The sequence below is a fragment of the Humulus lupulus genome, chromosome 4 (assembly GCF_963169125.1).
Source record: "Humulus lupulus chromosome 4, drHumLupu1.1, whole genome shotgun sequence".
Classification (NCBI taxonomy): domain Eukaryota; kingdom Viridiplantae; phylum Streptophyta; class Magnoliopsida; order Rosales; family Cannabaceae; genus Humulus; species Humulus lupulus.
The window spans coordinates 184,881,523-184,953,611 of NC_084796.1; the positions used below are offsets into that span (position 1 = coordinate 184,881,523).

The following is a 72,089-nucleotide window of genomic DNA, read 5'->3' on the forward strand; positions in this document are numbered from 1 at the left end:
AGCCTCCAAAGAGAAGATATCCACTTGTTTAGAGAGAAAGAATGAGTCAGTTACTTAAGTGTTCTGTATAGTTCTAAGGTTTGTCTTATTCAACTTATGTCTATGTGGTTACCTCAAGGCTCGGGGTACCAAAATGTCCCCGAGGGCAAAATTGTAAATTTCCCCAGTATTCCCTCCTAGACATTCTATCCTCAAATATATCTCCAAATATTTATTTTCATAACCCGATAATCCCATAACACCTAGTACCCAAATTACCCCTCGACTCGCCCCGAGTCCGAATCTCAACCCCGTTGTGACTTTCCGACTAACCGCTCCCCAAGACTGTCTCGGATCGTGCTGCACAGACATATCACATATATATCACATTTATCACATTTATGCCCCTAATATCCAGACGAGGCCCACATGCACATTTAACTCAACTAAACATGCATCATTATCATATATTCACATAAATCCACATATAAGCATATTAAATCATTTATTGCCCTCCAGGCACACTAATCAAGGCCCTAAGCCCAATTAGCAAATTCAGGTCGTTACAAATGTAATGTTAATTTGTGAAAACTATAAATTTGTCCTAACTGAGGAATGTCTTGAAGAGCCCGCTACTAAAGCCTCGAAGAATATTCGAGACAAATACGATGCTTGGATTCAAGCCAACAATAAGGCTAAGTGTTACATGTTTGTGAGCATGAATGATGTTTTGAGAACAAAGCTTGAAAGCATGGAAATTGCTTTTGAGATAATGGAATCTCCCAAGCCATGTTTGGGTAGCAATCTAATCAAAGTAGACATGAGGCTACTAGAACCTACAAGACTGCTAAGATGAAGAAAGGTATTTTTGTGCGTGAACATGTTTGAGCATGATCAACGTGATGCATGAAGCAGAAATACATGGGGTCGTCATTGATGAGCGTACACAAGAAAGCATCATACTTGAATCGCTCACTCCTGCTTTTATTGCGTTCACAACAAACTATATTACGAATAAATTGGAGTTCAACATGACGTAACTGTTGAATGAACTGCAAACATATGATTCAATTAACAAAACCATAACCAAAGAGACTGAGGTGAGGTAAATGTGTCAAGGGAGAAACCTTCAACCTATGAGGATAAAATAAAGAAGAATAATGAAAAGGACAAAGGTAATGGAAAGAAGGCACCAAAGGCCAAGTAGAACAAGAATAACAATAACTCCAAAAGGAAAGAATGAAAGGGAAAGTGTTTCCACTATGTTGTTGAAGGTCACTAGAAGAGAAACTGTAAAAAGTAACATGTTGAGCTGAAAAAGAAAAGTAAATTTGATTTTCTTGTACTTGAAGCTTGTATAGTGGAAGACAATATTTCATCCTGGGTTTTAGATTCAGGAGCCACTAACCATGTTTGTTCTTCTATGCAGATACTTGAGTCATCAAGGGAACTTGCTGATGGCGAGGTGACTATGGGAGTTCGAAGTGGTGCGCATGTTTTGGCAAGAGCAAAGTGAAAAGTCCATTTATATTTTGGGAACAATTATCTTATTTTGAATAATGTTTATTTTCTTCATGGATTTTCTAGAAAATTAGTTTCTTTTTCTATGTTACTTGAACAATATTTTGATATTTCTTTTAATAATAATTCAATTGTTATTTAGAAAAATGGTTTCAAAATTTGTCAAGCAGAACATACAAAAGGATGTGTATGCTTAAACCTAATGAACGAATGCTAAATAACTCGGGATTATTTAATGTAGCAAAACCACAAGGAAACAGAAGAAAAATGGTTTCAAATGAGGATGACACATATCTTTCTCATCGTAGACTTGGTCATATAGGACTAGACAGAATAAAATTGTTAACAAAAGATGCATTTTTGAGAGAACTAAGAGTTGGAACTCTTCTAGTGTGTGAATCTTGTCTAGAAGGAAAAATTACCAAACATCCTTTCTCAGTGAAAGGAAATAGAGCTAAAGAACCTTTGGAGCTTCTGCACAGCAATGTCTGTGGTCCAATCAATGTATAAGCAAGAGGTGGGTATGAGTACTTCGTCACTTTTATTGATGATTACTCAAGATATTGTCATACTTATCTAATGCTTAGGAAAGCTGAAACCTTTGGTAAATTTCAGAATTCAAAGCTGAGGCTGAGAAGTAATTAGATAAGACTCTTAAAACACTTTGATCATATCGAGGTGGTGAATATTTGGATTTAGAATTCAAAGATTTCATGCTAGATATGCACTTCAAGCGACATCTTACATATTTAATGTGGTCCCATCTAAGACCATAAGCAACACACCATTGAAATTGTGGATTGGAAACTACAACAACCTAGTAACATACAAGAACAAAAAATCATGCGAAAATTTAAACTTTTTACTCTTAGCTCATTGTACCGAAAATCCATATAAAAAAAACTTAAAAAAAAGGATCGTTTGTGCACACTTTTAGTTTAGCAAATGGAAATACAACTACTCTTCCATAGAGTTATAACAGAACAATTATCCCAAAAGAAATAACAAACTTCCAGCTATTTCTTTTCAAAATGGTGATCCATCAAAAACCTACCCAGATCAGGCCACACATAGAAAGACTAGGCTTACACACAAGTATACTAAAACCCAGTAACGAGTCGACCTAAGGTAGATATCGCTATCGGTCAATAGGGTATTGGATAAGTTCCAACCCTATCATACAATTATCAAATAATTGCCATGTGAGAATAAAATACTTTGATTGTATCTTAATAACCAATGTCACACATATCATAATAACCTGCACGCAGAAAATCCCAGAACATTCGAGATATATATAATTCATATTTTAATCAATTTTAACAAACACAAAGGATCCTGGCTCCATTCCGGAATCAATCTTAACAACCTGGCTCCAACCTGGACTATCTTACCATATCTTGGTTCCAACCTGGACTTTATCTTACCATGTCCTGGCTCCAACCTAGACTACATTTTACCATTTTCTGGCTCCAACTCGGACTATAATTTTACCATGTCCTGGCTCCAATCCAGACTATAATTTTACCATGTCCAGGCTTCGACCCGAACTTTAGCTTACCATGTCCTGGCTCCAACTCGGACTATAGTACGCTAAGGTTCTGGCGCCAACCCGAACTTACTTACCATTTAGCAGCAGAATGCAAAAGCATTGCAATAGTGGGTATTAAGCATACCTTAGTCCTAATGAACCAAACAAAACTAGTGTAATCTACTACTACAAGCAGACACTAGTATATTCATGTTATAGCCAAGAAAGGGAAAGGCTAACTTACTTGGAGTCCTTATGTAACTTACTTGATTAGCGTGCCAGAAGGGCATAATTGGATATGTGTGTGATTAATTGATTAAATGGATGATTATTTCACATGCATGATATGTATGATGATATGAATATATTTATATGCATGTGGGCCCGTTATTGTTTAAAAGGGCATATCTGTAATTTTGGCCCGTTCAGAGCATAAATTTATTATATATGTTAAATGATTGAGACCACATTATTATGTGGATACATTAGTAGTATACGGCTCGAGGCAATCCTAGTTAGCAGATTAGCGGAATAGTCACAACATGGCTTAATATCCGGCTCGGGGTGAGCATAGGGGTATTTTGAGAACTTAGAGAATATTTTGGGATTTATTGAGTAACGAGTAAGTATTTGGTAATTAGTTTGACATGACGGGATTAATTGGGAACATGTAGGATGACTCGAGTAATTAGCAAGAATCGAGATTAATGACTGTTTTGCCCTTAAGGGCAATGAGAAGGCTAAGTTGGTTTTAGAGGGCATTTTTCATCTTTTCTTAGTTAAGGGAAATACACCTAGCTAGTTCTAGGAAGGGACAGAGCTCACCAGATTTTTCTCAAACTCATAGAACACTCTCTCGCCCTCTCACTCACGCTCACGCTCTCACTTTCCCCTCAAGAATCCAAGGGGAACTTTGAAGCTTTGAAGGAAAAACTCAAGGAATTAATGGGAGTTGAGCTAGTTGAGCCTGGGGAATAAAAGCTAGGGTTAGTCAAGAATTTTTGAAGAGATTAGTCTATTAACTGAGGTAAGATTCTATGTTTTCATTGCTAAATTCTGTTGGGTTTGGTTTTGTGTAAGGGTACTTGGGTGGTTTCTGAAGTTGTTATTTTAGGGAAGATTGAACTAGAATTTTAGGTTATATCTGTTGTTCTTGAAATGATATTAAGAATTCTGGACTTGGTATGGGTTTGGGTATATTCTAAACCAGTTCATGGGCGCCCTGGCCTGCCTGCCTAGAATGCCTTTGGAGGGCTTGTTGACTTAAGGGTGTGGTGCGATCCTAGGGGGCAAGTCGCGGCCCACCTCCCCTCAGCAGCAAGAGGTTGTGCCTCTGACTTGAGGCACACTGCGACCCTCCTAAATAGTTATGGCCTAGATTTTTTTTTAGGCTTGGGAAGGGTCGGGATTTAAACCTAAGCGCTCGGAATGAATTCTACTACTCGGTTAAGTAGAATTCGTGGTCCCGGAGACTAGTATTTGTTTCCAAAATTTTGAATTGGATTAGAATTTAATATTTATCAATTATTGCTTGTGACTAGGTTTACAGTTAAGGCTCATGACTGAGGGTCATGCTTGAAACCATTCTTGATCCATTGCTCGAGACTCGAGGTAAGAAAACTGCACCCAAGTTGTTGTGTATGGGACTGAAATTCCCTGTAATTGAACGTATGTGTTCTGTGATTTACATATTTGTTGTGTGTGATTTATGACTTATCCTATTTGTCACAAGCATATGTCTTTTAAAAATTATCACAACCCCCCTTTTTCACTGTCTTGTGAAATTACAACCTAAAGGTGTCGGGGCTAATGATGAGTGTACTGAATGTAGCTCGGCCTAATCAAGTCGGGATCATCTAAAATAACCACAGGGCTCGGCCTAAGTGCGCCAACACCTAAATAAAATTTGTATTATAGATTGGGTTTTATGCTTGAAAGTATATGTTTATCATCGTCTAATTTGATACTTATATTATGTTGCTATTGAATGATTGATCTGAGGTTTGCATGTATGCTCTGTTATTACCTATGTTTGTTGAATTTGTTTTCTTGATGGGCCTTGGCTCAAGGGTGCTACGTGGTGCATGTAAAGGTAAAGGAATGCTAGATCAACCATGAGTTGGTGAGCTCTGGGGTGGAGTGTACATCGACAGCTGCTCGACCGCCACGGCTGAGGGAATTACTTGAACTAAATCTCTAAACTGTATTTTTCCATTTAGACTGGTTATTGTTGTATTAAATTTTGGGAGTCGTTTCTGCCTTGTAGATCTTATTTTTTGTATCCCATGTATTAAACTCTTATTTTAATGAAAATCAATCATTTTATAATCAAAATATTTTAACCCTAACCTGTCAGATGACTTTAGAAACACATTTAGTTCAAATGATCTGATTAGTAGGTCTTGCACTATTTTAAACACATAGTGTAACAGTGTTGGTTACCCAGGCCGTTACAACTTGGTAGCCATATAGGTTTTACGATTTTTAAAGACTGGATGCACATGTACACTCGCTACTAAAGACAAGCTCGACTCAGGGTTTGGTAACCATATATGTTATTATATGTTTAAATGTTTAAATGGAATATAAATATTTTATCTACACGATTAATAGGGAGCATGAGATATACTGATAGGGCTTGGCCCTTGACTGCTACATGAATATGTTAAGGCGTGCTTTTTAGCATTGCTATTGTATGTGAATAATTTCTTAAATGGTTGTTTGCATCATGATTGTGTATTGTGGCCTGGATATTGGCGTTGGTCCAAGGAATGAATATAAACTTGTCACCATTGTTTGAATAGTCGAGTCGTTGATTGTAGATAAACATGGATAATTATGTGTCCTAGATGATCAATACAAGTAATTGGCACTGGGGTCGAGGCTAGAGATGATGAGCAGGGCCAGAACCCTGCGCCAGGCCTTGAGAATTGGCAGCAGTTTCTTGCTGATATGCAAGTCAGACTTCAGAGTTAGGAAGAGCAGATTGACCTTCTGAGGCAATAGGCTCCGTCAGGGACTGTCGCACCTAATTCGCCACATGTTGTGGCACTAGCTGTACAACCACCTAAGATTGGAAACAGGTGGGAGCCCCTTTATGAAAGATTCAGGAGACAACATCCACCAATCTTTAAGGGATGACCAGATCCACTAAAAGTTGAACAGTGGATGAGTACGATCACCTCCAACATGGATTTTATGAGTGTGGAAGGTAATGATAGGGTAGCCTGTGCCACCAATATGCTTAGAGAGGATGCCCGTATTTGGTGGGAGGTGGCATCACAGACTCGGGATGTTTCTGCTATGAGTTGGGATGGGTTCAGAGATTTGTTCAACCAGAAATACTATAACGTTTCCGTCAGGGTGGTGAAGGTGAATGAGTTCGTTGGGTTGGTACAGGGAAGGATGAAAGTTACTGAGTATGCCCTGAAGTTTGACAGGCTAGCAAAGTTTGCACCAAATTTGGTGCCTCCAGATGCAGCTAGGCATGATAGGTTTGTTCGAGGGCTTAATGCTATGATAGCCCGAGATGTGAGGATCGCATTAGTGCCTGGGGAGATGACTTATGCTTATGTGGTTGAGAAGACCCTCATTGCTAAGGAGGCAGAGAATAAAATCTGGAGGGAGAACGCTGTGAGACAGGATGTTCGCAGGGCAGTGCCTCCATGTACAGGGTCTGGTAGGGACAGAGGCCTCAGTGATTAGAAGAGGAAGACCCCTGACACCTCGACAACTGCTAGTCCTGATAGGATGGGCCAGGGTGCCCAAGGTGGGCACCAGAGAGGTAGTGAGTCATGGAGGAGCTATCTAGAGTGAACTAGATGCAGGAATTTCCATTTGGGCGAATGTCGAGCAAAGGCCTGTTACTTGTGGGGGGTGGTAGGACACCTCAAGAAGGATTGCCCGACATTGAAGAAAAATTAACCAGGGAAGGTGGACAGCTTGACTCCAGCTCGAGTGTTAACCTTGACACATGCAGAGGTTGAGGCTAGTTCCTCGGTAGTGACATGTCAGCTTTATACCATCTATGACATCATACACATATAGGGAGCTCTTAGTCCTATCACAAACACATAACTGGGTGCAGTTTTCTTACCTTTAGATTCGCTAGCTTTGTTCAATTTGATCCTCTAGCACGATCCCGTCTGAGCCCTATCGTACACCTAGTCACAGCCATAGATCAGAATCATCACCAAACCTCAAATCCAAAACCTAGCCTAAGGACCAATCCCGAGCCCTCGGGAAGCCCTAATTCCACCAAACAGGGTGGTGGAATCAAACCCCGAACCCTCGGGCAAAAACCCTTAGAAATAACCCAAAAACCCCTTTTTGGAAACAGGGTAGCGCTACAGTGCCCTAAGGAAAGCGCTATAGCGCTACAAACAAAGCCAAAAGGCTCTGGAACTTTGGGACCCAGCGCTGTAGCACCCAGTGACTAGCGCTGTAGCGCTACTCACAGCACAACCCAGCACAACTTTTTCTCCTTCAAATTTTCCCTAGCCAAACCTACTCGAAACTCAACCAAACGTCATCCAAACATCAAAGAAAGCCTCCCATAATTCCCAACCATACAAAACTCAATCACATGCACCCCAAATCACAAAATTCACCATGGCTGACCCTAGAGCTCAAAACTCAATTGAAATCAATTAAAATCACAGAACTTGAACTAGAGTTTCTTACATTTGATGGATGAGCTCAACCTAAGCTATCTTCCACACTTGCTTAGCCTTCACCTTCTCAAATCTTCAGCCACAATTTCCCTAGAATTCCCACCAAAGCTTACCTCAAAATCCATGTTTACATAAAACCAGAAATTGAAGAAACCAACCTTAGAACTTACCTCAAGTGGATGGATTACTCTTGCTAACTCCTCAAGCCAGACCAAGGACCCTAGCCTCAAGCTCTTGCCTAGACTCTCCCTGAGTTTCAGCTCCAAATTCCTTCAGAAATGAGGAAGAAACCTCCAACCGAGAGAGTTAAAGATAGACTCCTAATTCCCCTTCTTTTCTTCCTTTTCTTTTATTTCTTTCCTTCAGACTTCTAAAACCTTCTACATATTCCACTAAGGTATAAAGCCTAATAATACTTATCCCTTATAAGCCAAATGACCAATTTTTCCTCCCTTTATTCCTAAGCCTTTAATCAACCTAGGGACATTTTGGTTATTACACCCAATTCCCGCTAATTCCTCGAGTGTCTCTAATATTTACCGCTTACTTCCCGACACAAAACTAATCACCAATTATATTCCTCAACATCAAAATAGACTCCAATATATTCTCTAAATTCCCAGAAATATCTCTAGGCTCGCCCCGAGCTGGGTATAAATCCCCGCTGTGACTTTTTCGCTAAACAGCTCACTAGGATCGTCTCGAGTCACATATTACAAATATATCCACATAATAATGTGGTCTCAATAATTTATCACAAATATATACAGTTATGCCCTCAACGGGCCAAAATTACGATTATGCCCTTCTAAGTTAATCAGGGCCTACATGCATACTAATACACATAGTTATGAATCACAGATATTCAAATAATCATATAACATGCATTTAATCATTAAATCACATAAAATCCAATTATTCCCTCCCGGCGCACTAATCAAGGCCCTTTAGCTTTATTAGCAAATTTGGGTCGTTACAACTATCCCCTCCTAATGAGAATTTCGTCCTCGAAATTTACGTGAATAATTCGGGATACTAATCCCGCATCGCTGTCTCAAGTTTCCAGGTCGCCTCTTCGACCCTACTATTCCTCCATAACACTTTAACAAGAGGAATCATCTTATTCCGTAGTACCTTGTCCTTCTGATCCAAGATCTGAACCGGTTGCTCTTCAAAGGCTAGATATGTCTGCAACTCTAAATCTTCATACCTCAATAAATGAGTCGCATCTGAGACATACTTCCGGAGCATAGAAATATGGAACACGTCATGAACTCCCAACAATGATGGTGGCAAGGCTAACCTGTAAGCCACCTGACCAATCCTTTCCAGGATTTCAAAAGGTCCGATGAACCTAGGGCTTAGCTTGCCCTTCTTTCCAAATCCTCTCACCCCTCGCAATGGTGAAACTTGAAGAAACACATGGTCCCCAACCTGGAACTCCGCGTCCCTACGCTTGGGATCAGCGTAGCTTTTCTGTCTGCTCTGTGAGGCGAGCATCCTAGCTCGGATCTTCTCTATAGCTTTACTTGTCCTCTGAACTATATCTGGCCCCAAATACTTTCTCTCACCCATCTCCTCCCAATGAATGGGTGATCTACACTTCCTCCCATAAAGCATCTCGTAGGGAGCCACTCCAATCGTTGATTGGTAACTATTGTTATATGAAAATTAAATCAATGGGAGATACTTACTCCATGATCCTTCAAAGTCGATCACACACGCTCTGAGCATATCCTCCAACACCTGAATCATCCTCTCAGACTGTCCATCACTCTGACGATGAAAGGCTATATTGAACTTTAGCTTAGTTTCCATAGCCTTCTGCAAACCACCCCAAAACTTAGAGGTAAAGTCAGCTCACTTTCTGCTAGTGAGGACGACCTATAGTATAGAACAGTACGCAGAGTTGTATGTGAGGGAGATTTTACGTCTCCATGGGGTTCCTAAATCTATAGTATTGGACCGGGACCCCATATTTACCTCCAAGATTTGGGGTGCTTTGCAGAAGGCTATGGGAACTCAGCTGAAGTTTACCACATCCTTTGATCCTCAGACAGACGGACAGTCTGAGAGGACAATTCAGATACTAGAGGACATGCTTAGTGCATGTGTGTTAGACTTTGAGGGGTCATTGAGTAAGTACCTCCCGTTGATTGAGTTTTTGTACAACAACAGTTATCAATCAACGATTGGAGTAGCTCCATACGAGATGTTTTATGGAAGGAGATGTAGATCGCCCATTCATTGGGAGGAGATGGGTGAGAGGAGGTACTTGGTACTGAAGATGGTTCAGAAGACTAATGAAGCTATTGAGACATTCTGAGCTTGAATGCTCACTTCGCAGAGCTGACAGAAAAGCTACGCTGATCCTAAGCGTAGGGATGTGGAGTTCCAGGTAGGGGACCACATGTTTCTATGAGTTTCACCATTACAAGGGGTGAGGAGGTTTGGGTAAAAAGGCAAGTTAAGCCCTAGATTCATAGGACCTTTTGAGATCTTAGAGAGGATCTGGCAGGTAACCTATAGATTGGCTCTAGCACCATCGTTATCAGGGGTTCACGATGTATTCTACAGCTCTATGCTTCGAAAATATGTCTCAGATACGACCCACGTATTAGGGTATGAAGATCTAGATTTACAGATAGATATATCGTATGAGGAGCGACCAGTGCAGATCCTAGATAGGAAGGATAAAATTTTGAGGAACAAGAAGATTCCTCTAGTCAATGTCTTATGGAGAAATAGCAGGGTCGAGGAAGCGACCTGGGAGCTTGAGTCAGCTATGTGGGATTAGTATCCTGAGTTATTCAGGTAAATTTTGAGGATGAAATTCTTAGTAGGAGGGGAATGTTGTAACGTCCCAAAAATGCTAATAGGGTTTAGTGCCTTGATTAGCGTGCCAAAAGGGCATAATTGGATATATGTGTGATTAATTGATTAAATGCGTGATTATGTGGCATGAATGATATATATGATGCTAAGCATGTTTATAAGTATTAGATATGCATGCAGGCCCATTATTTTTTATATGGGCATATCTGTAATTTTGGCCCGTTAAAGGCATAAATGTGATTATATGTGTTAAATTATTGAGGCCACATTATTATGTGGATACATTTGCTATATACAGCTCGCAGAGATCCTAGTAAGAGGATTAGCGAAATAGTCACACCAGGACTTAATACCTGGCTCGGGGTGAGCATAGGGGCATTTTGGGAACATAGCGAATATTTTGTGGTTTATTGAGTGACGAGTAAGTATTTGGTAATTAGTTGTACATGACGGGATTAATTGGGAATAAGTAGGATGACTCGAGGAATTAGCGGGAATCAGGATTACTGACCGTTTTACCCTTAAGGGCAATGAGAAGGCTAAGTTGCTTTTAGAGGGCATTTTGGTCTTTTCTTGGTTAAGGGAAATACACCTAGCTGGTTCTAGGAATGGACTGAACTCACCAGAATTTTCTCAAACTCACAGGGCACTCTCTCTCCCTCTCACTCACACTCTCACTTTCCCTCTCTAGAACCCAAGGGGAACTTTGAAGCTTTGAAGGAAAACCTCAATGAATTAAGCTGGGAATTGAGCTGGGAGAGCCTGGGGAAGAGATTAGTCTATTAATTGAGGTAATATTCTATTAACTAAGGTAAGATTCTAAGTTTTAATTTTTGAATTCTAATGGGTTTTGTTTTGTGTAAGGGTACTTGGGTGGTTTCTGAATTTGTTATTTTAGTGAAGATTTAACTAGAATTTTAGGTTATATGTGTTATTCTTGAAGTGATATTAAGAATTCTGGACCTGGTATGGATTTGGGGGTATAATTAGGTTGGATCTAGGCATTTTAGTTGGGAAAAAATGTTGGAAACCCTGGGATTTCTGGGTTCCCGGGGGCGTGCTGCGACCCAGTTCATGGGTGCCACGGCCTTGGTGCCTACAATGCCTTAGGAGGGCTTGCTGACTTAAGGGCGCTCTGCGACCCTAGGGTGCAAGTTGTGGCCAGCCTCCCCTCAGAAGCAAGAGGCTATGCCTCTGACTTAAAGTGCACCGCGACCTTTAGGGCTAGGTCGCAGCCCCCCTAGACAGCTATGGCCTAGGTTTGTGTTTAGGCTTATGAAGGCTCGAGGATTTAAACCTAAACGCTCAGGACGAATTCTACTATCTGGTTAAGTAGAAGTCGAGGTCTTGGAGACTAGTATTTGTTTCCAAAAGTTTTAATTGGATTAGAGTTATATAGTTATCCATTATTGCTTGTGACTAGGTTTACCGTTAAAGCTCAGGATTGAGGATCGTGATTGGAACCGTTCTTTATCCATCGCTCTGGACTCGAGGTAAGGAAACTACACCCAAGTGGTTGTGTATGGGACTGAGATTCCATGTAATTGAATGTATGTGTTCTGTGAATTATATATATGTTGTGTGTGATGTGAAAGTACGATCTAAGGGTGTCGGGGCTGATGACAAGCATACTGAACACAGCTCGGCCTAAGGGCACTGACACCTAAATTATTGTATTACAGATTGGGTTATATTCTTGAAAGTATATGTTTATATCAACTAGTTTAATACTTGTATTATGTTGCTATTGAACTGATTGATCTGAGGTTTTCCATGTATGCTCTGTTATTACCTATGTTTGTTGAATTTGTTTTTCTTGCTGGGCCTTGGCACACGGGTGCTATGTGGTGCAGGTAAAGGTAAAGGAAAGCTAGACTAACGATGAGTTGGAGAGCTCTGGGGGCAGAGTGTACATCGACAACTGCTCGACCACCATGGCCGAGGGAATTACAAGAACTAGAGCTGATTAGTGCTCAAAAATATCATTTTATTAGTCTTAAAAGTGTAAAATTAATTAAGTTTTAATTAATATTTTCATGGATTTATTGTCATATATTTTATATTTGAAAATATTAATTTTAATTTAATTTGTGTTTAATTTTTAGGAAATAAAATATATTTTTGACACAAAGAAAAAGAAATGAGAATGAAAGAATTAAAATTGAAGAAATCACGAAGAAAATGACATTTTTGAAGATGAAATGGCCCAAAATGGAACCCAAACCCAAGCAAGGGCTGCTCCTAACGCTGCCACATGGCAGCCTACCATTCGTGCACGCCAGCCGAGCCGAGCCGAGCTGTTCCACCAGCTTGTGACACGTGTCCCACCAGCAGCCTGACGAAGCCGCCGAGCCGAGCTGCCGCCAGCCGCCAAGCTGCCTCTGCCACGTTCTGACGCCGTCTGACACACGAGCTGCCACCTGACGCCTCCGGCCGCCCAGCCAACCCGAGCATGACACCTGTTCCGTGCGTCAGCCCCTGTCCCCCACGCTGCAACACGCCAGTCTGGCGCAGCCAATCTGCTGCTGCCACGTCGCCTCATGTTCCCACGCGATCAACCTTTGTCTCCCCACGGTTCAGCAACATTTTCACCACTTTACACCTATTTTTCAGCCATTTCCCCACTATTTTATACACGATTTTGAGTCCTATTTACACTATAAATAGAGTACCAAATAGTGTAAAATCATATCAGATTGTGTAAGAAGAGTGTAGAGAGTATTGGAGAGAAAAACACTTACTTTTCCTATTTTTCTTTTACATTTTCTTAAGTGAAAACAATGCCTATTTTAGGCTAAATTTTCTTGTGGAAAGGCTAGAGTGGAGTTCATGTGTTACATTATATTTTTAATATATTGATTCTTTATTTTGTTCTTCATTTCTATATATTTGTTACAATTAAATTTCTTTTCTTCTAATTTTTGTTCTAAATTTATTATTATCTTTTACATAAGTCTAGTCATTCTCTTCTTATGTAATTTAGGTTTTTAATTTAATTTAGAATATTTCTTATATTATATGCTTTTTACTGCATTCTGCCATTGGTATTTTGTCGCTCTAAAGTATATAATATGATAGGTTTTAAAATTAGATGTTAGTATAATTTAATTAAAGAACATATTTTAAGGTGAGCTTTAATATATATATTTTCCAACTATAATTAATGGTGTAGAATTATAGTTAAGTATTATGAATCAATTTTTAAAATATATATATGTTTGCATGAATGAAACTTATGCCTTCCATATTTTCTTTCTGATTCTAATTTCTCAATTTTATTCATTTAATGTTTATATTCTTTTTCAAATCCACATTTTTCCAAAGTTTATGATTTTTAATTTACTAATCTTTCTTTTAATTTTGTATTTTACCTCTCTGTGGATACGACATAGCCCGATTACTACTGCGACCGCTTAGGAGTTTATTGGGCGATATCAATTTTTGGCGCCGTTGCCGGGGAGGTAATTCTACAATTAAAGGTTTGCCTAGTAAATTAATTTTTTTTCTTTCAATATATAAAAAAAAAAAAAGTAGTGTAATTTTTAATTTCTCTTTTATTTTATTTTTCCTTAGTAGTTTTATTTATTTATTTATTTTATTTATTCTTTTTTTTAATTTTAAGTTTAGAATTTTTATTTTAGATTTAGGTTTTTTCCGAAAAAAAAAGAGCATAAAATTTTAAATCATAAAATTTAAAAAGAAAAATAAAAAAAAAATCAAAAATAAAAAAATCAAACAAAGTATTGAGAACATTTGTGTAATTTTGGAAATTAGTAAAAACCAAACTTGTTCTGTCTTAGAAAAATTGGTTCTTAAATAAGGTCTGTGTTAGCGTTACCCTCCAATCTTTTCTAAGAACCTCGGGGAGTTATAGAAAAGCTCTTGGGCCTAAAGTGGTACCTTGGCAGCCTTTCCAATTGGCCTGGGAACATTTTGGTGTATACTTATTACATTATTACACATTTGCGCTTATAATACTTACAAAATAAAAAAAAATAAAAAAATATTTATGCCACGAAACAGAGACGCACTAGGGAGATTTGTGAGACAACAAGTAGAAACTTTAGAAAACTCTCCTAGTTCATCGTTTTCTTCTATTCGTTCAAACATTCCTGATTCACCGAGACTTCCTGAACCACCCACGATGGCTCATCAAGATGAAGTCCAACCAAGAACGCTACAGGAATATTTACATCCTACGCGTACAGCCACACCTTCGTGCATAATGTATCCCAACAATATGCCAAATTTTGATTTCAAACCCGGCATGATTAACCTCTTACCAACCTTCCATGGGTTGGAAAATGAGAGTCCGTACGTGCATATTCGGGAATTCGAAGAGGTGGTGGCTACATTCAACAATCGTGCTGATGTCACCAACATTGTGAGATTGAAATTCTTTCCTTTCTCACTCAAAGACAAAGCAAAAAGCTGGTTGTATTCCTTAAGGCCTAGATCTATCGGAACATGGGACGAAATGACAAAAGCATTCTTTGCCAAATATTTCCCGCCCCATAAGACTAGTAGCCTTAAGAGACAAATCTCTACCTTCATCCAGAAAGACCATGAAACTTTCCATCAGGTCTGGCAAAGGTTTAGAGATTTGATAAATCAATGCCCACATCATGGATACGAAAGCTGGCGTCTGATCAGCTATTTCTATGATGGTCTCACAACCGGACAAAGACAATTCGTACAAATGATGTGCAATGGCGAATTCCTTCAAAAATATCCCGATGAAGCTTTCGAGTACCTCGACGATCTTGCTGAAAAGTCCTACACATGGAATGGACCGAGTCCTATGGACAAGCCACGATCAACTGGAATCTACCAATTGAAGGAAGAGGATAACGTCAAAAGCCAAATTGAATCATTGAGACAACAATTCGAGGCTTTCAAATCTCAAGAAGGTAGAGGAATCCACATGGCTGCAAAGGTAGAGACACGAGATCCATGCTTCATCTGTGGAGGAACGGAACATCAACCGCAAGAGTGCCCAACTCTTAGTGAGTTAAGAGGAGGAAAAGAGGAACAATGTAATGCTTTAGGGAATTACAAGAAACCTTATAACCCTTTCTCAAACACTTACAATCCTGGTTGGCGCAACCATCCAAATTTCAGCTGGAAGGATTCGAACCAAGCATCTGGGAGCCAATGGAGGCCTGAGCAGCAACAACCACCAAAATCATACAACGCTCCTCAAAATATCATGCAGTCAAGTAATTCTCTTGAGAGTACTTTGCAAATGCTTGCACAAACTCAAATAGCCTCAACTCAAGAGCTCAAAGCTTGTTTCACACAAATGGTAGAGGAAATGAAAGACATGAAAGTCCAAATGACAAAGCTAAACACTACTTTGGCGATTCAAGAGCATCGGAAACTTCCCGCTCAACCTCTAATCCATCAAAAAGGGCAACACATGGCACAAACCTCCTCCTCTACAGATACAAATTTCAAAGAGGTTAATGCCATCACTACTCGAAGTGGTCAAAGTACGGTTTCACCGTTAACTAAGACAACGAGTACGTCAATGCCCGCTCCAGATGATGATGTGCCAATAAGCATTCCAGTAAAGGAACCCTTTCCTCAAGCTTTGAAATCCTCTGGAAAGGTACTGGAAAATCATGGTGAAATCCTAGACCTTTTAACACAAGTGAAGATCAACTTGCCATTGTTGCATGTGATCAAACAAGTGCCGGCTTATGCCAAGGTTATCAAGGATTTATGCACCTTTAAAAGAAAGCACCATGTCAAGAAAACTGCATTCTTGGCAGAACAAGCTAGCGCGGTAATTGACTGCAAAACACCGCCGAAGTACAAAGATCCTGGTTGTCCCACCATCTCATGCCAAATAGGGGAACAGGAATTTGGTCAAGCCCTTCTAGACTTAGGAGCAAGTGTAAATCTTATGCCATATTCAATATACTTGCAATTAGGTCTAGGAGAACTCAAGCCCACATCTGTGGTGCTACAACTGGCTGATCGATCAGTTAAGAAACCTCGGGGAATAGTAGAAGACGTTTTGATTCAAATTGAAAAATTTTATTACCCTGTTGATTTTCTCATCTTGGACACTCAACCTGAAGTAAGTATAGAGTCCAAAATTCCCATCATTCTCGGTAGACCTTTCCTCGCAACAGCTAATGCACTCATTAACTGTAGGAATGGTCTCATGAAAATCTCTTTCGGGAACATGACTCTAGTAGTGAATGTTTTCCACATCGGCAAACAACCACCTGACAACGATGAGTGTTTCCAATCCTATCTGATCGATACACTTATTTCAGAAGAGGTCGAATCGAAATACACGTCTAATCATTTTAATCACCTCTTCCAAATTTCAGAAAGTTCTGAGCCCGATGAGTCTGCAATCAACCCTGAAATTGTCAAACACTCACAGGCTAAAAGAACCATGTTTTGGAATCCAATCTTTGAGGAACTCCCTCAAGATCGAGAAACACCAAAACCATCTATTGAACAAGCTCCTCAACCAAAGTTGGCCCAACTTCCTGACGGTCTTAAGCATGTTTTCCTGGGAGCTGACAACACTTTTCCTGTCATAATATCCTCCAAGATCACTGCCACACAAGAGCGCCAACTCATCAATGTGTTGCAAGAACAAAGAGATGCATTAGGATGGACGATAGCTGACATCAAAGGTATTAGTCCATTAATTTGCTCCCATCACATTCAATTGGAAGACGGGGCTATACCACGTCGTGACCCTCAAAGAAGATTGAACCCAACGATGAAGGAAGTAGTAAAGACTGAAGTCTTGAAACTTCTGGATTCTGGCATAATCTATCCTGTTGCCGATAGTAAATGGGTCAGCCCAACTCAGGTTGTTCCCAAGAAATCTGGGGTAACAGTGGTACCAAATGAAAAAGGGGAACTTGTTCCAACCAAGGTCACAACTGGGTGGCGCATGTGCATTGATTATAGAAAATTAAATGCAGCCACCTGCAAAGACCATTTTCCACTTCCATTCATCGATCAAATATTGGAACGTGTGGCAGGTCATCCTTTCTATAGCTTTCTCGATGGTTATTCAGGGTATTACCAAATCAAGATTGCCTTAGAAGATCAGGATAAGACCACATTCACTTGTCCTTTTGGTACTTTTGCCTTCCGGCGTATGCCATTTGGCCTTTGCAATGCTCCAGCCACTTTCCAGCGATGCATGATGAGCATATTTAGTGATATGATCAAGAAATGTATGGAAGTATTCATGGATGATTTGACAGTATTTGGAGATTCCTTTGAATCAAGCCTTCTCAATTTGGAGTCTGTGCTTAAACGTTGCAAAGAGAAAGGCTTAGTACTCAACTGGGAAAAGTGTCATTTCATGGTGCCATCAGGCATAGTCTTGGGGCATGTCGTGTCGGAACGAGGAATTGAGGTTGATCAATCAAAGATTGAACTCATATCAAAGTTGCCCACCCCCAAGACTGTTAAAGACATTCGGTCTTTTCTTGGGCATGCAGGATTCTATAGGAGGTTCATACAAAAATTTTCGACAATTGCTCGCCCTTTGTCAAACCTCCTAGCAAAAGATGTTGTGTTCAGTTGGACACCTGAGTGTGAGGAATATTTCCGAACGCTCGTTGCAAAACTCACTTCCGCCCCTATCATTCAGCCACCAGATTGGAACTTACCGTTCGAAATCATGTGTGATGCTAGCAATTATGCTATAGGGGCTGTCTTAGGTCAAAGAAGGGAAGGGAAGCCCTTCGTTGTCTATTACGCAAGTAGAACTCTTAACAGTGCTCAAATGAACTATTCTACCACTGAAAAAGAGTTACTTGCTGTAGTATTCGCACTTGACAAGTTTCGCTCCTACCTGATTGGTTCACCTATCACAGTCTTCACGGACCATTCCCCCTTAAAATACCTCCTTTCCAAAAAGGATGCTAAGGCGCGTTTAATTAGGTGGATCCTTCTGTTACAGGAATTTGATCTGACCATAAAAGACAAGAAAGGAGTTGAAAACGTGGTAGCAGACCACTTATCTCGTCTTGAATTTTCTGATTCTGCTGATGGCCCAGCCATTCGAGATGAATTCCCTGATGAACATCTCTTCGCAGTCACTAAGTTTCCATGGTACGCTCATATCGTCAATTACTTAGTGACTGGCGAACTTCCAATTGCATGGAGTGCACAAGATAAACGTAAATTTTTGGTCGAGGTTCGTAACTTCTATTGGGATGACCCATATCTTTTCAAGTATTGCCCCGACCAAATTATGAGACGTTGCATTCCAGATGATGAAATTTTTAGTGTTTTGAACTTTTGTCATAATGAAGCTTGTGGTGGTCATTTTTCTATGAAAAAGACTGCTGCAAAAATCTTACAGTGTGGTCTTTATTGGCCCACTTTGTTCAAAGACACTAACAATTTCTGTCGATCATGTGAAAGGTGTCAAAAATTAGGTGCCCTGTCCCGACGACATATGATGCCATTGAACCCAATTCTTGTAATAGAAATATTCGATTGTTGGGGAATAGACTTTATGGGACCATTTCCACCTTCTTCTGGCTACCTTTACATTCTCCTCGCCATAGACTATGTCTCAAAATGGGTGGAAGCTGTGCCTTGTCGAAATAATGATAACACAACTGTTGTGAAATTCTTAAAAGAAAATGTGTTATCTAGGTTTGGCACACCTCGCGCTATCATAAGTGATCAAGGCACCCATTTTTGCAACTATTCTTTCGAGACCTTAATGCAAAAATATGGTGTAATTCATAAGGTTGCATTGCCTTATCACCCACAGACAAATGGCCAAGCTGAGTTAGCCAATCGAGAAATTAAGCAAATTTTAGAAAAGACGGTTAATCCTGACCGCAAAGATTGGTCCTCACGACTTCTCGATGCTCTCTGGGCATACCGCACTGCTTACAAAACTCAACTTGGTATGTCTCCTTATAGGCTAGTCTATGGTAAAGCCTGCCACCTTCCTGTTGAGCTGGAACACAAAGCTTATTGGGCAGTTAAAAGCCTAAATTTTGATCTCAAGGCGGCACGACTCAATCGTAAGCTTCAGTTGTCAGAAATTGAAGAATTAAGAAATGATGCTTACGACAACTCTAGGATCTACAAGGCTAAAATGAAAGCAATTCATGACAAGCAGATCCTAAGAAAAGAATTTGAGCCAAACCAACGAGTGCATCTTTATGACTCTCGTCTGCATATCCACCCTGGCAAGCTGAGATCAAGGTGGACTGGCCCATATGTTGTGAAATCTGTCTTTCCCAACGGTGCTGTTGAGGTCATAGACCCAACTGATGGGAGAGAATTCAAAGTAAATGGCCAGCGACTGAAACACTACATAGAGAGGGTGACCCAGCCTGAAGAAGTCACTCTCGTGGAACCGGTTTACCAAGTCTGAGTAGTGTTCCAAATTGTTTGTACATAGGTTTGTTTTCTGTTTATTTCCCTTTTGTCATTTTATTTTATTTGTTATCATTTTATTTTTTCAGTTTTTCATATTTTAGAAAATCAATATTCGCTCTACCACTCGACGCTCGCTATCCAGGTGTTCTCTTTCCCTGCTCTTTTACATTTATTATCTTTTGAGACATTGAGGACACTGTCATATTTTGGTTGGGGGTGGTGAGCATATTCATGCACGTTCATGTTGATTTTTGTCATATTAATATTTTCACGGTCAAATTTTTAAAAATTACTTATTTATTTTTGCAAAATGTTACTTTTGAGTCAATTTTTGTTATCTATATTATTAAGAGTTTCTCTAGAGTTACCTAATGCACATGCCAATTGTTGTGGTAAGATGGTTGTTAGCACATATTTGCTTAGAAATTTTCCATGTTTAAGTAATTCATTCTTTTGTGTGAGAAGTGAGACTTGAGAAAACAACTTTTAAATTTTTATTGATTCTTAGAAATGGTTATAATTATTTGGACAAGGTATTGTGGTATGAATGGATGATGTTTTAGGGATAATATTTTCTATAGACAAATCTTATTAGAGAGCCTTTTATTATGTTGTTCATGAAAAAAAAAAATAGAAAAAAAAGGAGAAAGACACAAGAGCAATATTTCTATCATTTTCAATTATGTTGTCTCTTGTGTCCAAAAAAAAAAAATGTGTTTATTAATTTCATGTTTTATTTTATGGCTCTTAGAATAAATGTAGAGATTGTCTATTTAACTTAAAATCCCGAAAAATTGGTTTTGTGGTACTCTTTATGGTGGTTGTCGAAATAGTTTATATCCTATCTTCGTTTCAATAATTATTTAAGAGTTTGTCCTAAATATATACCCATTTGATGAGTGCTTACTTCTTTTCCAACTCCATGAGTGAAACCCTTAAACTTTAAATATTTTCAATTACATGAGAGGTTAATGGAGTTGAGACTTTTACTTGGCATAATTTCGAAGGCTCTTATGTGCTATGGTTTGCGGTAAGAAGGTTTAAGTTTGGTGCACACACTCACAACTCTAGATTTATTCAAAGTAATCTTGATAACTCTTGTTGGCTTATTACTAACATTTTGTGTTAATACTTAAGTTCTTTTATCATTTTTGACCGGAAATATATCATGTTGACATTTATCATTTCGCTTAAATTGCTAGAGACTAGCAATAAGCTGGTTGGGGGTTGTGATTAGTGCTCAAAAATATCATTTTATTAGTCTTAAAAGTGTAAAATTAATTAAGTTTTAATTAATATTTTCATGGATTTATTGTCATATATTTTATATTTGAAAATATTAATTTTAATTTAATTTATGTTTAATTTTTAGGAAATAAAATATATTTTTGACACAAAGAAAAAGAAATGAGAAAGAAAGAATTAAAATTGAAGAAATCACGAAGAAAATGACATTTTTGAAGATGAAATGGCCCAAAACTAGGCCCAAAATGGAACCCAAACCCAAGCAAGGGCTGCTCCTAACGCTGCCACATGGCAGCCTGCCATTCTTGCACGCCAGCCGAGCCGAGCCGAGCTGTTCCACCAGCTTGCGACACGTGTCCCACCAGCAGCCTGACGAAGCCGCCGAGCCGAGCCGCCGCCAGCCGCCAAGCTGCCTCTGCCACGTTCTGACGCCGTCTGACACACGCGCTGCTACCTGACGCCTCCAGCCGCCCAGCCAACCCGAGCATGACACCTGTCCCGTGCGTCAGCCCCTGTCCCCCACGCTGCAACACGCCAGTCTGGCGCAGCCAATCTGCTGCTGCCACGTCGCCTTATGTTCCCACGCGATCAACCTTTGTCTCCCCACGGTTCAGCAGCATTTTCACCACTTTACACCTATTTTTCAGCCATTTCCCCACTATTTTATACACGATTTTGAGTCCTATTTACACTATAAATAGAGTACCAAATAGTGTAACATCATATCAGATTGTGTAAGGAGAGTGTAGAGAGTATTGGAGAGAAAAACACTTAATTTTCCTATTTTTCTTTTACATTTTCTTAAGTGAAAACAATGCCTATTTTAGGCTAAATTTTCTTGTGGAAAGGCTAGAGTGGAGTTCATGTGTTACATTATATTTTTAATATATTGATTCTTTATTTTGTTCTTCATTTCTATATATTTGTTACAATTAAATTTATTTTCTTCTAATTTTTGTTCTAAATTTATTATTATCTTTTACATAAGTCTAGTCATTCTCTTCTTATGTAATTTAGGTTTTTAATTTAATTTAGAATATTTCTTATATTATATGCTTTTTACTGCATTCTGCCATTGGTATTTTGTCGCTCTAAAGTATATAATATGATAGGTTTTAAAATAAGAAGTTAGTATAATTTAATTAAAGAACATATTTTAAGGTGAGCTTTAATATATATATTTTCCAACTATAATTAATGGTGTAGAATTATAGTTAAGTATTATGAATCAATTTTTAAAATATATATATGTTTGCATGAATGAAACTTATGCCTTCCATATTTTCTTTCTGATTCTAATTTCTCGATTTTATTCATTTAATGTTTATATTCTTTTTCAAATTCACATTTTTCCAAAGTTTATGATTTTTAATTTACTAATCTTTCTTTTAATTTTGTATTTTACCTCTCTGTGGATACGACATAGCCCGATTACTACTGCGACCGCTTAAGAGTTTATTGGGCGATATCAAGAGCTCTAAACTATATTATGCCATTTAGACTAGCTATTGCTGTATTAACTTTTGAGAGTCATTTTCTCCTTGTAAATCCTATTCTTTGGATCCCATGTATTAAACACTTATTTTAATGAAAAGAAATCATTTTATAATCAGAATCTTTTAACCCTAACCTATTAGATGACTTTAGAAACACATTTTAGTTCAAATGACCCGATAATAGGTCTTGCACTATTTTAAACACATAGTGTAACAATCTTGGTTACCCAGGGCGTTACACCTTAGTTCCCAAATGGATCCTTAATACCACTATTCATTTTTCCCTTTTGTGGTTACTGTAATTAGTACAGTGTACTCAGATTAAACTATGACATATACTTATAGCTAATATTTTACAATAGTTGCATGCAATAAACTATTAGAGACTCTATAATGTAGCCTCTTATACACTTTATAGTGTATAAGGTCGGGTTTTCTTTTTAGTCTTTAAGTTATCTTAGGAAAATCGGTCTCATAGTAACATTCTCTTCATACAGTGTGTTTCAATATTTCTTCAAGAAGGAATCATCTTATTTTATTATTTGGTACTCTGGTTTAGAAAAAGGAGTTAACAAAATCGCATCTTTAGAAAAATACTATAATTTTTGTCCCTTTTATGAAGTTCACCATTTCCTTTCATAATACCAAAATACTCCTTTTAGAATCTTTATTTATTATTATTTTTGAAAAGTAACCATTTGTTTATAAAGATCCTTTTTAACCTATACTTCTCTTTTTACCAAGTTTAATGATAATCTAAAACCTTTTGTGTGGTATTTTTTAAAAGAAGGGCAATTGGACCCTTAATTTATTAAAATGGTAAAAATCATATTTAATTTATCTCAAACTGATTTTAGATTGTTTTAACATCTTAAACTTTAGTTACTTTTATAAAAAGAACCATTTTCCAATTTCCACAATTTTACTTTTACTTCTTTAGTTAAAGTGATAAAAGTCCATTTTTAAACCTTTTCCATATGTTGAGTTTTTTGGCCAAAGCCCTTAAAATTTTGTCCCTTATTCATTGTCATAAGGACGGAACTAGGTGAAAACCTCGTGTCAAAGCGCATTTTAGGTTAGGAGAACCAACCTCCCAAAAATCAATTTTCGTTATGGTCCGAAATTACTACTTTTCAGGTTTTAGGAAAAACTTAGAAAATTTGTTTCTCTTAAACCTTGACACATTTTTCACTTAAATTTTACAGGGTTCCTGATACATATCCTAAGTAACTTTTTGCAAAATTTCATAATTTTTGGTATAGTAATACTCATTAAAATAATTAATGCAATCTGGGAAATGCTTATTGCCCAGAAGTTTTTTTTTTCTAGATTTTAGGGCAACTTTGAAATTTTTTATTTCTTAAAAAATAACTTATTTTCCTAAAAAATTTTACATGGACCCTTATACTTGTATCAACTAACATCCTACCAAATTTTATAGCTTTTGGATTAGTAAAACCCATTCAAAAGATAAAGAATTCTGGGCAGTCCACGCTGCCCTGAAAATTTTCAGATTTTCATCACATGCCAAAAAGTGCATAACTTGGGCATAAATATATTTTTTTGTGATTTTACAAAGCCTAAGATCAAGTACTCTCAAAAAACTACACAAATACACAAAATATTTTCACAAACAGAGGTAGTAGGGTGCAATCTGACCCATTGGAAGCCAAACCACGAATTTTAGCAGCATGTATTTTTACTTACACTTAACCACAACAAGCATTTCTAGCATAAACCCTAGCCACATGCATGCATACAATTCATCATATCACAAAACCTCAATCTTAAGCATAAAAATAAGCTAAAAAACCATTGAAATACCTTATGCAACCAGATCTACAACAATCACCACAAAACTTAAGGAAAACAACCATAGATTCTACCTTTTGAAGCCCTAGCTTGGAGATGTATTCCTTAGTTCTTCAAAACCTTTCCTTGGTGCTCTAAACGTTTAAACCCGAGTCCCAAGCCCCACATGCACATTTTTAAGAAGAGATTAGGGTAGGAAGAAAACTAGATGACGGACAAGAACATGCAAACTTACAAGAACCTTTGACCTTGCTTTATTTGATCACAAAGGTGCTCAATCTTTGAGATCCAACTATTAAAAGCTCTCTTGAACCCTAGAACACAATATCAATGCCCTGTATGACTATTATATTACATGAATGCACAAGGAAAACCCTAGGGTTTCAGGTTTGAAGGGAGGAGAAGGAAAATGCACAAAAGATTTGATACTTACACTGGACAAGGGTTTCTCCTTGAACCTCTTCCTTCTCCAATGGAAAAGTTGAGTGTAGCTTGCTAAGAAGAGAGTTTGTTGCAGCAATGGAGATTAGGGACAGAGAGGGTTTCGGGTTTAGGAGAGGGAAAGAGAAATTGTTTTGAGAAAAAAACAATGATTAAACTCTTAACTTGTGAATGGGGTAAGAGTCTTCCCATTCATGGCACTTTGGGGTATGTGTCATAGCTCATGAGAGCCCTAGGGTCCACCCCTAGCATTTCCGCCCACCTCTCTCTCTCTCTCTCTTCCTTTGGAAATTACACTGATACCCTTACTTAATTTACCTCACATATGTAACGCCCCACGTCACTTTAATTGCTTCCTGGAATGACGACTGGCCCTGCAAACCAACAAGAGTCTTTCCAGCGTGCTTTGTCCTCACTTGCATGCTTCCTGGGAAAACTTCCCAGGAGATCACCCATCATGAGACTACTCCAGGTCAAGCACGCTAAACTTTGAAGTTCTCAAGTGATGGGCTACCAAAAAGAAGATGCATCTTGTTGGCATAGGTAGTACCCATCAATCCATTTAAGCCATTTTTAACTGTGTAGTCCCATACCTACACAGTCTTAGAATAATCACACTTGACCTTCCCCAAGCGATGTGGGATTTCACAGCTTTTACCCGGTCTTTCCCCCTGTAGATCATGGGATTCTGACTGTCACAATCACCCTCCCTTAGGGGTGCAACATCCCCTTTGGCCACACTTCCGGCTGGGTCAAGGCTCTATTACCATTTTTAATGCCCCACATCACTATGGTTGCTTCTTGGAATGACGACTGGCCTTACAAACAAACACAAGTCTTTCCAACGTGCTTTGTCCTCACTCGCACGCTTCCTGGGAAAACTTCCCAGCAAGTCACCCATCATGGGACTACTCTAGGTTAAGCACGCTTAACTTTGTAGTTGTCAAGTGATGGGCTACCCAAAAGAAGATACATCTTGTTGGCATAGGTATTACCCATCAATCCATTTAATCCCTCCTCAACGGTGTAGTCCCATACCTACACAGTCTTAGAATCCTAATAATTGACCTTCCCCAGGTGATGTGGGATTACACAACTTTCACCCGATCTTTCCCTAGGTGATACCATTTTTAACGCCCCATGTCACTATGGTTGAGATAGCAATGGACTTCGTGAAAGGATTACAAAGGACCACCAAGTAGCATGACTTTGTTTGGGTGATAGTGGATAGACTCGCAAATTCTACTTACTTCTTACCCGTAAGAACAATTTACAACACTGAACAATAGGCAGAGCTTTATGTGGCGAAGATAGTGAGACTACATGGAGTTCCAAAGATGATAGTCTCTGATAGAGGATCGATTTCACATCAAAGTTCTGGGAAGGTCTACAGCGTGCAATGGGCGCTATTTTCAAGCTAAGTATGACATTTTACCCTTAAACCGATGGTCAGTCAGAATGCACCATTCAAATATTAGAAGATATGCTGAGGGTGTGTGCTTTAGAGTTCTCAGGTTCATGGAGCAAGTATCTTCCATTAATACAATTCTCTTACTACAACAGTTATTAGGCAACGATAGGCATGGAAACTTATGAGATGCTATGTGGACGGAAATGTCGACCACCATTTCATTGGGATGAGGTTGGTGAAAGACGATACTTAGGACATAAGGTCGTAAGAAAAGCAACAGAGGCAGTAGAAAAGATATGACAACGAATGATTGCCACTCAAAGTCGTCAGAAGAGCTATGCCGACGTTATAAGGCGAAATGTTGAATTTTCAGTAGGCGGCCAAGTCTTTCTCAAAGTTTCTCCGATGAAGGGAATTATGCATTTCAGATAGAAAGGAAAGTTAAGCCTGAGGTTTATAGGTCCTTTTGAGGTATTGGAAAAAGTAGGGCATGTAGCATATCGGTTGGCTTTACCGCCATCATTAGGTGAAACGCATAACGTTTTTCATGTATCGATGTTGAGAAAATACATATCAGATCCATCACATGTGCTTGATTACAAGTCTCTGGAGTTAAAACAAGATTTCAGTTACGAAGAATGACCAGTACGCGTTCTAGAATGGGGAACTAAAAAGTTAACGTCCAGAAGTGTCCCTATGGTTGAAATCTTGTTGAGCAATAGTACTAAAAGAGAGGCAACATGGGAATTGGAGAAATATATGAGGGAGCATTATCTTGAGGTATTTGGTAAGTAAATTTTGAGGACGAAATTCTTTTTAAGTAGGAGAGAATTGTAGCGCGTCACAATTTTACTTAGTTAGATAGTATTATCTTACGCTGTAATATTTTTTTGTTTTCGTGGATATTGGTTCAAAGCCGAGAATTAGCTAAAAACTCATAGAGCCAGTTTTGGATTTTATAAAGTTTAGCCTATATTTTAGAAATATTAATTTTATCATAAGGCTTGATTAATGTAGATGCTCCTAGAAATATTAGTTATTATAACCTAAGGTTTAGATAAAATAATTAAGAATGTGACTGTAATGCCTTGGGTAACCAAGACCGTTACACTGTGTGTTTAAAATGGTGCTAGAATTTCTAATCAAGTCATTTAAACATAAATGTGTTTCTAAGATCAACTGATAGGTTAGGGTTAAAAGATTTTTATCGTAAAATGATTGACTTTTATTAAAATAAGAGTTTGATACATGGGATCCCAAAAATAGTCTTTACATGGCAGATACAACCCTCAAAAGTTAATACAACAATAGCCAATCTAAATAGCAAAATACAAGTTTGAGTTCTAGTCCTTGTAATCTCCTTGGTCGTGGCGGTCGAGCAGCTATCGATGTACACTCCACCCCCAAAGCTCTCCAACTCATCGCTGGTCCAGTTTTCCCTTGCCTTTACCTGCACCACGTATCCCATGAGCCAAGGCTCCAAAAGAAAACCCAATTTAATAAGTATAGATAACAACAGAATGTACATAGTAGACTTTAGATCATTCAATTCAATTAACAGGAAAATGAAAATGCTAAACTAGGCAACGATAATAGCTTAATCCAAACATATAAATAAACATTAATATAGTGAAATAGTGGTCGGCGCCCTTAGGCTGAGCTCTCTGGCTATTTATCTGATCCCAGCTCGCTTAGTTTGTGTTGTGTTCAGTACGCTCAACATCAGCCCCGACTCCCTTAGGTCATACTTTCACATTACACATAACAAATATATAGGTTACAGAACACATATTTTCATTTATAGGGAATCTCAGTAACATTCACAACTCAGGTGCAGTTTTCTTACCTCGAATCCTGAGCGAAGGATGTAGAGCAGTCCCGATCATGATTGTAATGCCCTAGTTCCTTAGATCCGTTACTAGGTGAGTTTAAAATGTGCTAATTAGTCACTAATCGAGGTTTTAGGTCAAAAGTGTAGCTAAGTTGAGATAAAACCCGTTTTCAGTCATTAAATACAAAATATTTGGATATTCATTGAAAATGTCAGAAAGTCTTACAGTTGGGATCCCAAAATACTTCTTAGGAAATATTTACAACTCAAAATACATTTAAGGTCGACTAAACGACAAAATTCAGGTTGATACATATCATTTTCCAAAAATACCCTTGGTCGTGGCAGCCAGGCAGACCAAACATGTACACGTCGCTTCACGCTTTCCGTACTCATGGTTGGTCGACCTTTCCCTTGCCCTTACCTACACCATAGAGCACCCATGAGCTGAAGCCCAGCAAGAAAACTCAACACAAACAATTAACGTATGCATATCTATCAATCAACATATATCAAAGCAGCCAATAGGCTAAACATATAGTGGCCAGGCCGTCCCAGGCGCTTTACCAGGCCTTGGGTTCGCGGTATACACCGTGAGGATGACTCATGCATCCGAGAAAGGTCTCACCCTAACGGCTTGCACTCCGCATGCTCAACGCTGCTCCCGGCCCTTTTCCGTACTAGGCTTTGCACTCCACATGCTTAACGCCGTTCCCAGACCCTTTCCGTATTTGGCTTCCTGCCGTTCTCGGCCTTCGCCGTTCCCGACCTTCACCTTTCATTCACAAATATGCAATACATAGCATATAATCAACAAATACTTAAACAAATACATAATATAAACAATAGGGCTACACCCTGCAATTCAATCACATAGGGTCATACCCTGTAATACAAACTATAGGGCCACGCCCTGCTCTACGTGCACAACAGTTTTCTTACCTATGTCCCAAGCTTCCTAAGCACCAAAATCCCGAGAACAGTCCTCTAGTCCAAGCCTCGCTGAAAACCTAGTCACAATGAATTGACCAAAAGTTATCCATCAAGCTCTAATCCATTAAATTACTTTGGAATGTAATTTTAGTCTCTGAGACCTTGAATTCTATCAATCCGAGTGATAAATCCATCTCGAGCCTTAAATTTTGGGTTTCCCAGCCCAAAACCAACAGGAGGCCCAAACATTGAACTAGGGCTGCGACCCTGCAAGGAGACACGGGCCGCGGCATGCCCTTCCTAGGGTCACAGCGCTCCTCAAGAACAAAGGCTTCCCTAGGCCTCCATGCACACACGGGCCGCAGCATGCCCAGCCTTGGGCTACGGCTCGCACCCCCAAACCCAGAAAACCTCCATTTTTCTTAAGTTTCCTTCGAGCCTAAACCCCAGTTTTCATAATTCAAGCATCATTTAAACCCATAACAACGTCTAGAATTCATATTCCCACAGTCTAATCATCACAGCTAAACCTCTGAACAATTCACACTCTCATATAACAGCCAAATTCAGTTCAAATATAGCTAACAAGATCAAACTCCATGAAAGGTTAAGTTCTTAGTAAAACCAGCAGAATTTAAGCTTAATAACCCAGTTAAAATCTTACCTCTGCAATATCTACACTCTTGAGCTACCTTCCCAAGTTCCAAGCCTTAGATTTATGAATTCCTAGCTTAAATCCCTTAGAATTTTCTTCAGCCTTCAAGCATCCAAAGAGAGAGAAAGAAACCGATAGATTGAGAAGGAGTCTTCTATTTTATTCCAGTGATTTCCCAAGGGTTCTCTAAGCTAAGTATTACCCTTGCCAAATGACCAAACTGCCCCTTAAACCTATCCTCAACCCTTAAGTGACCCAAGGGCAATTTTGTCAATTGTCGTGTCTTGCTAATCCCCCGAGTGTTCCTATAAATCCACGTTTAACCCCGACAAGTCCAAATGATTACTAAATTCCTACCTGTTACTCAATAAATTCCAAACACATATTATATTCCCAAAATACCCCAGGCTCCTCCCGAACCGGGCATTTGACCACGTTATGACTTTCTAGCTAAACCCCTCCTTAGGATTGTCTCGGATCGTGCATCACAAATATATCACCACTAACACATGGTAAAGATCACAATATACACAAATATTGCATTTATGGCCCTCAGCAGGCTAAAATTACAAACATGCCCCTAACAACCAAATGGGCCCCACATGCATATTTAATTCACCTAAACATGCATTTCTAATCACATACTCATAAAATTGACAAATTAATACAATAAATCAATTATTTCCCTCCAAGCACGCTAATCAAGGCCCTAAGCCTTATTAGCAAATTTGGGACGCTACAACAATCCTCAATCTCGAGCCTTAATGGTTACCCTAGTCACAAGCGACAATGGATAACTATAAAATATACTTCAATTAAATGCTTTGGAAAAAAATACTAGTCTCCGAGTCCTCGAATTCTACTAAACTGAGTATAAGAATTCATCTCAAGCACTTAGGTTTAAATCCCCGAGCCTAAAAAACCAACATTGGCTATGGTTGCCTAGGCGAGCTGTGACCTTGCCCTAAGGGTCGCAATGTGCCTCAAGTCAGAGGTGTCATCCTCTTGCTTCAGGGGGGCGTGGGCTGTGATGCCCATGGACAAGGTCATGGCGCGCCCCGTGAACCAAGATATTCTTGGATTTTTTCCATATTTCCCAAACTCACAGCCCTAGAATTCAACCCCAAATATGTAGTCAAGCCAAACTAGGTCCAGAACTCCCAATATTACCTCATAATCAATACACAAACAGCCTATAACACTAGTTCATTCTCCCTTAAATCCCAATTCAGAAACCAACCCAAGCACCCCTAAACGAATCCAAACCCAACCATAATTCAACAATTATAATCTAAAGTCTTACCTTACTTGATAGCTTAATTCCTCGGCAATTCCTTGGCAGTTCCTAGCTTAGTTTCCCCCAGATTTCTAGCTCAATTCCCATTTTTTCTTCAAAAACTTCCTTCAACCTCAAAGAACTCCAAAGGGAGAGAGAGAGAATGTGAAAGCAAGAGAGAGGGAGGGTTTGAGGAGTTTCTAATGATTCTGGATACCTTCTAGTGTCTCAACTAAGTATATCCCCTAACTAAAAAAGGACGAAAATGCCCCTAAAACCAACTCAACCCTCTAATTGTTCTTTGAGGGTAAAATGGTCTTTTGCCCCGTTTCCCGCTAATTCCCCAAGTCGTCCTACCAATTCCCAACCAATCTCGACATACCCAACTAATTACCTAATACTTACCTGTTATTAGTTAAATTCCCAAAATGCCCCTAGGCTCACTCCGAGCTGGGTATCAAACCCCCCTATGGCTATTCTTCTAATCCACTCACTAGCATTGTCTCAAGCCAAATACTGCAAATATATTCCACATAATAATGTGGTCTCAATCATTTACCATGTATAATCACATTTATGCCCTTAACGGACCAAAATTACAAGTATGCCCTTACAAACAAGAACGGGCCCACATGCATATTTAATACTCATAAACATGCATATAAATGTGATCATATTATCATATTAATCATGCATCCCACATAGTCACCCATTTAATCAATAAATCACACATTTAACCAATTATGCCCTCCCAGCACGCTAATCAAGGCACTAAACCCTATTAGCATTTTTGGGACGTTACAGTGACATTTGTCACATGTATGTTTATTAAAGATCTAAGGTTTTAGATGAATAAAAATAATCATGGATAAGTCTAGGACGTCTAGAACTTTCCCTCAGATGTTAGGATCTTGTACTTCTCAGTCAATATGGTTTAAACAAACTTTAAGTGTGCTTAAAATGTGCAAAAATGTGATTTAGTATATCAGCGTAAGTCAATATATCGCAGCTATAGGGATTGATATATCGCCTATGCTTTTACAGAAAAACATGTTGACCTCGCATGAACAAAACCATGGACTCTCGGGAATATGGTGCAGGTGATATATCGCCTATAGGGGATGATATATCGGCTCCAGTGGCCTAGTTTAAAAATCCTTAGAATCTGAAGCTAGAAACAGCCCTCAACATCTTGGACTTGTTCCTGAACGTTTTTGACCGAGTTTTGGGCATCTGTTGAATGGAAAATATTATTTTTAATCATTTATTTATTTATTTTAATGGGAGTTAGTTTCACTCCTTTAACTCTATAAATAGGACCCTTCACTCAGCCTTTTTCATCATCTTTCAAACACTTTTCAGAGCCTTCAAGATGTTATTTTTGTTCTAGAGAGAAACACTAGGTTTTTGGGGATAAAGCTTTCAAATCTAAGCTTTTCTAAACACTTGGGAAGTAAGCTATTGTGTGATTTCGGTGTTTGAGGTATAGATCAAAGCTCTAAGCTGTCTAAGGTACTCTTAATCTTCAAGTTTAGTTCATTTCCATTCTCCTTATTCTTTTCTTTTAATTCAATCCTAACTCGTTATAATGACTTTGGGTTAGGTGCTCAATTTCTTTGAAACTTAAGGTTTTTGGTAAGTTTTACTCTAATGGTTTAGATCTTCCCTTCATCTTCTTTTCCCTAGAGAACTTATGGCTTCTTTATTTTTGGTTTTAGGAGTTTCCGATCCCACACTTGTCTCCAATATCCAAGATTTTGTAAGGAAAATTAGGTGGTTTAGTTTATGACCTAGTTTATGTTTTGTATGACCTTACATTTTAGGTACAATAAAGGGGTAAGTGTGTCTGGACCTAAAGTGTCAAATGTTGTATGACAGACTTATGTCTGGTAGGCTCGGATTCCAAAATTTTATGAGAGACCTAAGTTGATGTCTATTGTATGACAAACTTATGTCTGGGGCTTAATTGCCACCCCTATATAAGCACTTATCTTTTTATTATATCTAACTTGTTATTATGACTTGTGACCTATGATTATGGCCTATGACCTATAGTTATGATTATGACTTAGGACTATGAACTATGATTTATGATTATGACTTAGGCTATGATATGACTTAGTGTTTTATGATGTTGTATGATTAGTACAAATAATTTTTTTTATGACTCTTGTGAAATTTATGATATGTTTAATTATATGATTATATGGCTAACTCTTGTGTGTATTTTCCTTACTGGGCTTAGAAGATCACCCCTTATGTTGTTGTTTCAAGCAATTAAAGATAGAAAGGCCGGTGGTGAGTGGTACCTAGGAACTTCATCATGTACTCGTGGGGACCATATAGTCGAGGAAGATCAAGCAGGCCTATTTTTATTAGAGCATGTTTCTTGTAAAGTTTTATTTAATGTTGCTCATTTTAGTATGTTAAAGAAAATTATTTTATTTTTGTAAAACCATGGATCCATTTACTTATTCTAAATTTTCATTCAATAAAATAGCAATGTTTATGTTTATGATCCAACACTCTATTCTCAATAATTTATGAGAAATTAGGGTGTTACAACATATAAGGAACACAAGGGCCCTTTGGATATTTTGTGCTCTAAATTTCCCTAAATTTTTAACCTATATTTTTTAAATCTCCAAGCTTAATTATATAAATTAATTTGTGACCGAAAATAAAATTTGTCACAATATCCAATAATTTTGTCAATTTATCACATATTAACCAAAATGCACTTAAGGGTCCGAGCAAGAAATTTTCATTCTTATGCCCGATTAATTGGAATTCAAACCTCAATCAATTCTCTTAAAATTTATTGGCTCAACTATAAATTTCCTAGTTTCTAAAAAGATAATATTTGTATGCCATAGTATTTCCTATTTTATTTAATTCGAGATTTTTCTCCCATTAGGGTTTACCCCTTGGTCCGAGACTAGTCGTTCTTTGCATAAAATTCGATCATTTACCAAATCACCACGACAGCTATAAAAATTCACGAATTATCACAAATTCATATAATATCATTTATCAAAATAATATTCCACATAATTATTCAGCAGCTCGAACCAACTACTAACGTGTGTTCAATACACGGAACGTCACAAAATCAAGCTTGATTGATTTCTTATTCCCCAAATTATTGTCATTAAGATCCTTGACCTATCAAGAAAATGAAGAAAAGGAAACTAAGTCCCTTCCCTTGGCTGGCTGTGACACACACACCCTCACTTGCCCATTTAATTGTCCAATTCCCACTTGCTCACAACTAAAAACTACTAATAGAATTCCAATTCAATTTATCACTTACCCATTATCCTATTTCTCTAATTTCCAATCAATAAAAGATGACAAAAGATTATTAAGGAAAGATCATCCCTTCCTTGTTCACATTCATGCCACCCTCTTTCCCTATTCTTACCATTTGTATTCTAATTTTCTCTTTTCTTAATTAAATAAATAAAGAAACTAAACCATAAATGAATAATAGTCTAGAATAATGCATGGGAACTAACTATTGCATGCTCACCATGCAACCATGCACAAGCACACACACAAGTGCTAGGGTGCATTTCTACTAACCATGCACAGTGGTGCACACAACCAAAACTCAAGAACTCACAAGATAAAACAATTAAATAAAAAAATTAAGAATTTTAATTCACATAATTTCTACCAAAAAATTCAAACAATAAAAGTAAATCCCTAACACTTAACAATTAATAATAAAATATTGCACACAAATTAATAAAATAAAATAAAAAGATCCAAAGCACTATATGTATATAATTTGAAACAGATTATTTCTGGTCCAAAGCCATACTTAGACCCAAAAAGATCATTTCAGACATATCTGCCTATTTCCTACTTATATTGGTGCATATGGGTTGAGTTGGCTGGGTTAACGGTGTTAGGAATATATTTTACGGGATCATAAATATTTTCATGTATGTTTCATATGTTAAACAAATTAACATATAAAATAACCTAGAAACATGTTTCTAATGAGTTTCATAAAGTAAATCAAATAACAGAGTTTAATAATCTTACTTTTACGCAGCGGATATTAAGGCTTCTTCCTTCGCTCTTTCTAATCATTGTTCCTTTCTGTCGTAGAGTAATAACAAGAGAGTGAACTGGATCTTCAAACTACACAGTCTTCCTCAATTTCCTTTGATCACCTAGACTGGGGTGGGCGATTTTCAAGACATGAGATGGGAAAATTATGGAGAAGAAGAGAGTAGTGATGGGTGGCCACAATAGGTCTCTTTTGAGTCTAGGTTTTTGCTTTTTCACACTTACTTGACAACCTTAGACTTAAGTCCCTATTTATAGCAACATTTTAGGGTTAATTTAATTTAATTAAATAATTAAAATAATAGTATAAAAATCCCTATTGGTTGAATATTAGATATTTTGCCAAGCCTTGGGATTTTTTTCATTTTTAAATTCAAAGTATAAAAGCCTTTTAAATTCAAATACTATTATTTTTTATAATTATATAATAAAACAAAACACTTATTAATTAAATATATATAATATATTATATATTATAAACAGATTTCGTTATATACTAAATGTGTTTTATCAAAACCTTACATATATAATTATAATTATATTTAAATAATAATTAATCAATTAATTAATCAAATTAAATAATTATAATTTGAACCTTGATTTAATACCATTTATCAATTTGATACCAATTTGTCATAATTAATAAATTTGCCTAAAATTCTCTTTTCTTCTCTAAATTCCACATCTTAGTAAAATTGTCAAAAATTGACACAAAACAATTTTGGCAATCTTAGTTGATAATTAAATCAACTAATCGAGACTATCTAGATGATTTAATCAAATGCATTGTGGGGACCATGAACCCATGAATTCTAGCTCCAACAAGTTATCGTAAAATTATTATCGAATAATTTCACTACCTTATTAATTCCTCGTGTCTCCACTAAAGACTCAGAATTGCACTCGTGAACTCATAGAACGTGTTATCCCCAAAAATTGGAGATCGATGACGTAGCAATAGAGGTGACAAGTGGCAGTACATGGTCTGTAAAAGACACATTAAATAGTCAATAAATACATTTACTCCTCAGAGTTGTGATAAAGAAACCCGGTAGACTGATGAAGAGTTTTGACTGCTTGAGAGGTGTCATGACCAAGCCAAGTGCATCCAAAGAGAGGGCCAAGGTGTGGTCGGACCTTGGTCCGAGGAGAGGGCCAAGGTGTGGTTGGACTTTGGTCTGAGGAGAGGGCCAAGGTGTGGTCGGAGCTTGGTCCGAGGAGAGCCCAAGGGTGGTGGTCAGATCTTGGTCCGAGGAGAGCCCAATGGTGTGGTCGGATCTTGGTCCGAGGAAAGCCTAAGGTGGAGTGGTCAGATCTTGGTCCGAAGAGAGGAGAGTGCCATGTTAGAGGAGAGATATGGCATGCTAGAGGAGAGTGCCATGTTAGACGAGAAACATGGCATGCTAGAGGAGAGTGCCATGTTAGAGGAGAGATATGGCATGCTAGAGGAGAGGAGTGCATGTCCTACCAGCAAATGCATGTCCTACCAGCAAGTGCATGTCCTACCAGCACTTGCATATGTCAAGCATGCATGTATCTGACCAGCTCTTGCATGAATGGTTAGTAGGAGATATGGGTTGACCACATAGAGAGGACTAAGTCAAAATTCCCAGAAACGGCTTCAACAAGAATCTGTCTTAGCAAGCGTGGGAATCTCTCATTCTTCCCACAAATTGGGGGTTTTGTTACATTTTGAATGTTTTTTGTAATTTAAATGTAATAAATATAATAAAATATCCCGATTCTAGGGGATATCAGATGTATGATCCTAAGCCTATAAATATATGGCTTATGGGATCAGAAAGGGGCTTCTTCTTCCTTTTTTGGAGTCTTTTGGGGAAATTTTGGGTCTGAGTTTTCTAGAGAGAGAAAGTGCTGGTATCATAAAGAATTCTTGTATTTTTGCAATCTGTACTGAAGAAACTCAGTTGGCTCAGTTCATCTGATATTGAGTACAGATCTATAAATCACAACTCTAAGTGGATTAGTCTATTACCAACATATTGGGGCTGAACCACTATAAAAATTGTGTGTGTTATTTACTTTATGTTAAAAACTGTCTATGTCGTTTTATTTCTCTTGAAGGTTTATCGTTTTTGACATTCTCACGTCGTTGGCCAAAAACGCGGCCAACAGAACGCTTTACACTTAAAGTAAATACGTTATCCATTCTTACAATCATAATGTGTCATTCAATCCTCTATAGATGATCTACAAATGAGTTGGGTACAAATTGTCGTTTTACCCCTTATTGTATTTTATCCTTAAATACCACTAAGTTCCTTGTAAATGATATTTCTGTGAACTTTAATCACAAAAATGAGCACTCAATCATTTAACTCGTTGAACCAAGCTATAAGGTGATCATCATTTCACTTCTTGCTAGAAGCTATAGATGTTCATATTTATGATTAACATTCCCACTCAATTATACTACCAAGTCCCCAAGATGTAAGTATGGGCTAGTCCGTAGGGTAAGCTGGTAACGAACAAATCAAAGGACTTGAATGATACAATTAGTTAGAATACTAACCACTCAGAATTGAGATTGAATTGACCTATGGTCAACTTTATGATATGATTATATTAGATAATAATGGTACATTTACTTATCTGTCTAAATTCAATATCGGTCTAGTCCGATGTAACAAATACATCTGATCTTATCTAATTTGCTAATGTTATGGAAAGAACATAACACTACAATGTGTAAGTAGATCATATCGTAGATTGGCAAGTCAGTATAAATCTTGTGCACTGACTATTCTTAGGACTGACTTATTTTGAACATATAATCATATTTATATTCCAATATGATTACATCACTACAAATATGATTAGGAATTTGGCTCGGGAACTAATAGAAGTTTATATTAAACAAATAATCATGAAAATAAAACATGTAAGCAAAGTGATTGACTAAGTCAAATATGATTTCTATTCTTTTATTTATAATATAATGAGATTACAAAGAAATTGAGTTTTAATTAGGGCATAAAACCCCAGCAGAAGTTATTTTAATGAGCTAACCCAACTTTATCGGCCTAGAGAAATCATAACCCATTCAAAATGTCTTTATTGTACAACCTAACCTAATCCAATCCAATTAACCCAATTTTAATTGGGTTGGGTTGGGTTTGAATCTAATTTTAAGGGTTGAAAATTTTAAAATTCATGTCAAATTTAATTTTAAAAATCAATAAATCATATTCTTCATTCTTCAACCTAATAAAGAAATTTGAAAACTTTTTTCTTAAATTTGAAAACTTAAGAAAAAAAATAGTAATCTTTGTGAGTTAGAGAGAGAGAAGGGATTTTAGAGAGAGAGAGAGAAATAGTGGAGAGTGATCAATTAACCAAAATCTCAAATGAACCCCTTAAATAGTGTAGGAACCATCATTAGTGTTAACCAATTGGATTAGAGCATTTTGAAATAAGTTTTGGAGCCAAAAACATGCAACTATACAGCCCATACGAATGGCCCATGCGACGTGTCGCGTAAATATAGGTGATGCATCGCCTACATACAGATAATGCATTGCCTATTGGAGTTTTTGACAAACGTGTTATGCATCGCCTCTCAATAGGCGACACAACACAGATACCTTTGTAATGTCACCTCGTAAATTGCCCCAAAACACTCCAAATGACACCAAACCTTTTGAGTACTCTTACATACTCTAAAGAAAGACTTTGAACCCAAAACGATAATTTTTAGATGCATACAACAAAAGTTAACCCGCTCATGTTAACTTTAGTGAAATAGTAATAGTTTTGTACTTTGTTGTGCATGACCAATTTTCACTATGTATTTAACCAATCCCAACAAAACTTACTCTCTCCACTTATGTAGCCCCAAAACCCCAAAAGCTTCAAGATGGTGAAAATGTTGTTGGAAATCCCTTCAATGTGCCATGTTTGGATAAGAAGGGGATGACGGCTTGGAGTTTTGAGAATGGCCTTCCACCCCATTTTAAGTGGAACCAAAGAGGTGATGCCCTAATGGGCCCAATGTCCCCAAAATATCATTAAGTGTTGAATATTGGGGAAGGTCCAACTTAACCACTAACTAACTGTTAGATATTTAGAATGGTCAAAACTTATCACCCAAGACTTTTCCAAATGTTGGGTTTATGACAAGATTATCACCTCACCTCTCAAACTCAATGAGGCCCTCGCCTCACCTCTCAACACAATGAGATTATTGCCTCACCTCTCAAACTCATAGAGGTCTTTACCTCACCCCATCTTTATCCGAAGCCCGTGTCTATGAGTGAGTTGCCTACGCTTGAGAGAAATTAACTCGAATAAACCACCTCTCAACATACTATGAGATATGTAAAGATTCACCACAAGCAAAGCTACCAAAATAGTGAGATTCCTAGCAGACGCCTCATAGCACGCGGGTACGACCTGAGCAGCAGACAAGCATCTAAAACACACATGATCGTGAATGGTAAATGCATTGATTGAAGAGAGAAGGTTGGGAAAAGTTCACAAATCTTAGGGCACCATCCACCTATAAGTATGTCATTATCGATCAAAATCGGAGTAAAACCACCAGCGAGAGAGGATAACAAAAAACAAACACATGCCCGAAAACTTATACTGAATTAACCCCCCATCGAGTGAAATGTCACACCTTAAGAAACGTTGTTCATCACTTGATGCAGCCGTAGTGACGATGGATTTGGGTAACACAAAATTCCATACAAAGGTGATGATTAGGGACAGAGTGCGAAGCAGGAAACAAAAGCGGAAGGGAGGCTAACTCCCATAATGAACAACAATCAATATCAAGCAAATGTGTGTTTGTGAGTGCAAAGATGAGTCAAGTCTAAGCATGTATGGTGGGCAAGATGTGCCCCAATCAACTTCCAAATGGGCTAGATAGCCCCTGATGGTTGGAGGCATAAAAAGGGAACTTATAGAGATAGAATACATTCTTGAACGACAGCCAGACATGAGGATGATGGACTCAACAACAAGTTGGTACAATTCTTCGAGTTAGTGAAGCTATGACCTATTACAAGCAAATTGTACCAAGGTGGTCTCCAGGAAGTCGTTGATCAAAGGAAATGACACTAGTTGAAAGCTACACTATTTAAATAATTCGTTGGAGCCTCTAATAACACCTAAAAAGCTCCCTTGTTTGTGCAAACCATCCTTCTTTGCGAAAGATGAAGGAAATCATGAATGAGCGGGAACCAAGTCACAAATTCGAATGACTACCTCTCAGTTTTGGGTGAAGCCAACCTCATGCTCGAAGAAGGGGCACGTGGAACCAAGTCATCAACTCGGAAGACTTCCTATCGGTTATGGGCGAGGCCACTAGCCTTCTGAAGAGCTTCAAAGTCATCCCTTCCACTCGATGACTTCATTTTTCTAATTTGAAAACCTCAATGACCCCAATGTATAAGAGAGAAAAGTCAAGGATGGAAAACTCCAACTTATTAGAATAAGCCAGGCTTAAGCCAATGTGAAGCCTGACTAGGGGGCAAATGATATACCCATTTTTGGCACAATGATGTGGCAAGTGATAGAAGTACAAAGTATGCCCACCTCACCTACTTCAAAATCAGCAAGGTACATCTCCCTAGTGAGGAGCCTCGTTCACTTCAAAATCTTCGAGGTACCTCACCAGCTTCTCTCAATGAGTCCCCTCACCCAGCGAGGCACCTCCCCTCAGTGAGGCACCTTGCCACTTCAAAGTAAGTAAGGTGCCTCGCCTGCTTCACTCAGTGAGGCCCCTCACCCAACGAGGCACCTCCCTTTGAAGAGGCACCTCATATTCATTATATAAGGGTTGTCAGTACCCCAAGGTGTCAATGGTGTCACAGATTTCAGAACACTTAGCCAAAAATAGAGTGCGAACGATTTATTATATTAGCCAACTAGATTACCATTTTTTAAGGAACATTAAGGCTTGAAATATTGAGAAACGGAGTGCCACCATTAGCTCCCCCATCTCCACCACTATAAATATCCTAATGTAAAATATGTAAAATATTCTAATTTGAAACAACCCTGGAGAGCAGTTACTCCTCGTTGTAATCTCAGTTGCCTCAAGAATAGAAATAAATTATTATGTAACTGTTCTTGAGTGTTCAAAACTTCTCATCAATAAAATTGCCTAAAATGGACGTATGCCATCTTTTTTGGGTCGAACCACTATAAATTACGTGTTTTCTTTATTTATTACCACATTTAATTCCCTGTCTTTGATTATTTACTAATCCAAAATATTCTACTTAGAAGTTTACGCACAAACTACTCCCGCATTTATTACTGTGTGTAGTTGTCGAAAAATTGAGTCAACAATGTTTATGTTTGAGTTTAAGAATTATGGGTCTGTTTAGAGTTTAGGTTGTTATTTGGATTAAAAATTTTCAAATTTGATGATGAGATTAGGATGATTAATTCAAATTTGTGTATGGTTTTTCTTAGGCTTCATGGATAAGATTTTTTTATATGTTTGTTTTGGGTTCCTTTGGTGTAAATATGTAGATTTTATTATGGAATTATACAATAATGTTGCTAAGTCTTATGTTTATTTTTGTTTTGTATTAGCTTAATTTATTCATTTAAATTTAGATTTAGATTTCATCTATGTTGATAGTAGAGAGTTAATTGATACAATTTTGTTTTAGTTTTTATTTTGGTAGGTAACCATTTGGTACCCTATATTTTTGTAAAGTATCATTTTGGTACCCTGTGCTTACAATAATGCTCATTTGATACCCTGTATTTTGAAATCGTATAAATTTGGTACCATATATTTTAAAATAGTACACACTAAGTACCCTAAACTCAAATTTAATTTATAAAACTTTACAAATTTAATCAACTACTCTCAATTATATGAGTTCCAAATTCAAATTAATTACTTAATTACATATAATTGATGACAATTTAGTCATATTGGTAAAATTTTATTTATCAAATCAATGTCTAGGGTACCAAATATTTATGTTTTGAAAATACAGGGTACAATATGAGCATTATTGAGAAAAGAAAGTACCAAAACGATACTTTGCAAAAACGCAGGGTACCAAATGAGTAAATTCATTTTTTTAAATAAATGAACTTTTTTTAAGAAACTTGATTTTTTTTATTTAATTTTTTAATAATTTAAATATATTCTTATATTAACTATTCTTTTTTAAAATAAATTTAAATAATTTTTTTAAATGAATTAATAAAAAAACCAATAAACATGTGACATTTGTACAAGTATAGTGTCAAATTAGCAAAATTAATGAGTAGGTAGCTACGAATACAGTATATTATGTGTTGGATATTATGTTCCTAATAAAGCCATATTTCTTATGTAACACGTTTTTATTATCAATAAAGAAGTAGAAATCATTTTGTTTATTCAATCACATTGTTCACTTGTTTTATTACATATTTATTCAATTAATATAAAGATTCATAGAATCTTGAACATATGGATAGTTACAATTATAGTGATTAGGTCACAATGGATTATAGTTGTCGTTATATGTTCAAAAGAATGAGTCCAAAGATTAAATAAGTGCATTGAATTTTCACTAATTTGGTAATCTACAATATGATCTACTTACACATTCAGGGTGTGATGTCTTGTTCAGGGCATTGACCAAGTAGATAAGATTGAATTAATGTATTTGGTTACATCGGACTAGGACCGATATTGATTATTGATAGATAAATAAGTATCATTGTTATTGAATCTAATCAATGTCATAACATTGATGATAGGTTAAGTTGATCTTACTTCTGAGTGATAATACTCTGCTAATTATATTATTTAAATCTTTTCACTTGTTTGTTACCAGCTTACCCTACGGTCTAGCTCATACTTACATCTTGGAGATTTAGTAGTGTAATTGTATGGGAGTATTATTTATAGATATGAAATCTATAATTTATGTATGAGAAGTGAAAAGATTATTTCCTTAATTGTTTTGTTCACGGAAATATCATTTATAAAAAATACTTAGTGGGAGTTAGGGATAAAATATTGATGATGGGTAAAATGGTAATTTGCAACTAGCTTGTTAGTAAGTCGTCAATAGAGGATTGACTGACTGTAATGGTTATAACAATGGATAACGTATTTGTGGTTTGGAAAATACGTTCTATGAATTCAAGAGTTCAATTCCGAATGTATAATGGAGTCATGAAGAATTAATAAATTGTGAGATAATTTATGTAATAAATAAACTCACTGGAATTTATTGAAGCTTATACTCATGGATCCATGGTCCCTCTGTAGTCTCTTATAAAATCAAGTTTATCAAATTGAATGGGTCAATTTAGTGATATTTACATGTAACAAGAATTTGGGAATAAAAGAGATTCCTTAGGCAAATTTATTAATATTGATAAATTAGTGTCAATATAAATAAATAATATTAAATCAAGTTTCAAATTATAATTAGTTCATTTGAATAAGTATTTAATTATTTATTTAATTAATTAAATAAATAAAAGGCTTTGTATTTAGGCTCAATTGGGATTTAAATTCAAGACAAAGAGATTGAGCCCAAGTCCATGTGTGGGATCCCAAGTCTTTAGATTTTTGTTTATTATTTTAATTAAAATAAAGTCTACTAAGTTTCATATATAAGGAATGTGATGTCTAGGGTTTTCATAAGATAGTCTTAGTTGATTCATTTGGGTAAGTGAAAACCTAGACATTCTAATCCCTTCTAGGCCGCTCATTCTCTTGTTCTTCCCTCTCTAATTCTATCTCATGTTGAGAACTTCCCCACTCTTTGTTAGACTTGATTTAGAGATAGGCTTGGAAGACTTTGACAAAATCTAAGTGGTTTAGATTCTTCACAATTCCTAGCATTCAGAAAGGAGAAAATGATAGAAATCTAAAGGAAGGAGGCATTGTTACGAATTTGATGTTCATACGTATGCAATGTTATTCTATGTTTATATTATGTTCTTGCAAAAATAATATGGAGCGTACATCTAGATTTAAATTCCAAGTTCCTACATTACGATGCTTGCATAGTATTGACGTAAAAAGAAATTAAAAAAACTTGAGTAGTTAAGTGCATAAACCTAAAAGATTGGGTAGTTTCATTGCAAATTTCCCTTTTGATAATTAATTTTTGTTTTTTGTACAGTAACGACTAAACTAATCACCATGAATAATGAAGATAATAATGTAAATTCCACTACGATATTGTAGCGCACCAAAATTTTTATTTTATTTTATTTGTTTATGTGTTTGATTAATTTAATTTATTGATTTAATTTTTAAGTGTTAAATCGTTTGCATTGATGTTTAATTGTTTTATTTACTTAAATAATTGTGATTGGTTGTGTGTGTTTTGATTGTGTGCATGTGAGTGCATGGCAAGTAGTGATAGGCATGCATGGTTGTGTGTGTGCAAGTGTATGACATGCATGGTGAGCATACAAGAGAATGCCATAAACCTAGACTAAGTCGTGGGGAAGTGAGTTATTTCCCTATTTTTAGAAAATCTACCAACTTGAGAAAATCTAGAAGGCTTGTGTTCATACAAAAGAGAAAAGGAAACCAAATGGTAAGAGAGAGAGAGAGAGAGAGATAATGGCGTGAGGCTTGGAATTGCAAGGAAAATGGATTTTCCTTATTTATTTATTGCCATATTTTCTTTGATTGAAAATAGAGAAAGCAATAATATTTGGTAACTAATCACTAAGTGATTGATTCCTTTGTTAAATTCTTGGTATTTTTTAGTAAGCGGGGAATTGAGAATTAAATGTGTGAGTTGTCCCTTGATGGTCGAAATTGAGAGTGCAAGGGAAGGAGGAGGGGTCGTTCAAGGCCAGGGATAAACATAGGTGGAAGTTTCCATTTTTGTAGATAATCCAATGAAGTCTTTGATATCAATTTGCAAGAAATTTGCTGTGGGAATCAAGGGAAGGAAATTGGAATATGATTTGGGAAATTAACCTATAGGGTTCAACTAGGGTAATAAGAGGAAAAAAATGAGCTTTGTTGGATCATTTGCATGTGGCTAGCCGAACACCTAGAGAGAGAAAGAGAGAGAGAGTGTTCGTGAGTTATAGAGAGAAAGAAGAGAAAGAAGAAAGAAGAAGAGAGGAGAAGGTGACGTCAAATTTCCTTAGTTATGAGTTAAGGTTTATGGTTTCCATTCTTTCTTATTCTTCTTGGTTCTAAGCTTGTTGAAATTCATGGTGATGCTAGGTTTGAATTTCACAAGATCATAGTGGAGGTATTGGCCTAGGGTTCTGCCTACAAGGGTAAGAATGTTCTTTTGGTCTCTTATGTTGTTGATGAGAGTTTTGTTTTGGTTTTGGTTGGTCTAATGGTTTGGTGATTATGTTAAGGTGGGGAAGAAATAACAATAAAAAGGGGAGGACTTTAGATTTTGGCATTGGGTGTACTCAAGGTGAGGAAGCACCTTGTATTGGTGTTGTTTTGATCTTGGGGTCTCACCTATGCAAATTGTTGTATTAAATTTGTTAGGGTTCATATATGTTATGAGTGGTTTATTTGTTTTGTGTTCTCTCTAAGTCTATATAATGCATGTGGAGTTTTTTTTAATTGATTTTCTATCAACTTGTTTATGTTTAATTTGGAAATAAAAGCATGTTAGGGTTTCGTGAAATCTTTAAGAGTTATGATTTCATTTTTTTGAAAGATTAATATTGGGTTATTGTTGTTACAATAAATCTTAATGTCTTGATAATAAAAATGCAAATTGGACATTAGAAGCATGCAAATAGGGTTTCAGCCTAGGGTACCTTAAATGGTTGCAAAATTGTGTTTTGGTTTCTTAATATTTTTAAACCATTAATTATGAGCATGTCAAATTAGTAAATTCTATGTATAATGCCATATGAGAATTTGACCTTGGGTATTTAATGGTTTAGAGTAGTTTGATTTTTTGTTGTTGTTAGTTTTGCATGCTAATTGTAATATTAAGGTGTGCAACGTGTAGAAACATGTTAGGGTAAATTTTTAATTGTTAAAAAGAATTATGAGCATTTTTCATAATATTATGTGACTTAATGCTTGTTGATTTTCAATAGATTTAGAATGTTAATTTGCAAAGATGATTTAAAAAAAGATAAATTATGTCATGAGTTCATGTTATATGTTAAATGAGAAAAATGTATAATTTTAGTTTTTCATTCTTTTAGGCGATAGGCGATCTCTGGTTTCTCCATGGCGAGACGCAAGAAGAACAGCCAAAAGCCTACTTCAAGATCTACGATGACTGCTTCTCCTTTGCTCCAAGAGACGTGTGAAGAGCAGAGGTCTGAGCAGGAAGACGATGTACCAGAGGAATTAGAAGATGTGTTCAAGGATTCGATGGTGGAATTCCAAGAGTTTGGCATTCGAGGACCAATGGAACTTGAAGGGGATTCGTCTGGTGGTATGAGAAATGGAGAGATTGGGAAGGATCCGGATGCTGGTGAAGATGATTATCTGAGTCAGGCAAAGGGTAAATGGTCCCAGTTTCGCTCTTTGTTGCCAAATCAGGGAGGGGCTAAACTCACATTTGAGGAGCCAATTGTTTGGGAAGGCATTCGAATTGCCCAGGTTGACTTGGAGGAGATCCAAGTAGATACTTCTTATTGGAATTCAGCTGTGGTTTGCACGGTGCTTGGGGCTAACCCACCATTTGCTGTTTTTGAGGGTTTCATTAAGAGGATTTGGGGTAAACTAGGGATTGATAGAATTGCTCGGCTGAATTCTGGTTTTACGCTTGTTATATTTCGAGATGAAGCCACTAGAGATTTGGTGTTGGAAGCTGGGGTTCTGCATTTTGATAGAAAACCAGTGATAGTGAAGCCTTGGTCGGCTAATTTAGACACTCTTAAGGCAGTGAAATTTGTTCCTGTTTGGATAAGATTGCCAGGACTGGGACTGTAATATTGGGGTACTAAATGCTTAAGTGCCCTTATGAGCACAATAGGGAATCCGTTATTGGTAGATAAAGTTACTAAGGATAGGTCTATGATGCAATTTGCTAGAGTGTTAGTGGAGATTGAAATTTATGAGAATCTCCCTAAATCTGTTCAGTTCCTTAATGAGAAAGGGCAGTTAATGGATCAAGTTTTGGAGTTTGAGTGGCTTCCAACACAATGTAGAGGTTGTAAGGTGTTTGGTCATACTGAAAGAATGTGTAATAGGAAGCTAACTGAGACTTGGAGGCAGAAAGGCCGAAATGGAGAAGTTGAGGCTAAGCAAAGTGCTGTGGACCAGGTGCCAGTTTCAGAGGAAAAGGGTGTTACCAGTGGGGAGAAGGATACCATTACTAAGAGTTCAGCTGATTTGGGGTTGTCTGAAGCCCAGGGGATATCATAGCTTCAGGGTCAATTAAAGGATACATCAGAACAAATAGTTGAACCAGATAGGAACACCAATGATAGAGTTAATTCGGATTGGACTACCCCTAAAAGGGTAGGGGGTACTAAGAAGGCAACTCTAAAGGCACAGAATAAACTGAGAAATTCTTATAGTGTTTTACAAGATAAGGTGATGGAGGTCACAAACTTGGGATTAGCAACAACAAGTTTGTTTAATGGAGAGTCACAACATGCTTAGCTGGAATGTAAGAGGTATTAATAAAAGGGAGAAACAGGTTTCTCTGAGTAAGTTTTTTTTTGTGAATAAAATTGGTCATGGAGCCCTGTTGGAGACCAAACTTCATGGTGATAAAGTTGGGAAAATGATGAGTTCTTTTTTCATAGGGTGGAATTACTACTCGAGTTCTGCTTCAGAAGGTCGTTTACTGATTTTATGGCAGCCTCAGGTGGTGACTGTTGAGATTTTGAAGGAAAGTGACCAGTTTGTTCATATCTGTGTTAAAGAGGTTAAGTCTAATAAGTTGTTCTGTGTTACGTTTGTGTATGGTAGAAATTCTACTGAGGGTAGACTTCCTCTTTGGGTTGATCTTGCTGGGTTGAGTTTCCCTGCCAATCCATGGATAGTGGCTGGGGACTTTAATGCTGTTTTTGAGGGTACTGATAGAGTGGGTGGCTGAACCATTTCTGCCCTTGAATTGGAGGAGGCTCAAAAGTGGAGGGCATTGGGTTTAGTTGATGAGTTGCACTCCACAGGGTCTCATTACACTTGGACAAACAAGAAAGATAATGATAATAGAATTTACTCTAAACTGGATAGAGTTTTTAAAAATGAAGAATGGTTGGATTTGTTCCCTCAAGCTGAAGCTGTTTTTAACTGGGATTTGCTCTCTAATCACTGTTATTGCATCATCAAATTGGGAGCTACTGTAAACTGTGGCATTAAGCCTTTCAGATTCTTCAATTAGTGGACTGACCACATTAGTTTTGAAGATACTGTCTTGAAGAGCTGGAACAAACCTATTAAAGGAGCTGGGCTGGTGCGTATTGTTAGAAAACTGAGTAGACTTAAGGTAGTTTTGCGTAAGTTCAATAAGCATTTTGTGGGAGATGTTGCTCAGAATTATAGTTTGGCTAAGGATAAGTATCAATCTGCCCAAGCTTCTCTTCAAAAGAACCCCCACTCGAAAGAGTTGCAAAGAGAGGAATTGTTGGCTGGTGAAAGTTTTACTTTTCATTCTAGAGCTTATGACAGTTTCTTGAGACAAAAAAGCAAAGTTGATTGGCTGCGTTATGGGGATGATAACACGGCTTACTTTCATGCGTGTTTGAAACAAAGAAGAGCTAATAATTGTATAACCTCAGTTGTTACTGAATCGGGTCAGTTAATTGAGAAGTTTGATGATGTTGTGGGTCACTTTGTTACTCATTTTCAGAAAATCATGGGTAGCAACAGTAGTGCTTCGGTTCCTATTTAGCCTTCCTGTTTCAGGTTTGGTCACAGATTATCTTTGGAGCAACAGATCAATTTAGTTAGGCCTTTTACTAAAAAGGAAGTGAAGGATGCCTTGTTTAGCATTTGCTCTATTAAAAGTCTGGGGCCGGATGGGTACGGATCTGGCTTTTTTTAAAGCCATGTGGGGCAATTTAGAAGCTGAAATTTCAGAGGCCATATTTGACTTCTTTGAGAGTGGTGTCCTGCCCGAGGAGGTTAATATGGCTACCATTTGCTTGGTTCCTAAGATTGAGACTCCAGCTAAGGCAGCGGATTATAGGCCTATAGCTTGTTGCAATTCTATTTACAAGTGTATTTCTAAAATGCTCTGTGGTAGATTGGCAACAGTTCTTCCTAGTTTAGTCCATCAAAACCAAGAAGAGTTTGTTAAAAACAGATTGTTGGCGCACAATATTCTTATTCTTCAGGATATTATAAAAGGCTATAAAAGGAAAAATACTTCCCCTAGGTGTGTGATGAAAATATATCTGAGTAAAGCCTATGACATGCTGGATTGGAATTTTATGGAGGCTATTCTCACAGCGTTTTGTTTTCCTAACAAGTTTATCAAGTGGATTATGGCTTGTTTGAAGGACCCCTCTTATTTGATCCTTATGAATGGTAGGATTCAAGGGGAGTTTAGAGGTAAAAAAGGCCTTAGACAAGGAGACCCAATCTCTCCGTTGTTGTTTGTTCTCGCTATGGAATACTGTACTAGGCTGTTATATCAAGCCTCAATTAACAAGAGGTTCAGATTCCATCCAAAGTGTAAACCTCTAAAGCTTGTCAATCTTTGTTTTGCCGATGATTTGGTTTTTTTTTGTAAGGGAGTCTCAAGTTCAGTTCAGTTAATGAGGGATGGTTTTACTGAATTTTTCTTGGCATCTGGTTTGTCTGCTAACATGAAGAAATCTCAGGTCTACTTTGGGGGTTTGGATGATAGAGAGACTCATCAATTGCTAGAGAGGCTTCGCTTCTCTGAAGGGTGCTTTCCTCTCAAGTATTTAGGTGTTCCGCTTCGAACAACGAAGTGGAAGGCTGGAGATTGTGCTATCATCATCACTAAGATTCAACAGAAACTTCATACTTGGGCTAGCCGTCATCTCTCGTTTGCAGGGAGGGCTCAATTGGTTAATTCTGTGCTGTTGAGTATTAGATCTTTTTGGATGAGCATTTTTATGCTCCCTAAGAGTGTCACCAAGGAGATAGATCGCTTGTGTAGAAACTTCCTCTGGGGAGTTAAAGACAGCAATTCTAATCGTAGTTAGTTGCATTTCACTGCCTGGAATCTAGTGTGTCTTCCGAAATGCATGGGTGGTCTTGGGTTTAAGGAGGGTTGCACTTGGAATACAGTTCTCCTTGCTAAGTTTGTTTGGGCTGTTTCTAGTAAGCAAGACATCCTTTGGGTGAAATGGGTGGACTCAATTTATCTAAAGGGTCAGGATTTCTGGTCTTACATTGTTCCACAGGATGTTAGTTGGTATTGGAGGAGATTAGTTAAATTGAGAACTGTTTTTTCTGCTAATAGTTTAGCTGAGGCAGTCAAGAATGATAAACTCTGCTTGAAAGTTTTGTATCACAGGTTACTCAACAGGGAAAGAGTTGCTTTTGCTAATGTGGTCTGGTGCTCCTTGGCTATACCTAAGCATAGGTTCATCCTTTGGCAAGAAACTCTTGGTCATCTCCTTACTCAAGACAAGTTGCATTACTGTAATTTGGAGCTGCCTTCTTTGCTGTGTCCTGTTTGTGAAATGGAGCAGGAATCTCATGCTCATTTATTTTTTGTTTGTCCCTTCTCTCAACAGATCAGGGCTCAAATGGTGGACTAGTTGGGTAGGGATTTATGGCCGAGCTCTTATGAGCATTGGTGTTCCTGGATGATTGGTAAGCCGAAAGGTCTGAAGCATCAGGTCTTTGCTGCAGCCTTGGCAGCTACTGTGTATATGATTTGGAGGAATAGAAACCATTGTGTGTTTGAGCTTAGTTCTTTGTCTGTTGGTAATGTTACTCAGTTGATCAAGTTCAATTTGAGAAATAGATTAGCCAGAATTCCTAAAGTGAAAGTTAAGTCTAGTGAGTTGGCGTTTTTTGAGGCAGTTGTTCAGTTGTAATTGTGTTTGTTTGGCTCATTGAGCTTGGGCTGTACTTATTCTGTTTGTTTTCAATATATTCATCTTTCCATAAAAAAAAAATGTATAATTTTTATGCATGTGTTCGCACTTTTAATATAACATGTGCTGAAACATTATTTTTAAAAGTTGTAAAATTGGAACTCAAGAATGCTTAAGGTTTATTTTTTTTTAAAATGTACAAGTTGAGAGTTCTTTTTGCCAAGCTTAATTAATTATAAATAGTATTATTTTATGACATAATGAGTTCTAGAAAAAAATATAAAAATGTCACATTTTATTTAGTCAAAAGATAAATTTTATTCTTAATTTTGTTAAATTCAAAAAGCAGCTTAAATTTAAGTTGTGCATTTATTTTGAAAAATGGGTTTCCAAAATAAATTATTTGATAATAAACAAATTTATGCTCTTATGGATTTAAGCCACAATTATTGTGAGTTGAATAAAACTATTTAAAAAATTTATGCTTATTCATTGGTATGCTTTTAAGAGGACAAATAATAGCAAACTAAAGTTGGTAATTAATTTTGAGTTGAAAATGCAATGTAACGACCTGACTTTTCTTAACTAGACCCACTGAAATGCGACTATGACTATCCGGGGTCAACTAGACCCTTATGGTCAACTTTGGTAAAAATCAGACATTAAAAAAACTAAATAAACTTTAAAGTAAACTTTAGAAAATTTTACATTGGAGTACTTTGAAATAAAATAGTATTTGGATGGGATCCCATAGTTTTAAAAACAAAATGTAGTTAAACGTAACTTAAGAAATAGTCTGTAGCCACATGGCTTTCTTTAAATAAACTAGTAAACATTAAATTGATAAAACTGTTACTGGACTCAGCGGAAAACTTAAGAGAACCCTGACAACCCTGCAGGTCAGTTGTTTCACAGTATGCATACTTTAGACAAAATCCCCTCCAGCTCATTGCACTGCTCCTTAAGCTTTGCCCTTACCTACACACACATAGTAACTGATGAGCTATAACGCTCAGTAAGGAAGCTAGCTACAACTCATGATTCTACTATCCAAAACAAACTTTGCATAACAGAAATGCATATCTAGAAACTGCAAACTGAGCAACACGTCTAGCATATTCACATAAGTCAAAGTGTTGCGTAACATACTGAAAACATATAACTGAGCCATCGTGTTATCTGTGGGGTTTTAATCCCAGTGTGGCCTCCACGGCCCAGAGAATACTCACCTCTCGTACCAAAGGGGTACACTCCGCTAAAACACGATGACTTTAATGACTTGGCGGATAACCCCACTGTACGGCTGCATGGGGATCCGCCCTCACAAGGCCTTATACTAAGCCATCGAGTTATCTATGGGGTCATGATCCTCGGGTGGCCTCCGCGGCCCAGAGAATACTCACCTCCCGTGCCAAAGGGATAAACTCCGCTAAAACCCGATGACTTTACTGACTTGACGGCTAACCCCACTACACGGCTGCATGGGGTCCACCCTCACAAGGTTTCCCTTGACATTCACAAACATTGCACATGCATTCATGATAACTTTACTGCACTAAGCACATTCAAACCCAATAGATGGGTACTATCATGCACATCAAGCCATATAATCACAAATATATATAGCAACTCGAATTTAACCGACAGTATACAAACATGCAAACAATTCACTAAGATCACAACAAGCTAAGTTACTCTTGGTGTATAGTTCATTACCTCTTGTCCTTAGCTTTCGCGAATTATGCCTTTGTGAGTATTTCCGATCGCGTTTAGACCCTATAATCATATTGGGACAATATATCTTAGTTTATGCTTACTAGGATTCTAAAATATATAAGGGAATTTAAAAAATAAAAATAAAAAACTGAAATTCCTGACCCTGGCCCAAACCCTAGCCCTTGGGGTAAAATGACCATAATACCCCTCTCATAATCCCAAACTCAACTTAGAAAATTATTATCTCCAATAATAATTTTATCCTAGGCCATGTTCGAAACTTCAAGTAAAAACTCCAATTATTTCTTAAAATTCTGTTTTCCGATGCTCGAGTCCAATTCACGAGCCCCGAGCCAACTTCTTGATCTTGAGACTTAAAATTGGTAATATTGTACTTTTTAACATATTTTCCAAGTCCTTGAAAATATTTTATAGGTTCCAAGTCATAAAATCTAAACTTTGAAACTTATTCCCGAACCTAGAACTTTTCATGAAGGTTAAATAATAATTCCCGAGCCTAGCACGCAAATTATTAATCTTAGATATTACTTAGATAAATTTTCTAAACCTCGATCCTCAAATATCAGTTTGTAGACTTTGGGGTACCTAATCCCAAGCTTCGCGAAAAAATTCCAAAGTTTTGGGACCAACTACCATTTTTGGTCCCTTTGGTTACCAATCAGTAACCATTAGTAACTTGTTGCTGAATGGATGAACATGCACGTGAACACTCCCATTGTCTTCTTCCTTGTACACATTCAGCCATTTCTCTCCCAAGCCATACCCGTCTCCATCTTTCCTCACCTAGGCAGTCACCGTTTCACTTCTAACCACCATGACCACCATTCGGCTACCACAACCACCACCCTCATCACCATCGGGCTCCGTCCGTGACCACTCAAAGTGGCACTTCCATGCACGGTCAGCCACCATCTTCAATCTTAAACCACCACCAAACCCTCTCAAATCTTAAGACCACATATATTATACTATTTCCAAGACCTTAATGAGTGTTTCTAATCCCAAGACACTGATTAAAACCATACATAACAGTCCAAAAAAAGTCATCACCATCCTAAGAAACAAAGATGAAAAATCGGAAACGTAAAACTACGAAGGAAATCTATGAATATATACCTCTTACTATGGCCGGTTCTTGGTGGTTTCTTCTTCTCCTCATCTTAGTAGACAACACTATGAACACAACAAAACCATTTGACATGAATTTGGTACTCAGAATCTAAGGGAAAAATCAACGCAAAGGTAGGTTCGGACTTACGTTTTTCTTCTGACTATTCTTGTACCGAACTCCCTATAACACTCCCTTCTTTCTCTTGCTTTCTTCTACAATCAAAACAGAGGCTCTAAGGATGTGTCTAAAGTCTGTAACCCAAAGAAAAACTCACCTTGACTTCTCCTTCTTGGACCCGAAGTGGTCGTATTCTATAAGAACACAAAATGTTCTTCCTCTCTAACCTCTCCCAGTTTCTCGCTGCATTTTGTGAAATTAACAAGAAAATAAAGAGTATCATGATTCCAACTTTAATTGAGTCTTTGATAATGGTCTCACGTATGCATGTTACATGCAAGTGCACTTTTATGCATAATTATATGATATTTGATTAAGTCAATGGTTCTTTTTTTTTAATGATCATTGAGGATTGATTAGTGGAACTGACATTATTATTTTTGTGAATTTATGTGAGATTGGAGAGTATGACTTGATGTTTGAATTCTTGTTAGTGTTAAGTTTGTGGTGAAACTTGTGTGAGATAGGTGCCACGTGTGCATGGACCATGCACATGTGGGATGTACTTGAGATGTTTATGTGTGGTTTTACATGATATTAAGACAAGTGTTTGATTGTTATTCTAGGCTCGTTATGAAGTTATCTCTCTATTTTAATTGCTTGGACTTGAGGTAAGAAAGTTAGATTCTTATGTGACATGTTTGAAAGTTTGAGAATTAAACTGATATCATGAGATGAATTTTTATGTTTGTTATATGTTGTATGATTGTATCAAAGAGTAGAGAGTTGTTAGCGTGTTGCACGCGACACAATAGAGAAGTTACTAAGATATGCTTTCCTAGTTACCTCACAGAGATGTCATTTTTATTTTTGTATATTTGTTTTCAAATAAAGTTTATGTTTATTATGGAATGCCTATGATATTTTATTTTTAAAGTTAATATGTTGAGACTAGTTTTGTATTGTGTTTACTTGTTATATGTTCTTGTTTGAAGAACTTCCTTACTGGGCTTTTAGCTAACCCCTTACTTTCCCCCTTTCAAGTAGACAATGTTTGGAATGCATGGTGAGCTAGAAGTAAGGGTGAACGACGGGCAGATTGGGCGGGTTTTGAGCGATTTATGCGGGTTTTTATTTGGCGGTTTAGAAAAATGCAACCCATAACTGTCCAACAAGTGTGCGGTTTGGGTGGTTTTTTATGGGCGTTTTAATGGGTGGGTTGGTTTGATTTAAAGTTCAAAATCATCAACTAATGATATTTAAAATTACAAAAAATTGTAGACCATAAAGTTCAAATTTATACCATCTTTACTCATCAATGTCATCATGAATAATAACTTGATAAAATATTATCATATCGCAAACTTGATTCTTAAACTTTACAAAATAAAATTCTAATAATAATCTAAATTATAAAAAATTATAAATGATATTAAACTCATCAATCCACACATTAATAATTTCAACAATTTGAGTTTTGTTATGAAGAATTTCACTAATATTAAACCATCAAAACAAGTAACACTATTTCTTTTTTTATCTATTTTTCTTAAACAAGTTTTTATAAACAATTCCTAAGTTACCACCATTAGTCTCATAACAACGAAAGTTTCATTAAAAAATGTTAAATCTTTGAACTACCATAAATATATACATGTATAAATATAAAGAATATAACGATTCACATCCCAAAATTCAGTATCTCCATCAAACATATTAAAAGGGTCGCAAACTTTAATTATTTTTAATGAACCCTTTATGGGTTGTATTTTTAGATTTAGATTATTACTATAGATGTATACACAAAATAGAATAAAGTAGTTGGTGTAGGTCAGACCCTCCTTATATTATTGCAACATGTACCCAACCCAATTTCAGCGGGTTTTTTAATGGGTGGGTTCAAAGTGGGCTGGTTTTGATGGATTGGGTGGGTGGGGCAGATTAGTGGTTTTTTTTTTTGTGCACCTCTAGCTGGAAATTTCCAAAGTCATGTGTGTATGTCGTGGGGAGCTCTGAACGAAATCGATTTTAGAAACGCTAATAGATTTATTTTGAGTTTTATTTATGTTAATTTAAAACATTAGTGGGACCTTTTCTATTTTCTTATGAATTGCATAAAAGACACTTTATTTTGTATTTGAACAAATGGGGCCATATTGCGTGTTTTTAATAAGGCCCCACTGAACATTTTGGATAATTGTTGGCATTTCTCTAAATGAGCATAAACTGGTATTTTTATAAAGTAAGATTTCATAGGGTGTTTACAAATGGTATCAAAGACGGTCGTGCATTTTTTTCTAGGAACCCCTCTGCATACATACTAAAGACTGGGAAAACCTCATCTCACTGTGTCGTAAGTATATATTCTAATTTGTTTTATTTGATTTACTTTCTTTTAAGTTCTTAGTACGATGGTTGCAGATTAGTCATTCTGCCTCCAATAATTATGACGTCTAGAAAGAAACTTCGTCAAGAGATTCGTGAGATTCCAAAGGTTCAAATTGATGAAGTTAACGACAAGGATGAAAGGATTTCCATCCTTCGAAAGACCATTGTTGCATGTGAGTGCATTTGGTCTATTGAGCAGTATTGGGTGTTGAGACTAGCATTAGCTATGTTTCCTGAGGCCTTCTTCAACCTAACCATGATGTCAAATGATGTGCTTCAAGATACCCAAGAGCCTAGCAGATTTAGATACCTCATACATTGATTCTTTGATTTTTATGAGTTTCACTGAATGGAGTTAATCCTCACGTCTGATGAGGATGGAAATCTAGTGCAGTGCGAGGATGTGGTAACCGATCCTATGGGCGAAGCAGCACATTGGGAGGTGCTCTATGCCATACTTGATGTGAAGGACAAGGGCTATGCAAGAGCTAGCGCGCCTGGTTATTTCCACATAACTGAGGAGATGCTAGACTATGACTCTAGAGATGGGTCGACTGTGGAGGATTAGGACGTATTCTTAACAAAATCCCTAGATTTTATAGAATAAATAATGGGATTTACTATGTTTGGAAATTTTGAATATTTTGAACATTTTAAGGATTTAAGTAATTATTACAAATGCTATTTTTGCAAACTTGGATTGTGTGTTAATGGATATAAGCATGCATATTAAAATTCATTGCAATATCAATTAAGAATTTAAGTGTTAAGCAATTATGTGAATTTCCTCATCTTATGATGGTTTCTTTTGTGCCTTAGTACACTAGCATGTCTTCTGGAGGAGCTACATGAGGGAGAGGCGCTAGGGCTGGTACAGGAAGGGGCAGAAGTCATGGTAAAGGCACCCCTGCCAACCCAAACGCAATAGAAATCACTGATATGCAAGTACCTCCAGTACAACTAGCTACACCAGCTGTTGACCTAGCTGCAAAAGTGGCACGACTGAGAGATCAACTGAGAGAAAGGGAAGAGAAGCTGGCACAAGCCCAACAAGCACCTCAAGCCCAGCAAGTACCATTAGCACAACCAGAGCCTCCAGTACAATAAGTGCCCCCAGTGCATCCACAAGCACCAATTGGCTATGGATTTGAGCCAGTGTATGAGCGTTTTAGAAAACAATCTCTTCCAAAATTTGAATGGAAGCTTGATCCTATGATAGCTGAGGATTGGCTGAGAATAGTTGAGGCCATTTTTTATTATATGGAGCTAAATGACAAACAGAGAGTTTTGTGTGATACTCACTTGCTAAAGATGGATGCTAGGATTTGGCGGGATGTGGTGAGGCAAATGCAAACTCTGGACACCATGACCTGGGCAGATTTTGTCCAAGTCTTCAGCAAAAAGTACTACAACGCTGTCGTGCTAGCAACTAGGGTCGATGAGTTTGTGGCACTAACTTAGGGCAGCCTTTCAGTCACAGAATATGCCCAAAAATTTGACAGATTGGTGAGGTTCGCTTCTGAGATAGTCCCAATAGAGGCCATGAGGGTTTGAAGGTTTGTATGGGGACTAAAGTCCATCATTGCCAGAGATACCACGATGACCAGTTCAGAGCTGGTTAGTTATGCTGAGATTTTAGACAAAGCTCTGGATGCTGATTATTTGAAAGATCATATATGAAAAGATAGTGTTGCAAGGAAGGAGGCAAAAAAAAAAAAAGGCCTTACAAGAGAGTAACAAGAGGAATGCCCAAGAGGGTCAAAATAGTGGTGCTAATAAAATTCCTAAAGCCACAACTCCAAATGGTAATCACAACAACAGCAACCACAACAACAATCATAATCGCGGGAACCACCAGAATCATAGAACCAAGTACCCCAATTGTCCCAAGTGTTCACGCAGACATTTAGGAGAATGTCACACAGGCTCAAACAGATGCTACAAGTGCAGTCAAGCAAGCCACTTGAAGAAGGATTGTCCACAGTGGAAGGCAGGAGCTGGACAGGGAAACAATGGTATTCTAGTCACTTTGATCCAAGGAGAGGCAACCAACAGTAACACGGTTGTCACAGGTCAGCTTTCTATTCTGGTGTGATGTGTATAGTTCTTATTGATTCTCGAGCGACTCATTCTTATGTTGCCTTAAATGTAATTGGTAAATTGGGATTGCCATCAGGTGAGGTTATGTTCTCATCTAGGTGGTTACTATCAGTTTTTATATTAGTCGAGGGCAGGGAATGTCCAGCCGACCTTGTAGAGTTAGTTATGTTAGATTATGATGTAATTCTTGGCATGGAATAACCAAATTCGGAGCTACTATAGACCGTAGAAGGAAAATAGTAGAGTTTAAATGAGATAAAGGTGACTCTTTTTCTTTTAAAGGAGAACTGATAGAATTCTGAACACCTATCATTTTTGTATTAGAAGCTCAAAACATGATGCAGCATGGGTGTTCAGCATACTTTGCAAGTGTTGTGAATAAATCTAAACAAACAAAATTAAAACCAGAAATTGTTCACATAGTCTTAGAATTCCCGGAAGTGTTTCCCAGGGATCTACAAGGATTACCCCCGGACAAAGAAATCAAATTTGTAATCGAACTTGCACCGGAAACAGCACCAACACTAAGGCAACCTTTTGAATGGGACCTGCAGAGCTGAAAGAACTTAAGACCTAGGTACAACAATTGTTGGACAAGGGTTTCATTCAACAAAGTCATTCACCATGGGGGGCACCAGTATTGTTTGTGAAGAAGAAATATTGAAGTATGAGAATGTGCATCAATTACCGAGAACTCAATAAGGTCACAATCAAGAACAAGTATGATTTTCCTAGGATAGACGACCTTTTTGATCAACTGCAAGGGGCAAAAACGTTCTCCAAGATTGATTTGAATTCTGAGTACCATCAGATGAAGGTGAAGGATGGACATATCCCCAAGACGGCATTCAGGACTCGTTATGAGCGTTAGGAGCATTATGTAGTGTTCTCATTAAAGATTCGGAAACACCACCTATATGGCGATAAGTGCGATATTTACACAGATAGTAAGAGTTTGAAGTACTTCTTCACTCATAAGGAGTTGAATATGAGACAATGCAGGTTGTTAGAACAAGTAAAAGATTATGATTGCGAAATTATATACCACCCAGGCAAGGCCAACGTAGTGGCTGACGCATTGAGTAGGCGGGGACATGGAAGTGTCTCGACCCTGAGTACTATAGAAGTGCCATTGTAGAGAGAGATTATAAGTGATGGAATAGACTTGGTGACAGGAGGCCTAGCAAATCTCTCCCTACAGTCCACCTTGTTAGATCAGATCAGAGAAGGGCAGAAAGTGGATGAAGCCCTAGGTCAACAAGAGGTTTTGGTACAAGAAAATGGCGATGATGACTTCTCTATATTCAAGGGAGGGTTGTTGCAATACAAGAATAGATTATGTGTGCCTAATGATGTTGAGATTAACACGAGTATTATGAAAGAGTCGCACACGACACCCTATTCCTTACATCTAGGATCTACAAAGATGTACCAAGACTTGAAGACTTTATATTGTTCGTCAGGGATGAAGAAAGATATCGTCAAGTTTTTTGCCAAATGCCTAACTTGTCAGCAAGTGAAGGAAGAACATCAAAGGCCACCTGGGTTACTATAGCCACTATACATTCCATAATGGAAGTGGGAGGACATAGCAGTATATTTTGTTGTAGGGCAATTTAGAACCACAAAATAGTACGACTCTGCATGGATAATAGTGGATAGACTCACCAAGTCTGCTCACTTCTTACCAGTCAAGACGACCTATTCAATAGACCAGTATGCAAAGTTGTATGTTAGTGAGATTGTGAGACTTCACGGGATGCCAAATTCTATAGTCTCTGATAGAGGTTTAGTGTTTACTTCAAACTTTTGGAAAGGGTTACAAAAATAAATAGGTACAAGGATGAAGTTCAGTACCATTTTTCACCATCAGATAGATGGGCAATCTGAGAGGTCAATAGGGTCTCCGTTAGTGGGTCATAGTGGACACGTGTATGCTCCAGATTAATCCTAGGTTTAATTTTTTAAAACAAAAAAAATTATTTTCAAATTTAATTTCATTATTATTATTATTTTAATTTTAAAACCTAAAATCTAAAACCCCCAAACCCACGAAGAGAAGCAATTTTCAAAGAGGCTTCAAGGAAGAAGTCGACAGTGGAAGAAGAAGCCATTTTTGAAGAGCTAAGGAAGAAGGAGGACTGGGAATATGGAGGGTGAAGGTTCATTTTGCTCTTCTGGTCGAGTACACAGCAGAGGGAGGTATCGAGGTAGTGGTCCAGTGAGGTATGATGAAGTAACCTGTGATTGTGGCTTAACGTCGGCATTGAGGACCTCTTGGACCAATCGAAATCCTGGTTGAAGGTTTAGAACATGCTATAGAATGAAAGTAGGATTTTTTTAAATTTTCTCTTGCTCTTGATTATTCATGGTTTGAATGGTGTTCTTGAAATAACTTGTATATTTTCTGTCTTATTACAGTCAGAAGGGGGATGTGATTTTTTTTCGTTGGGTGGATCCAGAAACTTGTCAAGGTGGAAAGGGTTTGATTCCAGATTGGGTCAAGAGAATTGAAGGTGAAGATTGCAATGGGGAGGAAAATGTGGGTAATGATCAGAGACATGTAGAAATACGTTATAAGAAAATTGGGAAACAAGTTTGTACAATGTGTGCTCATCCAAGTAGTGGTCTTTGGTTGAATATAAGTTAAGGGAAACTATTTTTTTTTTGTAGTTGTCATTGTGCTAGTATTGATGCTTAAAGTAGTGGTGGTTTTACAAATGTAATGGTCTCATGAGTTGTAACAATGACAAATGAATTGAAATGAAATTGTGCTGCTTTTTTGTTTGTGAAAATTGGTATGTTTTGATTGACAATTTTATGTTAAATTGTGTTGAGGGCACTTGGTTGTATTGGTGCGTTTAACAAATTACATAATATTAAAATAATATCAATAACATAGGCATCAACATAAAGAGCAATACAACATTAACCAATTTTCAACAAGTTTGAGGTGGTGCCTTTGGTTAGATTAAGCATATACATAGTACCTGTTGGCAATATTTTAATAGTTGTAACTTATACATAAAATCAAAATTAAGCCAACATGTCAAAACAAAGTGTTTTTGTAGTTAATTAAAAAAAAGTCATGACTTAAAATGAAATGTTCCAACTGCCTAATCTAAGGATGTTTAGTGGTTTGTGGATGTGGCCGAGATGATGAAGCTTGTGCTGCATCTCTTGCTTTTCTTCTCACCCTCCTCTTCTTTCTTTTGATAGTTTCTGGTGTTGGATTTTTCTTTGGTGGTCTTCTCATTCTTCTCTGTTGAACAGGCTGCAAAAGACATACCTTAGCATTAATAAGTTTTAATTATCAGTTCATATTAAAACAAAAGGAATATAGAATTTTCCCCAATACCTGTTCTGTAGGCTGACTCTTACAAGTACGTTGAGAGTGACCTTGTTTCCCACAGTTGCTACAAAAGTTTTCCTAACCTGCTCTTCGAGCTTTTGTGGCATTGGGGGCAAGAGGTTCATCTGGTTCTCTTTTCCTTGATTTCTTAGGTCTCCCAGGCAAGACATTCTCAGTAAGTGGACAAATAGGATTCTGTCTTGGATCTGGCCACTTATCAGGTGATGGCATTGGATCTATAATACCAGCATACTGAGCTACAAGAGCCTCTATATTTTAAGCCAAATCCACAAATTCCACCACATTTAAGTTAGAGCTCCAAATGGCAGCCAAGGCATGGCCACAAGGTATACCAATCAACTGGTAACCTCTACAAGTACACACCCTATCCACCAAAATCACAGAGAACCACTATGAGTCACGAAAATGTACCTAGAATTTGTGTGAGTTTTCTCTAGTAGACTGACAGTGTCTGGCCACATGGTTGTTGTTTTCAATGACCTCCCTAATCCTCTTTCCTACAGGATGCACCCATTTGGAAACACTCTCCCTTTTCACACATAATCTAATCATTGACCAGAATCAAAACTTTTCTAGCAAGGTAATGACATGCTTCTCCCTTGCATCCAATATTCCTGAGTTGAAGCATTCACACAAATTGTTCAATAACATGTCACACTTTACATGGAGCCTAAAATGACTCTTGCTCCACTCAATTGGATTTTTCTTCATCAACCAACCATATGCCTTCTCATTAACCTCTTTAAGTGATGCAATTTTTTTTCTTGAAGTCCTTGGGTGTTGTAGCTCTTGCACATGCCCACAACTTTTTTTTTCTTCAGTAAAAGACTGGGAAACTCTTTCTTGAAGTTGGAATGTAGAGGTCTCACACAAAATCTAATTTCTGCACCTTCAAATATAGAACCCAAAGCATTCCCTAAGCCTTTTTTTCTATCACTAATCATAGTGATTTTTATATGATCTATTCCTTCAAAATCCTCCTTCAACAAATTTGAGAACCAAGTCCATGTATCTATGTTCTCCTTTTCACAAACAACATATACAATAGGAAACATAGAATTGCCAGCATCAATACCAACTGCAGCCAATAACATACCTTTTCAGTATCTCTTTAAGAAGCACCCATCCAAACTGACCAGTGGTCTACATGCTTTGAAACAATCCTTGCAAGCTTTCAGGCATATGTAGACTCTTTCAAACAACCTTCTATCATTCACCATGTTGCTCTTAATGATGGTTGTGCTCCCATGATTCAAGGCAATAATTTGCTTGCAATAATCCTCCAATACAGCATACTACTCAGCCACAGATCCCTCTAGTCTCTTCTTTGCCTTACCCTTTGCATTGTAAAAAACATGTCTGCTTGTGTGGGAAAACTTAGTGTTGTGGTTAGCTCATTGAAGTTACTACAATGCATCTTTGGATTCATTCGAAATTGAGGCAAGAAATGTTTAGCCAGCCAAGTTGCATCAATATGTTTGTTGTTCAAAACAATACCACAGCTATGAACATCCACTAATGTGTTCACTCTAAAAGTTGTGTTGTCACTTTTCTGTACCCGAGCATAAAGGCACCAACCACAACCTTGTGCTCTACAAACTACTTTAAGCTTTATCTAGTTGTTGAAAGCGTATAAAAATTCTCGATCTGTACTTATGAAGTATTCCCTTAAAGCCTCTCTAAGTTAGTCCACATTAGCAAACTCCAATCCAAGAACAAACTTGAAATATGCCCATTCATCTCTTGGGACAAATTTCTTTCTACTTTGCTTAGATCCACCTTCACCATCATCACTGTCTATGCTCTGCAGTTCATCTTCATCCACATAACCTCCATCTGAGTTGTCTACTTGGACCTGCCCACACACTTCGTTCACAAAACCCCACCATCAGCTAGGCTCAGTAATATTCTCTTCATATTGCCTCTCTTGTTCATCATCTAGGGCATACTTTTCTTCAACAAAATCCGTGTCTTCTGAAGAGTTTCCTTTGCTCAAATCAGCATCTAGTTGGACCTCCTCTTGTGTACTCTCTCTATGCTCGGTTTTCCTTGAACACTGGCCCAAGTCAGGCTCTTCATTGATATGAGTTTGGCTTGATGTGTTGCCCAAATCAAGCTCTTCATGGGCTTGGTTTGTTTCCCTTGAACTCTGGCCCAAATCAGCATCTTCATGGACCTGAGTTTAGCTTGGTGTGTGGCCGAAATCAAAATCTTCATGGACCTGAGTTTGGCTTGGTGTGTGGCCCAAATCAACATCATTTAACACTTGACTTTCATTTCCCACATCAAGCTCATCTACAAAGTTGACTGCACCCTTACTTGTGCTGCCAGGGTGTGGCTGGGATGCTTCAGCCATCTCAGCTTCAACTTAGGTAATGTCACCCAAGTCATAATCATCTCTGGCCAAATCTACACCATCCTTGAATTATTCCTATTCCTCACGTTCCATAATCAGCACATCTACTTCATTCTCATCACTGTCAACATCTTCACTGTCCTCATCATCCTCTACACTTTCAGAATCATACTCATCATTCGCTTGATCACTTTACCCCCAATCATCAGGCATATGCATAACAAATTCCTCTTCACCATCACCCTCTTCTCCTTCTACATCCTCATAACCATTTATGACCATTTCAAACTCCCTCTTATCCATGACATAATCATCCGCTTTAGCAGTAACAACCACATCTACCCTAACATCAACATCATTAGGCAGCTCCTCAATGACACATCTTTTCAATGCAGTTGGGGATGAGGAACAACATGGGGGGTTACATGTGGTGCTGGTTCCAAACTGCTATCCCAACCAAGTTTCAAGACTTTCTCTGGCACAATTATATAGACATGTTGATGTCTATATTTTTTTACCTCCATGTCTTCCAAAAGCTCAAGTACATTCTTGTCTATGATTATTCTCTTCCCAACATGGAACTCTTTACCTTTCAGTGTGAACTAGAAACCAAACGGAAGCTCATATCCAATCTCCTTGACAAACCTCTCCATGTCCAACATGCCAAACTCATCCATTACACAACCATCAAAACAAGCCACCTATCCTCCCTCATATTTCAACTTTCCATTTAGAATAAACCAATTACCCTCGTGATGTACATTTAGTGTGAACATCTCTGAATTCAATCCTAGCCATCCAAAATAGTCAAAAATTAATAATCCCCCACGTACTTTAAAACTCAGCACATGTTAAAACAAAAGACAACCACAACCCCAACCCAATGTAAAGATTCCACAAAAATAGTGTGTGGGACAGTCAAAAACATCTTTATAACATAAACTGTCAAGCACTACTATTAATGTACTTACCAAGAATTTAGTCAAAAAAATGTATAAAATTGGAACCCAATGCAAAAATTGGTGGTCCCAAAACCCATTCATGATTTTGTGCAAGCACAAGGATAACAGTAACAAACACAACCACTTTTTGTCTGAAAACTTACTATAAATGGGACTTGGAACCGATGCTTCCCTCCATAGCATTGTAGTCGTCTTCTCTGGCAAGCCGAACCAGAGCAAATTCCTCCTCCTCCACCGTCCGTCGTCTTCGTCAACTTGGCACGTCTTCTTCGTCAATGGAGTTTTCAAGAGTTTGGGTATTTTTCGTGGGTTTGGAGAGTATAACTGAACTTTGGGGGTTTTATTTTTTAGGTTTTAAAACTAAAATAATATTAATAATAATAATGAAATTAAATTTGAAAATATTTTTTTGTTTTAAAAAATTAAACCTAGGATTAATCTAGAGCCTACACGTGTCCACTATGGCCCACTAACGGAGACCCTATTGATGGAATTGGACGGAATTACAGTTTTAGGATTTTTGGGTACTTTACCCAGTAAAAAAAAGATTGGGTCCATGTTGGGTATTTTCTCCAAACATTGGGTACTTATGCCGCTATTATCCCTTTTTTATTTTAAATTTTGTGTTTTATTTTATTTGATTATTAAGTGTTGTGAATTATTTTATTTATTTGTTTAAATTAATTGTTAGAATTGTTTGGTAGAATTTTGTGAATTTAATTGTTAATTGTTAATTGTTATTTATTTATTTATTTTTAAAATGTGAATAATTTAGTTTGGATTGAATGCACTAAGGTGCGTCGTAGGTAGTGATGCACCCTAGTTATTGAGTGTGTGCATGTGCATGATTGCATGGTGATTCAGAAAGAGCGAGTCTCCCTTTTGAATATCGGCAAATGCGGGCACCACCGCCCACTTTGGCTCACAACTTGTCGTTTGTCCATTCCATTCCAACTCATTTGGGAAAAATCAGAAAATAACCATTCTACAATTATACCACATGTGATCGATATGTACATTTACTCTTAATAATAAAAAATATATATATTTTTATATAGGAAAATGATTCCATAATTTCTTCAATCTCACCAGAGCTATTTTGGGCATAACAAAGTCACAATCCTTGTGATTTCCTTCGGGCTTCGTTTGCCTAATCCTCATGGACGCATTCTGAGCCATCCATCTTTTCCAATACCGGATCTCGAAACCCTTGCTACACCTCCCCCCTTCCTCTTTTTAGAATATAAATTAAACAACTTCTCCCACCTCTTTTTAGGTAGTGATGGAACATTTGACTTTCAACCACTCCCACTGGGAGACGTGGGAAGTCTCCCACCTCTCCTAGTGGGAGACATTGAAAGTCTCACAGATTTAAAAAAATAAATTAATTTATAATTAATATTATTTAATTTGAGATAATAATTAATTAAATTGAAATTATTTTAATATTAATTTAATAATTAATTAAATTGAAATCAATCTAATATTAATTTAAATTGAAATTGACATAATTAATAAAATAAAAATAAGTAAGAAAAAAAAATTGGTTAGACATATATTTGTTAGACATAAACAAGAAACATAATATTTGTTAGACATATTCAAAATTAACAAATATTTCATTGTGTATGAAGAAAGAGGTAAAAAATAAGAAAACCTAATAACGAGGTTGGTAACTTTGGATTATCGGTAACATATATGTCGCCCATTCTTGTCACAACTCATCAATTTGTGCCTCTGTATATGACGTACTTGTTAGCTGCAAAAAAAAAGGAAAATACATTAATTAATTATTTGATTACATTTATATATATGGTTTCAAAAATAATTTGTAAATTTTAATTAATAATACCATTCTCAAGTAATGTCCGAGACTCGCATGTTCAATCAAATCCTTCAACATCCTCATTATGTAGTATCCACATGCCACATTCTCCTATGTCTATGAAAAAGAAAAGAAATGACATTAAATAAGCACGTGATAAAGTTGGATGTCTATATAAAACTAATTGTTTATTATCCTAGATAAAATCGACCAGCATTTCCCTTATAATAGTGACCTAACCATTTGCATGTGAATAGTAAAACAAACAATTCAAACAACATACAATAAGTTTCTTTCTTATAGCTCCGTAGCACACAACCAAATTTCTCAGAACCTACTTCACTAAAACACACAAGTTCTCAACCTTCCGTTATCACCGCAGCACACAATTTTAATCTCAGAACCTACTTCACTATGGATGATATTTAAGATATTCAAACTCCTCTAACATTTGTTTAATAATATTAAAAGTAGAAGTAAGAGAATATATATGTACCTCTTGCAATTAATAATCCAAAAGCTAGCAAAATTACTTCACGTAATAATCGAATTCACTATTACATCCACAAACCAATAAAATTAAATTAATAAATAATAAATAAAATATAACTATATATCTAGCAATATATAACTTATTATTGTAATTTTAGAAACTTAGTTACCGCAAATGTGTGATTGATATAGAAATTTTGATGCATAAAATACTCTCTAAAATCTCACCAGCAAAATCACAACCTACGAAAATAAATTAATTAATATGTTAAACTTTACTAAATAAATATCACTAAATATCTAATAAGTAAATGATTGTTAAACAAAAAAAAACTCCAATGAGCCACTAATTAACCTAAACAAAAAATCAATAAAACTTTTCATAACCTAATAACTCAATAATCAACAAAAACATAATTTTTTTTTCATATATTTACATTTTTAAAATTATTTAATAAATTTATTTTAACATAACTATATATATAACAAAATAGTAAGAATTTAACAAAAGAATGTTATTAATATATATACAAATATACATAAATTTTGAAATAAATAATGATAAAAATTATAAAAAATCATGAACATGTATACTCTAATGAAATTTACACAATGTGATAGGTTAAATTAAAAAAAAAACTAAGAAATCCTACAATCTATAGAAACCTACCATGGAAAAACTAAGAAACCCTAGAATCTATAGAAAAAAAACGCATAAAAATATAAAACTAACACAAAATCATGTATATTACTCATCTTAATGCTAAACCTATGATTTTTTTTCAAAATAATTAACTAAAATTCATGAAAATGTATAAATGCTTACCTTAAAACCCTAAATAATGTAGCCCCAATTCGTGAATATGCTCTCTGTAACTCGACGAAGGAGGAAGAAAGCTTTATAAATGTTAGGGGGACATCCAACGTCTCCCACTGGGAGACGTGGGACACGTGGCACGTCTCCCAGTGGGAGACGTTGGATGTCCCCCTTATACATCCAATGTCTCCCACTGGGAGAATGTGCCACGTGTCCCACGTCTCCTAGTGGGAGACGTTGGATGTCCCCCTGGCCACGTATCCAGCATATTTTCAACGTTTTCCACCGTTTTTAATATCTTCCAATTGTAGCCATTAATAAAAACTTTCAATGTTTTCTACCATCAAACATTTAAAATCCCTGATAAGTTTTAATGTCTTACACCAAATTTGTTGTAGTGTATGCTTGCTGATTTTGTGTTTAATTGGTGAGTAAATTTGATGAAACAATGATTTGAATGCATAAGTGATTTCTTTAATGATATGTTGATTTTATGTGAAGAAGAGGGTGTTTTATTTCACACTTAAAATTATATTTTTGCACAAATAATTACCTACATAATTTTTTTTATATTTTTGAGAAAATATGAGTTTTTAAAAATAAAAATAGTGATTTTGAGGATATATTTAGTTGCTGGAATTTTAGTAAAAAAATGTGAGCTTATATTTTTAAATAAAAGGAATTTTGTCTGTATGATGAAATAAATTAATACCCTAAACTATGAAAACATTTAAAATGGTATTTTTAATGTAACCATGGGTGTTCATTTTAATAGATATGATTTTTTCTTTATTTCAATCAAGAAAAATGTTGAATTTAATTCACTTGTAATTTTTAAATAAATAAAATCATGGCTGAAAGTTTAGTTAAATATTTATAAAAATAATTATTGGATTTTCACATAAGAATTTATTCTACTTAAAAATAAGTCTTAAAATAATACAAGGAAAATGTATTTTTTCCACACCTAAAAATTTTATTTTTCTCACATTAAGTTTGTAAATTTGTTAATTGGATTATAATGTTATTTTCTAAGGAAACATGTTAAATTATAAGTTTTTTTTATATAATTTTTAGTCATTATTTTATGGAATTTAAAAGTAAATAATAGAATTATTATATTTTAAAATGGTTAAATAAATTATTTTATGAAATAAAAATAATGTTTTGGAGGTTTAATCATCTTCAATATTTTAAAGAGATAAATAATGGTAATCAAAGCATGTTACTAATTCTTTTTTTTCAAAATGATAGAAATAAGCCCGTAGAAATTATCGTCTTTAACGCTGCTTTTTAACAATGTTCCAACATATGCATGTCACATGCAATTTCACTTTTACGTTAAAGAATGTGTCTTATATTCAACCATACGCTTTTTATTTAAAAATCATGCATGTGACATAGGTATAAGTTGCATTATTCTTTTTGTGGTTTTATGTGTATTTATCTATTTTGAGAATGATGAGTAGTTTTCACCATGTGTGCATGGCCCATGCACACATGGGATATATGATTGGGCACAATAGAGTCTTATGTGATGTTAAATGATGTTATTTGGTTATGGTATAGGCTCGTTGTGAAGTTTGTCAGTTGTGTCTTGCTTGGACCTGAGGTAAGGAAGTTAGATATAAATTTTGGTTGTTTATACTATGAATGGTAAGGTTGGCTTGTATGAGTAAGAATGTTATGAATGATGATGCTTTTGCGATATGAATTATGAAATATTATTTTGTGTGTTGATATGACTGGATTGTATGTCATTGAATGTTGTATGATATGTAATGGTTGTTAGCGTGATGAACGCGACACAACAATAAGGGGTTACTAAGGATATGAAGACATAACCCGAGTTACTAAGGATATGAAGATGTAACTCAGAGGGCGGACATGCCGGGGTTATTCAAGGACCAGAGATCCTGTTTACCTCAAGAGGTGACATTGACAAGTTAGCGGGCCATGTTCACAAAGACATGAAGTTATGTTTATGATGTTTATGCTATGATGTTATGATGATGATGACCATGTTTATGATGCTTATGTTATGATGATTGTGTATAAGTTTACCATGATGATAGTTACAATAATGATGCTATGATGTATGGCGATGTATGAGTATGAATATGTTTTGTCATGTTTTGCTTATGTGTTATTTGTACTTCCTTACTGGGCTTTTAGCTCACCCCCTTACTTTCCCTTCCAGGTAGCAAATAAGTTTTCTCTTTGGCATGCATGGTGATGTGGGGAGTTCTATTGTCAGGGTGTGTATGGCGTGGGGGTATCCTATGGATGAGAAATGATCAATTAAACGTTATTTTCTACAGAATAATGTTATGTTTATTTTTGACTTTCAAAACTTATCAGTGGGACTTGAACTTTAATTATTTTTAAAATGTTGCATGAAAACTATTATTTTTTTTTCTTTTAAACTATTGGGCCCAACATACATGTTTTAGCAAGGCCCCACTAGGATTTTTTTTTTATAATAAATGGCTTTTCTTTTGTAAAGTTATGTGCACGCAAATATTTTACAATGTATTAGACTAGGGCATTTTACAGTATAGGCACAAGTGTAGATCCCCCTTACACTAGGATGAGGTCGGAGAGAAATACATATTAGGCCTCGAGGTAATTAGGGAAGCCAGTGAGGTAGTTGAGAAGATCCACCAAAGAATGCTCATTGTTTAGAGTAGAAAAAAGAGTTACGTAGTCCTTAAGAGAAGGGACATGGAGTTCTCAGTAGGCGAGTTTGTGTTTTTCAGAGTCTCGCCAATGGAGGGGGCTATATGTTTTGGCATGAAAGGGAAGTTCAGCCCAAGATACATAGGTCCATTTGTGATTTTGGACAGAGTTGGGCAAGTTGTAGACCGATTGGCATTGCCTTCAAAACTCGCTGAAATGCATAATGTCTTTCACATCTTGATGTTGTGTAAGTACATGTCGGGTCCCTCCAATGTTTTGAGTTATGAGCCGTTGCAGTTGAAGCAAAACTTGAGTTATGATGAACAACCTGAGCATATCATCAAAGAGGGAGTCAAGGAACTAAGGTTCAAGAAGATTCCATTAGTTAAGGTCTCATGGAAGCTTAGTGTGGAGAGAGAAGCAACATGGGAGTTGGAGGAAGACATGAAAGAGAGGTACCCTGAGTTGTTTGGTAAGAAATAATTTCAGGATGAAATTTCTTTTAAGGAGGGTATATTGTAGCACACAAATTTTATTTTATTTTTTTCTATGTATTTGGTTATTTTAATTTATTGATTTAAGTGTTAAGTGTTAAATTGTTTGCATTGATTTTTAATTATTTTATTTACTTAAATAATTGTGATTGGTTGTGCATGTGTTTTGATTTTGTGCATGTGAGTGCATTGTAAGTAGTGATAGGCATGCATGGTTGTGTGTGTGCAAGTGCATGTCATCCATGGTGAGCATGCAAGAGAATTCCATGAACCTAGAATAAATTGTGGGGATGTGAGTCATTCCCTATTTTTAGAAAAACTACCAACTTGAGAAATTCAAGAAAGCTTGTGTTCATACAAAAGAGAAAAGGAAACCAAATGGTAAGAGACAGAGAAAGAGAGTGGCATGGGGCTTGGAGGAGCAAGGAAAATGGATTTTCCTTACTTATTTATTGTCATCTTTTTTTTTTATTGAAAATAGAGAAAGCAATATTTGGTAAGTAATCTTTATGTGATTGATTCCTTAGTTGAATTATTTATATTTTTTAGTATGTGGGGAATTGAGAATTGAATGCATGAGTTATCCCTTGATGGTT

General features: G+C 36.9%; 2 protein-coding genes and 1 non-coding gene across 3 annotated transcripts; 2 read left to right on the top strand and 1 right to left on the bottom strand.

Moving 5' to 3' along the window:
- Positions 1 to 15,064: 15,064 nt before the first annotated feature.
- LOC133833545 (small nucleolar RNA R71) lies at positions 15,065 to 15,171 on the bottom strand. The gene has a single exon (XR_009892920.1). It is a non-coding gene; the product is annotated as a small nucleolar RNA R71 (small nucleolar RNA).
- Positions 15,172 to 47,654: 32,483 nt separating this feature from the next.
- Positions 47,655 to 48,914, top strand: LOC133832728 (uncharacterized). Its single transcript, XM_062263035.1, has 2 exons — positions 47,655 to 48,104; positions 48,405 to 48,914. Exons 1-2 carry the CDS (start codon positions 47,655 to 47,657, stop codon positions 48,912 to 48,914), a joined length of 960 nt encoding a protein of 319 aa, XP_062119019.1.
- A 22,130-nt stretch (positions 48,915 to 71,044) lies between these two features.
- Positions 71,045 to 71,482, top strand: LOC133832729 (uncharacterized). The gene has a single exon (XM_062263036.1). It carries the CDS (start codon positions 71,045 to 71,047, stop codon positions 71,480 to 71,482), a length of 438 nt encoding a protein of 145 aa, XP_062119020.1.
- Positions 71,483 to 72,089: the final 607 nt, after the last annotated feature.

What these genes read in the sequence shown, in the direction of transcription:
- LOC133832728 (XM_062263035.1), top strand. Translation starts at nt 47,655, where the DNA reads ATGGAGAGTCACAACATGCTTAGCTGGAATGTAAGAGGTATTAATAAA. An exon ending in TTTTTGAGGGTACTGATAGA is followed by an intron (nt 48,105 to 48,404) that starts GTGGGTGGCTGA and finishes TTCTTCAATTAG; the next exon opens with TGGACTGACCACATTAGTTT.
- LOC133832729 (XM_062263036.1), top strand. Translation starts at nt 71,045, where the DNA reads ATGGAGTTCTCAGTAGGCGAGTTTGTGTTTTTCAGAGTCTCGCCAATG.